Below are 72,089 nucleotides of genomic sequence, written 5' to 3'. Positions count from 1 at the left end.
ATATTTTAACCTTGAAGTGTAAGTTTAGCCCATAAAGGCCATTGTTGTAACTTTGCTCTGATACCATATTTGAGGGTTTGGGGTATCAAATTTTCACCTTTCTTATTCAATTTGAAACTATCTTTCAAGATTTCCACCATATTCTACTAATTGAGAGATTTCCAATGATACAAATTTTATTAAAATCCAAGTCTAGATCATTGAAATGTGATCATTCGAATATTTCCACCCTTGGCACCAAAACTTTATCACCTTACATTTAATTGAGCTAGTATTTAATTATCAACTTAAACATTTAAGTTCATATAATTTTACTAATTAACAATAAAATAAATATTTATATATAATACATTGAATTAACACCATCATTAAGTTGATAAATTAACCATATACACAAATTCCAAAGTCCCAAAGGTTTCATCTGCCATTTGTGAAATTCAAAATTTATGCCCAAAACATTGTATCACTAATGGAGTAAATATCCAACTACTCATTTTACCACCAATGTAGTAAATATCCAACATCTCAATGACCCCTTACGAGCCCATCCACTATCAGTAAAATTTGATGTGTTACCAACCCAAAATATTTGGTAAGTGTCCATGGAGTCAACTCTTGTTGACCTCGACAAGCTCAATGACCATTAGCGAAATATAATGGGTCACCCACCCAAAATATTTCACTCATTTCTGATGGATTGAGATCAACGATGTTAATGAAATTTGGTGGGTTACCAACCCAATATATTTGGTCGATTGTCAATGGAGTCAAATCTTATTGCCCCTAATGAGTTCATCAGCCATCAGCGAAATAAATGAGTCGCCCACACAATATTTCGCCAATCACAAATGGAGTGAGCTCATCGCCTTCAACGAAATTTTGTCAGTTACCAACCCAATATATTTGGCTCATCAACTATGGAATCAACTCTTGTTGACCCCTGATGGGCTTATCTGCCATTGGGAAATATAATGGGTCATCCATCCAAAATATTTTGTTGATTTCTTATGGAGTGAACTCATTGACCATCAACTAGATTTGACATTTTTACTTAGTAAAACCTCATGATCGCCTCGGAAGTAAAAGAAAATATGCAAACTTTGCAACAAATCTCAGAGGTTTTGCATTATATATTAGATGGAATCATAAGTTGATAAAATTTATGAAGAGAATTCATTGCCTCTATCTCTACCTCTAGCATTGGAGGATTACTCTTTGGGTAAAACCTCATGCCTGTAAATTCCTAAATCGTTGTTTGAGTAAAACCACATGCCTATAAATTCCTTTCTTCGTATAAGAGAGTTTTATGTATGTAAGTGACTATATGTGTATAAGAAATGTCTTATCGCTATGCATTATAATGATTGTTACCAAAATTACATATCTCAGTAAAATGGGATTCTTACCAACATCTACTAACCTTAAAATTAATGGAAACATTACTTCAAACACCTTAAAAACTTATATAGTTGAAGCTTCAATTTCAAATCTTAGAAATAAATAAGCTTTGAAAATTATTCATACTCAAGAAAATATACATAATTACCAAGAGTTATTGCCCATCTTAATTTATGCATTTCTTAGCACAAAGATAGGTAAAAGTAATAAAGTCAAAATACAAAGTTAGGCTATCAAAACATATGCACTTCTTGGCATAAATTTAGATAAGGCATGGGATTATGTAATTGATTCCTTTGCTTCAAACTTTAAATTATTCCCATCAAGCTCTTAAGCTCTTGTAAGATTGGATTAATGTGCATTAAATCAAATATACTTTAGATCTCTCAATGAATAAACACATATAAGTGTTGGGCCTATGTTTTGTCTTGCTTTATATCACCTTTTACTCTAAATGACTCATGCTTTTGTTTAGCTTGACTACTCATTGTCATAGTTTTGTGCATTCTCGGAGATTATAAGTATTTGTTATTCCTTTGTTTTAATAAGATTTAAACATTAAAGGCATATTTAATAATAGTTTGTGTGTTTCCAGGTTTACAATGTTGGTTATATGGCTATTTTGATAGAGGCGAAGTTCCTACACACATTCTTGCACTAGTACCCGTAACATTCCTACACCAGCATTGCAAATTAACAACTCTGCTCAAAATCGCATAATTTCTAAATGGCAAAGTTTGACCTCAGTTTTTATGCAAATGGAGGTGAATTATGGAAATCCAAGAAAATGGGTTTTTCAAAAATATAACCAATTACCCATAACCGAAACCGTTTCCTGAGATTCAAAGTATTCCAAAAGTTACGAACAGGTCTTTGAAGCACTTTCATAAAAAACATTGTTTTTCCAGAATTCTAGAAAACACAGTCAACAAGTTTCCAGACTGCTAACTTTTGCCTCGGTTGTTGTGCAGATGAAGGTAAATAAAGAAATTCAGCGACATGGGTTTTTGTCCGAGTATAAAAAATTGACTAATATCAAAACGGACTAATATCAAAACGGTTTTCCAAAATTCATAATGGTTGAGGAGATACGAAGGGCGCTCTGGAGGCAGTTTGTTAAAATTACCAAATTTTCCAGAATTCTAGAAAATTCCCAGAATTGGAAAATTCGTATTAAATATTTATTCTTTTAATAGGGGAATGGTTGTACTGTTATAATATGTAATTAGAATTGGTTGGGATTCAATCCCCATATTCCTTGCAAAGGAACAACTTGTTTTAATCATTATGAAAGATTATTAAAAGAAGACGGTGGAGAAGCGACGCTACAGCAGTGTTGTTATAACTTTGTTTTGCTAGTATCGCCCAAATCTGGGCTGAACTCTGTATTTCATGATGTACTTTACTTTAGTGAATTAATAGAAAGGGAGCTTTGCCTTATGTTTTATAAATCGTATTTCTGTGTTTGAAAATTCATGAATTGATAAAGTAATGAGCAGCCTTTCTATTTGAAAGAGAAATGCGTTGGTTGGCTAGGGCCCAGCCAACCTAGCACGTTTACCCTATTTCCTATTTCTTGTAATTTATGTTTATTTTGTCAAGTGTGATTTAATTTCAAACACATGTATTCATGTTTGAGTGAAAGCGGATCTGCTGTGTGAAGTAGTTAGATTTCTTTTTCCTGCACCTGATTTCAGATTGGTTTTCCGCCTGGTCCAAGCAGGAGAAATAAACTTGCACCAGTGCACATTGGTGTGTTATTCATTTTCTGCAGTAGATTTGGGATTGGTTTTCCTGCATGGTCCAAGCAGGAGAAATAAACCTGCACCAGTGCACGTTGGTGTGCTATTCATTTTCTGTAGTTCTGTTTGATTGGTTTTCCCGCCTGATCCAAGTAGGAGAAATGAACCTGCACCAGTGCACGTTGGTGTGATGCAGCAAGCCTTTCTAGTTTACTTCCCGCAATTTTCTTGGTTTCATTAAATACTTTATGACAGGATAAATTATATGGATTGTTTCTTTATTTCTGCACTCTGTCAAAATCAGAAACATTCACTTTTTATGTGTACAATTTAATCTAACACTTTCAATAATTAAGCACTCGTTTTTAATAGCTAAGTGCAGAAAGCTCTGATCGGTGCAAGAACCAGTTTCTTGTCATAGGATCTGAGTGCTCTGAACCTTGGAAGTTCGAGCCCTTGCATGAAGTAAAAAGCCTTTGGTAAAGACACCATTTATACCTCCTGCATAAACCTCTGTTCCTGCACTAGTGCAAGCAAACTGCGATAGTGCAAGACAGATTAGTGCAAGAAGGAAATCTCTAAAGAAGCAGGTTTAAGGGCCCATTCTACAAGACTGCCAAGTGTCTCTGCTAAAGAAAAACATAACACATACTCAGTAATTAAAAATTGATCAGTTGGAGTGATTGCCTTTTTATTTTGATTCCTTTGCAAATGTATTCTTTCTTGTTCCAGCGCTAGATTACTTTGATAATTCAGTTATCTTTTACTCTTTACATTCTGCAAGTTTTTCTTTAAGAAAGTAGGAATTTCTATCAGGAAAACTCATACCATCTCTGGCATTGCCTGCGCTTCGTCTCTAAGTTTACGAATCCCCCGAATTGACAATTAAGTGTTGAGGAGTTTACTTAAGTGCAATTCCTGCACCCAACAATAAGCCATAATTGTATGAACAAGCATTCACTATCATCACTTTTACTCTCCCTACCATATTAACCAAGTTTTCTACCTATTTTAACAAGCCTCCAATACTCATAATATCCCTTCATATATGGTAAAGATTTGGGTAATGTATCAGTATATATTTACTTTACTTTAGTGATGCATTTAATTTAAATGGACTTTATTGAAACTTAAAGCACATAAAGCTTACTCATATAATCTCAATGATTAATATTATACCAAAGCTAAGTCTTACCGAAGTAATTGTGAAAACAATGGAAGCAATATTATACCAAAGCTAAGTCTTACCGAAGTAATTGTGAAAACAATGGAAGCAACAAAAATAAGACATGTACAACTTCAAAGGACTATATTAGATTTGTAACAAGGGAAGCAACAAAATAAGACATGTACAACTTCGAAGGACCATATTAGATTTGTATGACAATTTAATACATGTAACACATTATAAATTTCATTCAAGAGAATATTCATTTTTCATTTCTAATTTTACCAACAAAAATTTAGAGAGCAAATGAGCAATAACCATAGGAATCAAAAGAAATACATATTTGAAATTTTTCGCTGACAATTGACATGGGAAAGATCATTTTCCTATGTTGGAAATGTCACTAGGTTCGGTATCCATAATTGTCATTATACTTTTATCAAAATGTAATTTGTAAAAGCTAAAAGAATAAAAAGAATTGCTATTATTATTATTTTCACTAGTCAAAGCATGTTCTCATGCTTGTGGGGTTTATTGAAAGATTTGTAATTGTGTCAAATTCCTATTTGTACTCCTTGTTAGAAAAGGGAAAAATATTTTTATCTTGTATCAAAAAGTCAATTTGTCCTCCACGAGACCAATTTGGCCCTCCAAGTGGACAAGTCGGCATGCCCAAAGGACATGGCCCTTCGCATAGACAAACAACTATATATTGGCACCTGTTCTCCTTCATTTTGGCAAGCAATTCGTTGAAGTTCTAAAGCAATATATGCAAGTTTTCTAAGGCAAGATATGTGTGTCTTTGGAAGCAAGATATACAAGTTCTTTTGTTGCATAGAATCTCAAAAGGATGCAAGTTCTTCTGTAACATATGACCTAAAAACATGAAAGTTCCTAAGGCTGAAAAGATGTGAGTTCCTGAGGTTATCTCTGTGATGATATGCGAGCTAAAGAAGGATTGAACTGTGTGTGAAGTGTGAGCCATAGAAGGACTACAATGGCTATGATATGTGAGCTATAAGTGGACTATAAGATTAGTAAAATGTGAGCTACAGGGAGGATGAGTATCTTTTTGGGACAAGGGATTCAATGGACGAGCTTGTGATAGAGTAGATGACAATATTGAAGATAAAACATGATTGAGGATAGAGGGATGATTTAGGGAATTTGTGGAGGTATTGGTCCTAGTCTTGGGTCTTGGATATCTCACTTTGATATGATTCTATAAGAAGAGGATTTTTTTGGGTTTTCGCCCTTGTAGGGTTTTGGCCCTGGCTTGGAAAGCCTACATCTTTGTGTTCTTTTGTCTCTCTGTAATCCTCATGTTTTATGCATTTTGGTAATTGCTTGATGAAGAAGAACATTAAATTAATAAAAGACCAACAAACACTAACAAGTAATTATCATGAAAGAGAAACCCATCCTAATATGCTAGCGACATGATTTCTCAACATGGTATCAAAGCTTAAGGTGAAGAGAAAAGAAGTTTGAAGATCACTTTTTGTTGGCACAATCATCTCACTCCTAAGGCACTCTTACATCAACTACATTGGAGGACATCATTTGCAGCAACTATACTTATTCTTTCAGACAAAAGAAGAAAATCCAAAGTCATCTCTCTAAAAGGAAGCGCCTTTCACTCTCTCTCAAAGACACTTTTACAGTTACAAAAAGATTTCTACTATTCCATGAGATAGCATTATACGAAGTCAAGTATCAAGAAAGTTGTCTGAATTATCTTTTCTGAGTTATGAATTTTTATCTTTGTGGAGAAAGCCCGAATTGTTCTATTCAAGGTCCAAGTTTGTTTGTTGACTCCAAAGCTACATGTCTGAATTTTGAGAATACCATACAGGTCCGAGGAAATGACAAGTTTCAGCCTTATTGTCTTTATGAAATAATATCAAGTATAATATCTCTGTGAAGAAGAAGTCTGAGTTTTGTATATATCTCTGTGTCATAAGCCCTGTTAGACCAAATCCATTCTCTATGGAATCTGAAGCAAGTCCAAATTAGTCATCCTTATGGAAGCAATCAGTAGTGACCTCAAATCCGAATAGAGTAACCAGAAGTCCGTGACATAGACCAAATCCATTCTCTATGGAATCTGAAGCAAGTCCAAATTAGACATCCATCCCAACCATATATGATAGTGACAACTTTTTTCGTGAGCTACAGGAACAAGTATTCATAATATTTTTCTGCATCAGTATAGTCTTCTATGAACATTCTACATCAACTCTCAAGAAATAGCAAAGGAAAGAAACATATATAATAGATTTGAACCTGTGAGAATGACATCTGAAATTGTTATGGCACTCAAGACGTAAAATCTTTGTCGCGTTATGATTATGTGACATTCATAGTATACTTTTCTCCAAGTTATAATCCTAAGGAAAGTCTGAAATTAGTTCCAGTTCTGTAACAAAGGACGATTTTTTTAAAGAAGTCCATTCTTTTCTGGCAAGCATCAAAGTCTAAGAAGCACTGACATAAAACTACAAGTTTTTTGCAACATTTAATTTCGAAGAATTCTTCTATAAGCAAGCATACAAAATATATCTCTGCAACAAGATATCAAAAGCACAAGTATGAGGAACAGTGGCGTTATCTTTCTTTCTGTACATAAACGAAGGATCTATCATTGAAGCCGACCTATCTAAGAAGCCATGACATTGCCAACGATAATAGGAATATGACATCCTAAAGATCGAACTCATCTTTGTGCCTAGCTTGAAGGACAAGTTATGGACAGAATTAAATGAGAAGTTTGAATGTCTTTGTGAAGTAAATGAAATTTTTGAGGTTGAAGGAGTTGAGGAACCTTTGTTGAAGAATGTTGCCACTTGACAAGGTAAGGTTGCATAGGTGTGTAAATATTTTTGTGTACATTTGATGATCCATGTCACCTATATTAAGTTTGCTAGATCATAGTGATGATCATATGAAAAATAGTAAAAGGGTTTGCATAAATATAGACTAGAGACAGTGATATATCGTTGATTTGGTAGCACACCCAGAAGATCACTGCATATTAAGACTAGATTAAGCAATGAAATGGATAAAGGCATGTCAATAGTATGATTAGGGTTTTGCAATCCCTGCATGGTAGTCCTTGATGACTATGAAGAATCTAGGGTTTGTAGAACTTGCCGTTTGTGAGGTCTTAAAGACATTTGGCATTTAGGGTTTGTGAACCCTCGCATAGTTTGGATCAAAAAGAATGCTAGGAGAAAAACCATATCTAATCATATCCACTATTACAGGTATTTCTAACATGTTTGATATGAGAATAAGATTCGTGAACAGGTCCTAGACTAAGAGGGAGCTAATCCTTCTCAAAAGATAAGTACTCTATATCTCCTTGTTTATTATCTTTGTTCTTGTCTTTTTTGTTCTTTCATGGTCTTCTAATAAAGGTTGTAGGTCAAGGCAAGATCTACCTAAAGCTTGACTAGCATATGAAAGATTTGAAAGAACATGGCATAGCATGAGGAATATGAAGGAGCAGTTTGATGCGTGCATCAAAGAAGACAACTAGATAGAAAGAAGTTCACTTACCTCGTATGGATAGAAGGCGTTGTAAAGATCTTGATGAACACAATATTAATTGAAGCTTGACAGAAATCCCAGAAAAGCTTGTGACCAAAAAGAGATGATGTTTGATCTAGAGCAATTTCCTTAAGTAAGAAGTTGAATGGTTTTGATAGTTGATTGATCCGTTCTAGTAACGCTTTAAAATTAACAATATTGATGCTAATAGATTGGAAGTTGAAGAAAAAGACGCAGAAATTTGTTGTAATATGAAAATATACCATGCAAAGGAATGTTGACCTCAGAGGGAGCGAGCAATTAAATTTGACATGAAGAATCCCAAATCTTGACCAGAGGCTATTTTGATTAAATGACGCTTTGCTTGGGATTTGAGTTGGCTCCTTGGAAAGGACATATCGCAAAAGTATGTGTAGAGGTTGATATTGATGTATAGTATGTGTAGAGGTTGATATTGATGTATCGATAGTTGTTTGGTTTGATTCAATTTAGGAGCACATGGATTGAATGGACAGCAGCGATAATGGCCTTGAAGTGCATTGAGGGTAGAATTTTGTTATGTAAGGAAGAAGATATGTGCTAGCAGTTCTAAAGAAGTTTGGATCCTTGAAGATGATGGATGAACCATTTGATGACAAAGTTGCATGAAGATTGTCAAGATCCAGAAAAGACGAAGTTCGATATGATGTGATGTTGTTAGGAGCCGAAAAGCCCAGTAGCTACAACAAAGATCTCCATGAAAGAACTTGTAGCTTTTAAGACAAGCTTGAGCTAGTGGATGTTTCTCCCTGTTTGAGAGGGAGTAAGGATTTCCTCCCTAGTTGAGAGAGAGTAGTAATGGAGTGATGGTGGAAATCGTATTCTCCATGTGCCATGCACTAGACCAAGACTAACAGTTGTAAGTCTAGTGAAGGTGTTGGTAGGGATAATGGAGGATTGGATAAGCATCTAGGACCGATACTCCTTGAGGAATGGTATCCAAGATAGGAGTAGTCTCGGGCACAGACATTCTTTGAGGAAAGGGATCCAAGATAAGAGTAATCCAAAGTTGGACCGATATTCTTTGAGGATGACTGGGCATCCAAGATATGAATAGCCATGACATGAGGACATACCTAGTGAACATCTGGATGGGGTATATGCCTAGAGAGAAGTGGTGGTGGTGTCCAGATTTATGCCTCCCAGCGTTGTATCTGATCTAGTGGAGAGATAGAGCTTGTTAGTCAAGGCCTTGATATATTTGACAATGTTGGTTGTGATGATGATGCTTATCAATCTAAACTCTTCTTATGAGAATTCTTAAATTTGAGTTTCCATAGTATCCCTTAGTGTAATTATGAATACCTCCCTAGTTAAGAGGGAGTGTTGGAAATGTAACTAGTTTCAGTGTTCATAATTGTCATTATACTTGAATAAAAATTGTATTTTGTAAAGCAAAAAGAAGAAAAATAAATATTATTATTATTATTATTTTCACTAGTCAAAGCATGTGCTCATGCTCATAGGGTTTATTGAGTCAAAGAATTGTAATCAAGTCAAATTCCTATTTGGATTGCTTGTTAGAAAAGGGAAAAATATTTTTATCTTGTGTCAAAAATTCAATTTGTCCTTCACAAGACGAAGTTGTCCCTTCAGATGGACAAGTCGACCTGCCCAAAGGACATGAGCCTTCACAAAGACAAACAACTATATATTGGCACCTGTTCTCCTTCATTTTGGCAAGCAATTCATTGAAGTCCTGAGGCAAGATATGCAAGTATTCTGAGGAAAGATATGTGAGTCTTCTTAAGCAAGATATGTGAGTTTTTTTGTGGCATAAAATCTAAAAAGGATGTGAGTTATTTTGTAACATATGCCCTGAAAAGATTTGATTTCCTGAGGTTGAAAAGATACAAGTCCCTGAGGCTATCTTTGTGATGATATGCGAGCTAAAGAATGACTAAACTGTATGTGAGGTGTGAGCCATAGAAGGACTACAATAATTGTGATATGCAAGTTATAAGAGGACTATAAGGTCTGTAAAATGTGAGCTACAAGAAGGACGAGTATCTTTGTGGGACAAGGGATTCAATGAACATGCTTGTGACAGAATAGATGACCATATCGAAGATAAACATGACTGAGGATGGAGGACTGACTTGGGGCATTTGTCGAGGTATTGGTCCTGGTCTTGGGTCTTGGATATCTCACTTTGATTTGATTCTATAAGAAGAGATTTTTTTGGGTTTTCCCCCTTGTGGGATTTTGGCCCTAGCTTGGAAAGCCTACATCTTTGTGTTCTTTTGTCTCTCTATGATCTTCGTGTTTTATGCATTTTAGTAATTTCTTGATGAAGAAGAACATTAATTTAATAAAATGCCAAAAAACACTCACAAGTAATTATCATGAAAGAGAAATCCATCCAATATCCTAGCAACATGATTTCTCAACATCCTCAACAATAATTACCACTGAACCAATGCTCTCAATAGTGGGCCACCCCCTAGCCAAACTATGATAACAAGGGGATACTATCAACTTAGAGAAAATTAGAATAGGTGAATGCAACTCTCCTTTACAAGAACAAAATATTAGAGAACTCCTCTATCTGTTGAGTCTAGGGTATCCACAAATTTTAGATGCCTCTCAACTAGCTAATATAGCAATACAAGAATCCTTTCATTGTTCTATAATCTCTCAGTGATTTCCTTGCCCATTGCTCAGCATACCAGCCCAACATGCATCAATTCGTGACCCCCACCTACTCAGCGAAGCTCCAAAGCTCTCTAGTGAGTAATGGGGATGCAGAATTTGTTTTTAGAGAGCACATAACACACTAACAATGTTCCAATATGTGGTTGGCACTTTTTTGGGCATATTCGGGCATCCAAAACAAAACACTCAGAATAGTACAACAATCTTTCCACTCGAAAATGGAAATTCTATGCTCATGAAAATCACCACTCTAGGCACATGTGTCTCTGATCTCTCTGGGTATGGTCTAAATGAACTCATCTTTGATCTAGCTGCTTTTCCCCATTTTTCCACACCATTCATGGGTCAATCCTCAAAATTCAAGATGAGTATTTTCCCATGTTGCCCAATGAATTTTGAGAGTACTCCACAACCACCCCTCAGCGTGCATAAATGTGGCAAGTGATTGCTTTAGCTAATCATTGCTTCATTTAGTGAACTATGGGTTGGTGGGAAAACAAGGTAATAACATTTCAGATTTAAGTTTTTGCATAAATCAATAGGTGAGGATTTTCTAGTGATAGCAAACATGGTTAATTTCCCATTACCCCCTCACCAATTGCCACTTGTGGTATCATATTTTATACTAGTGTTCACATTCTCAATCCATTGCTAAGCATTTTTAATTATCAATTCGCGACCCCCACCTGATCAACTAAGCTCCAAAGCTCTGGGTAATGGGGATGCAAATTTCCTTTTTGAAGAGCACAAAACACACTAGCAATGTTCCAATCTGTGGTTAGCACTTTTTTGGGTGTATTCAAGCATCTAAAACAAAACACTCAGAATAGTTCAACAATCTTTCCACTCGAAAATGGAAAGTCTCTACTTATGAAAATCACCGCTCTAGGCACTTGTGTCTCTGATATCTCTAGGTATGCTCTGAATGAACTCATCTTTGATCTAATTGCTTTTCCCCATTTTCCACACCATTCGTGGGTCAATCCTCGAAATTCAAGATGAGTACCTTCCCATGTTGCCCAATGAATTTTGAGCATACTCCACAACCACCACTCAGCCTACATAAATGTGGCAAAAGGTTGCTTCAGCTACAAATTGTTTCATTTAATGAACTATGGGCTGGTGAGAAAACAAGGTAATAAAATTTCAAATTTAAGTTTTCACATAAATCTCTAGGTGAGGTTTTTCTAGTGATAGAAATCATGGTTAATTTCCCATAATCCCTCACCAATTCCCACTCGTGGGATCATATTCTATACTAGTGTTCACATTCCCAATCCATTGTTAAGCATTTTTAATTATCAAAGAAATATTTACACATGCATCATTTTAAAATTGTCCAACGTAGCATATCGCCACAATGGCATTTAAACATTGATATCAACAATAATGACACAATTACTTACAGTAATTATGTGGTTCAAAATGGGGTTATAGATTATCCTCATATTCAATCTCTTCTTCCTTTTCAAAACTTGACTCATGAATTAAATCTTGCACATTTTATTTGATACCATTGCTACAACCAAGGTGGTAAAATTCTTCATCTCTAACATGTGCTTTATGGTCATATGAAACAGATTCAATGTCATCTATAGCATATAGCATTTGCATCTCTAAATTTGACATTCTAACGTTGGTCTCGTTATAATCTTGATTCTCTCCCATAACTTGATCCTCACATTGATTCTTCCTTCCTTTTACTCCAATCTTGTAATGTTCCAAAGATAACTCCTTGTAATTTCTTCAATCTTGTAAGCATGGACTGAAAAATATGCTTTACAATGTTTAGAAAAAATAGGCTTTGCTACCACTATGACCCATATACCATCACTAGTATCCTACTTAATAATTAGTTACAGCAAGCCACCTTGTATTTTGCTCACTGTTATTATTGTTTTATAAGTTGGTACATATGCTTTTATATCAAATTGCAAATGAAAAACGAAAAACAAAAAACAAAACAATAGCGCATTGTGTTGGAAAATGTGCAATGTGGCAACTTATTAATTCAATTTTCCTTTACCTTAATACTTGCTTGTTAACTTAGTTATTCTTCATGTGTTCTTTAGTAAGATCTTTTCATCATACAAATATCAAGAACGAAACAGTAACAATAGAGGACACATAAATTAGGCTCTCAGCCATGGCAAAACTCCTCTAATGAGAAAACCTGGTAAACACTCCTCTTATAAAATTTGCTTCAAAATTAGACACAAAGACCCAAACCCTAGAACAAGTCCTTCCTTTTACTCAAATCTTGTAATGTTCCAAAGATAACTACTTGTAATTTCTTCAATCTTGTAAGGATAGACTGAAAAATATGCTTTACAATGTTTAGAAAAAATAGGCTTTCATACCACTATGACCCATATACCATCACTAGTATCCTGCTTAATAATTAGTTACAAAAAATAGGCTTTCATACCACTATGACCCATATACCATCACTAGTATCCTGCTTAATAATTAGTTACAGCGAGCAGCCTTGTATTTTGCTCATTGTTATTATTGTTTTATAAGTTGGTAAATATGCTTCTATATCAAATTGCAATGAAAAAAAAAACAAACAATAGCACATTTGTTGGAAAATGTGCAATGTGGCAGCTTATTAATTCAATTTTCCTTTACCTTAATACTTGCTTGTTAACTTAGTTATTCTTCATGTGTTCTTTAGTAAGATCTTTTCATCATACAAATATCAAGAACGAAACAGTAACAATAGAGGACACATAAATTAGGCTCTCCGCCACAGCAAAACTCCTCTAATGAAAAAACCTGGTAAACTCTTCTCTTCTAAAATTTGCTTCAAAATGAGACACAAAGACCCAAACCCTAGAGCAAGTCCTTCTCCAAGTACCAAGTCAGCCCTCAATTGTTGATTGGGAAATCAGAGTGTGGGAAAAATGATTTTGTAATATTTTAAGAAATATTAAAATAAAATACTTAAATGCATGCATATAAGAAAAAAATATGAGGGGGCATGTTTTAACATTTGAAATTTGAATGTGAGAACATGAAATATAAATAAAATATTTCAATGTCAAATGCATATATATTATACCAGCCTAGATCCATCTTAACTTCAGATCTACCAAGCGTCGAGAGGGATCAAACCTCTTTTCACTCTAAAAGATGTTTGCATCTCAAAAAAAATTATTCCTCTCGGCGCTTAATAGATCCGGAATTAAGATGGATCTAGGTTGGTGTTTATAACATCTACAAATTTCAATTTAATACTACTTTACTGTAAAAATTGCACAATGTTGAATTTTCATCGGATGAATTGTAATTGCTGGGATTTTGACAATTATAATTTTATTTTTATATTTTTAAAGACAGAAAGCCCTATTCTAGGGACCCAACATCATCTCAACCCCTGAAATTCCGCAAAATTTACGGGTGCTTCCACACATCTCCCATGTGCATTTACGGGTACTTCCACACATCTCCCATGTGCATCTCACCTCCTCTCTACCCCGTCCCAGAAGCAATGTTTCACCATCTTATGAAAAGATTGCTCCACAAAACATTTGTCTGATGCTCCCATGGATAATGTTTCTTTAACAAATCATAACCGGATTAGAAAACTGTTCAAATGTGAACTGCACAGGTGCAAAAAATCAAGTAAAATTAAAAAGAAACGAAAAAATGATGGAAAAACAATCTATATAATTAAACCAGATTCTTCCGTGTCAAAGAGACACGATGTAGAATGCCATTCTTTTATTCCCTTCAAATACAAGTTTGTTGCACAAACCCAGAATCTATATCAATAGAGCCTTCACAAAAACAAACAGCATCACTAACCCAGTTCCTGGTGAATATCAGCAAGTGCACAAATGATGCACACATCTTCTACCTAAAACTTGGTATGTGTAAATACAATGAAAATTTGACTACTTAAGGTTCAGCAAGCTTTATATTAAAATTTGATCCCCGACCTTTCAGGATAGCTTTAACAAGGTTAACTACGTTGTTCAATGTACGAGCCAGAAAGTCCAGATGTGCCGACAAGTGTAACCTGCCAATCAAGTGTTTGAAACTTGTGTAAATTGCATACAGCAGAAATAATACAATCAAGTAAATAAATAACAGCATGGAAGATTTTCTGACAAGGTTAATAAATCATTTCAATAGACATTTGCATCTCATTTGGTCTTAACATTGGGAATAAGAATCCTCCACAAAAAGGCTAGTTTCTACACTCCAAATCTAGAGAAATTCCTCTGGAAAACGATAGAGGATATTCACCTTTCCCCATTCTGCGTCAAGCCCACTAACTCGCATCTTTATGTAAATCATGTGACGGCCTAGCTCTGTTTCAACTTTCTTTCTCAAATAGGTTTCATCCGGGCCAAATGCGTCCAAGTAATTGCTGTAACGTTTATATGCAGCCCGTAGGGCATCTTGAACTTCCTCTGGCAAACGTCTCACATTCTACATAAGAAGTCCATCCACAATGAGACATCATAAAAATACATAATATCATAAGAGGATCTCACTTGTATCCATATCAGGATGACGGCCATTACAAGATTTGAAACTTATTTAGCATGAAAGTTAAATTAAAATTATTTAACATTCACTCAAGCTAATTTTATGTACTGAACCTTCAATTATTATGTCTATCCTGAAATCTGTCCATGTCTTTTGCTAAGGCCTGCATATATTCTAATATAATTTTGTTTTACAAATTTACACCATTTGCTTGGTTTATATTTTAAGGATTAAAGCCTTCATATCCAGCTAAAAAAACAAAATGAACATCCATAATCACAAGAGATACACTTAACAGGTATCTCAGGAAAATTTTGAAACAGCAGAAACCAACCTCGCCTGTCTGCCCAGTCATTTCATCTAGCTCCATTCTCAAGGATTCCAAAACTCCACAGAACTGCTCCACTGCCTCAGCTGCGCGCCATGCATTTGCTAAAGCTTCCTGTCCAGCCTTATCATCGGTTTTCTTTGACAATGCATTCATAACATCAGTCTGTAAAGGGTCAGGAAGCTCCTCCCAATCTGCAGCCAAGACATCCTTGAGTGCATTCTTAACATCAAGGTCTGTTACTTCGGGTAATGCACTTATGTCCGAACTAAATGATCGTATAGGAGTTTTGACCGCAAATGGAAGCCTGCATTTTGTGGTTGCATAATTTTATTAGTTCTTTCGCAATTGTTTCTAAAGTTGATCCAATCCTTACAAGATAAGAAAGTATCTACTAAAAAGTGAAGCTTAAAAAGAAGAAATAAGTTAATGCCATCAGGATAATCAAGGATATGTCAAATCCACATACTTCAGCTTTCAAGGAATCCGATATGAACAGAAAGAAGAAATAGCCATGGGATCACCATTGTCATCATTGTCCACTAATATATACATCAAGTACTCTGAAAAGCAGGCGTTAGGATCCCTTCCATTAAAACCAGATCAAAGGGACCAATTCATAGATGTATGAATGTCGAATGGCCTCATGGAATGGAAATCGTAAATGAATTTCTCAATCATCTCAACAACCAAAAGCATCGGATTCAAGATGGAGGTGAAAAATAACAGGAGCATTCCCTTCCTTGACATTCTCATCAACAAGAATGAAGATGGATCCTTATCCCATCAAGTTTACAAGAATAAAACCCATACCACTAGATACTTGCATACAGATTCTCCTCATTATCCAGTGCAAAAACAAGCTGTAATCAAAACTCTTGTAATGAGCTACTGGGATCTTTAAAAATGAGCACGTAGAGCAAGAACTACAACATCTGGCAAAGGTATTCAAAAGAAATGGTTACAGCAAGAGACAATATAAGACTGACCCAAAGGCAAGGACAGTCCCCATAGAAGGCAGGGAGAAGAGAATGCAATATCAAAAATAACAATGCCTTACATCAGGGGAGTGACATAAAATCACAAAAACTCTGAAAAAGAGTAGCACAAAAGTCACCATCTCCTCCCCCCACCGCTCCCCAATACCATACCAGGCAAGCTAGACTCTGTAAAAGGCCTAATCAATCCTAAAATGCAGAAAGGCATCCACGCTATAACATGTTCTTTTGGAAAGATTTACATTGCAGAAACTGGCAGAAAATTAAGGAGCACTGTGCTGATATAATACACAACAGGAAACAGAAATCATTTTTTGCAGAACATTTTTGCGATACCAGCCACCATGCCTGTGTAGAGGACAGAAGGCTAATTGCCAAGGTGGATACACTAAAAGGAAAATTAGCAAAACCTTGGAAATTGAAGAGAATACAAACAAATTAAACCATGAAGATGGTTATAATTGAGCAAAACATAGAAGCCTGTAATTCAGTATTTTTAAAATAAAATCACTCCTTTATGATTTGTGTATCAACCAAGAAAGTGTTTCATTAAGGAAAGGGTCAAGAATATATTTGGTCACTCTGACCGCATGCACTTTGTAACTTTTAATGCATATTGATAGGGTTTTGAACAAGTGGTAGTGCCTCTAAAAGATACAAAAGTATAAGTGTTGAGAAATATAGCTCAAGCAGTGGCATCTTGCACAGGTTAGGTGTGAAACATGCGAGTAGTTTGAGACAACTTCTAGCAACCACTTCTAGTTTGAATAGTGCTAAGTAATACTATCTTGTAATTTCACTTAAATAAGAAAAAATGGAAGTCAAATTTCCCAGGTTCTCCTATCTTAAAAATCTAAATGAAATATTCCAGAATATTAGTAAGTTAGATTTGTTCTAATCTTTAGCCATACACCTCATTGTTGAGATAAGGTGGTTGCCAAGATTAAAGAGATTAGTTGCTAAGATATGGGAAATTAGTTGCTAGGGTTGACGAGATTAGTTATATATTTCAAAGCATAAATAGGACAAGATGGGAGAAACTGAAACACACATGACAACACTTAAGAGAGGTGGAGACCAAGAGAAGAAAGAGAGTGCATCTGAGTGGAGAAAGTGCAGATCCGCTGTCACAAACAACAACAGGAAATCTGTACAGCAGCAGCATTGTACAGTTGTATCGCAGTAGTTGCTGCCTTCTTTCTTCAGCAAAGCCATATTTCTATTTCAGCAGGATATGCTTCTCCATTCTGTAGTGTTTTGTTTACAATATGATTGCTAAGTTACAGCATACTGTGGAGGCACCTCGTAAGCTTTGATCATTAGAATGGTAAGCTGATTTGAAGGGGAAAATCACTGTGCATGTCTGTTATTCATGTATTGCTTCCAGTGTTCATTTTCCCAGCCATATGTGTGATTGTTGCATGTTCAGAAATATTCATTTATGTGATTAATAAGTTCAGATCTGATTTATTTAAAAAAGAGAAACATAGGGCAGTGATCATCTAGGGCCTTTCAAAAAATTGATATGCTATCTGAGCAGGTCTCTGATTGAGTTCCTTGAGGGTTTACAGCAAAATATCAACTTCCAGAATCATGGAGCAGCAATTAGAGGGTTTCATTAGTCACTTGAAGGACTAAGAACTCTTGCAGGGGATATTTTTTTGTTTTGTTTTCAGATATGGGAAGTTTGTGCATTTGATCTCAAAGTTGGTGGTAGCTAATCTAAGATTTGAGAATAAATTGGATGGTGCCTCCAAATTTTTGCCCTGGAAAGTCAAGATAATACTACTATTGGAAGAAAATGATATTTGGGATATCATCAAGGATGTCGTGCCTACACCTTGAGATCTGCAGCAAGTGATGGCCCACAAGAAAAAGGAAGTGAAGGCCAAGTGGATGAACTTGGATGTCATGAAGGATCACCCAATTCTTCACATATCCGAGAGGACAATGACAAAGAAGATGTTTGATTCCTTGGTTCTCCTCTACCAAAGTGCAAACATTAACAAAAAGATGATATTGTGGAACAAACTCAGATATGTAGAGATGACCAAATCAAACACCGTTACCAGATGAAGATCACGCAAAACAGTGATCAACTAGCAAAAGTTGGATATAAAAGGTTGTGGATGCAGAGTTGGTGAACATGGCAATGAATGCATTCCCAACTTCATGGGAAGCATTTATTAAAGGTATTTGTGTTCAGGAGAACCTTCGTAACTTCGAGAGGCTTTGGGATAATTGTATCTGGGAGGAGACTCGGATGGAGTCAAAGGCCAGCAGGAAGAGTGGTGACGACATCCTAGCACTAAATGGTCAAACCAAGAAAGGCAGAGATAAAGGACCCAGTAAGGGTAAGCGAAAGAGTGAGGAGTCAGTCTCACAGATAGGGAAGAAGGATTTGAATAAATTCAAGTGCTTCGGCCCTTATGCATCACAATGTCCAGAGAACAAGGGCAAGGGAAAGCAACATCAGAAGCAAGTAGCAGTCTTTGCAAAAACATAGATGAACGAGTTTGCTTCCAAGTTTGAGAAGGATTCCTCAATAGTATCTTGCCTCTCTACCAATATGGTTGCAAGAAACGCTTGGTAGGTGGAAAGTAGAGCATCTAGGCACATGAAATTAACCTTGACATTATTTTCAAGTCTAATAGAATAGGACTTGAGAGTCCACATTGAACTTGGTGATGATGCCAAGTACCCAGTAGCAAGAGTTGGTACCATGCCCTTCCAGTTCTAGTAAAGTTACTCTTTAGACTTTGATGGTGTCTTGTTCGTTCTAGGTCTCAAGAAAAACTTGCTTTCAGTTTCAGTTATGGAGGGCAATGGTTATGTAGTAGGGTTCAAGAACTAGCATGTCCTCATCAAGCAGAGGAATCTAGCCCAGAAGCAGCACAGGTGATTGGGGTTAGGGAAGGCAACTTGTACAAGTTACAAGGTGAACCTATTTGATCCCTAGTTCATCATACAAACAACTTGTAAGAGTTATGGCACAAGAGGATGGGGCACCTACAATACATAGCATTGCCTATTCTAAGGGAGATAGTCATAGGTCTTCCAGAGTTAAACATTGAGTAGCAAGGAGTATGCAAAGGGTGCACAATTGGCAAGCATTCCAAGGCTAATTTTCCAAGAAATAAATACAAGTCTAAGTGGATTATAGACCTAGCGCATTCAGATGTATGTGGACCAATGTTAGTAGCATCAATCACAGGGAGCATGTATTGTGTTTCCTTTATTGATGACTTCTCTTGCAATACATGGATCTACTTCTTAAAGACAAGGGATGACATCTTTAGCAGGATTCAAGAGTTCAAGGATCTTATTGGTAACCAAACAAGGAAGAGGATTAGGATTTTGAGATCAAATAATGGGGATGGATATACCTCCAACAAGTTGAAGGATTTCTGCAAGGAGGCGGGATTCAAAAAGGAGCTAATTATTTCGTACAACCCAAAACAGATGGGGTTGCAAAGCAAACAAATCGATCCATCATAGGGGCTACGATGTCCATGATTCATGACCAAGATTTGTTGATGTTTCCTTCAGCAAACACATGCAACACGATAGTCTATATCCAAAATAGGTGTCCTCACAAGGTATTGGAGAGCAAGACACCAAAGGAAGTGTGATATGAAGCCAAAGGAAAGTCATTTCCACATCTTTGGTTGTCTAGTCTATATCCATGTACCTATAGAAAAGAGGACCAAGTTGGAGCCCTCCTGCAAGAAGGGTTTATTTATGAGTTATAATGAGACTTCAAAGGCCTACAAGGTCCATATTCCAAAACAAAGGAAGACAATAGTAAGCAGAGATGTACAGTTAGAGGAAGACTTTGCATCTAGGAAGTTGCATGAGCCCTTTCCAATGATAGAGGATGAGGAGCAAGAAGCTTCGAAGGTTGATCCAAGGTCACTACACACCAATAGTTTTGAGTTCAGAATGACAACCTTCGGGTGAAGAGGAGGGGACATTAGCCCCTTCCAACTTTGCCAGGGGACCTCATAGCTTCACACAAACAATGAGGGATGCTCAGGAGTTTGTTGCAGCTCCTAGAGCCACATTTAGGGAAAGCAAGACTTCGAAGAAGTTTCCTCCTAACATGGCATTCATGAGCAACATCATTGACTCTGAGCCTTCCAATTTTCCGGAGGCAGTAGACCAACAACTATGGCAGGATGCCATGGTGCAGTACACCTCCTTCATGATGTTTGGGACATATGCCAAAACCAATGTTGCACGACTTGTACTCATATAAGACTCGGCGAGGCATCAACTCTTCTACTCGTATAAGACTCGGGAATGACTCGTATAAGACTCGTCAAAATACACAAAACAACAAGAACAACAACAACAACAAAGAAAACAAACAAACAAAAAACAAAAACTTAAAATGTGGTAAATTTTAAGCACAAAAAAGAAACTAATGACTATTCCAATCCTTATAAATTATAAAAACCACAATATATGCAATAATTCATAACATCATCTCATATCTATAATGAAGAGTCAAATTCATAGCCAAGGAAGCTGGACTTCAGCAAGATCAAATGTTACAAAAAAAACTAGTTGTTCCAAAAAAAACAAAGCAAAATGGGGTTGCAAATTGAAAGAACTAATCCATCATAGGGACTACATAAGATGGAATGCCAGACATAAGATGAAACTTTGCTAATCATATTGTCGTTCAAAGATCTTCAATACAAGCCAAAACCAAGAGAATATTATTTCCTCAATCCATCAATGGTTAATACCAATGTTGCACGACTCCCTCCAATTTCCCTTTTCCTCCACCTCATTTCCAAAAAAAAAAAAAAAAATTGGACAGTTTGGGGCTTTTGTTGCCCGAAGGGTCTTATAGGGGTCTGATAGGAGTCTTATAAGCTATCCGTGGGTCTTGTAAGGGTAAACGGGTCTTGTACAAAACCCGTTGGGTAAGGGTAAACAACGCGGGTTTAATGAGGGTCGCCTGTCCTTCCTTCTAACTCGTTCTTACCCGCGGGTTTAATAAGGGTGGTGCTTCATTGGCCAATGTTGCACAAATCGTACTTGTATAAGACTCGGTGAAGCATTGACTCGTCTACTCGTATAAGACTCGGGAACAACCCTTATAAGACTCGTCAAAATACCAAAAAAAAAAAAAAAAACTTAAAATGTGGTAAATTTTAAGCACAAAAAAGAAACTAATGACAATTCCAATCCTTATAAGTTATAAAAACCACAATATATGCAATAATTCATAACATCATCTCATATCTATAATGAGGAGTCAAATTCATGGCCAAGGAAGATGGACTTGAGCAAGATCAAATGCATCATTTATCATAAGCATGGGCATTGTGCATCATAGTGTCCAAATGAGAAGAAGAGTAAAGGGCAGTAGTAGCAAAAGCAAATGGCAACCTCTGCAGAAACTCAAAGGAATGAGTTTTCTACCAAATTCCAGAAGGATTTCTCGATGGCATCTTGCCTTTCTACCAACACATTTCCAAGGGATACTTGGTATGTGGACAATGGGGTATATCGGCATATGACATGAGCTCAATAGATTTTTCCAATCTGAAAGGGCACAACTCAAGGCTTCAAGTAGAACTTGGTGATGATGTCAAGTACTCAGTAGCAAGAGTCGGTACCATTCCCTTCTAGTTCCAATCAAGTAACCTTTTAGACTTTAACAATGCTCTGTTTGTTCCAGCTCTCATGAAGAACTTGCTTTCAATTTAAGTTATGGGGAATAGGAGCCATGCAGTAGAGTTCAAGACCTAGTAGGTCCTCATCAGGCTAAAGGAATCTAACCTAGAAGCAGCACAAGTGATAGGTGGTTAGTGAAGGCAATTAATACAAGTCGTAGGATGAACCTATTCGAGCCCTAGTACATAACAAAGATGGCTTGTATGAGTTGTGCCTGTGGCACAAGACGATGAGGTACTTGCATCATAAAGCACTCCCTATCTAAGGGAGATAGTCACAGGTATTCCAGAGTTCAGCATTCAGCAACAAGGAGTATGGAAAGGGTGCACACTTGGCAAGCATGCCAAGGCTATTTTCCCATGCAATGAGCATAGGTCTAAGGAGATTTTAGACTTGGTGCATTTGGATGTCTATAGACTAATTTTATTAGCATGAATATTAGGAAGCATGTAATATGTTTCATTTATCGATGAATTCTCTCAAAAGATTTGGATCTACTTCTCAAAGACCAAGGATGAGGTCATTAGCAAGTTTTAGGAGTTCAAAGCTCTAGTTGACACCAAACAAGGAAGAGGATCGAAGTCTTGAAATTAGACAATGGGATTGATTATACCCCCAAGGAGTACGAGGGCTTATACAAGGAGGCAAAAATCAAGTGGAGACTAATTGTGCCGAAAAACCAAAGAAAAACAGGGTTGCAAATTGAAAGAACTAATCCATCATAGGGACTACTAAGGCTATAACTCATGACCAAGATGTGTGAAGTGAAGAGTTTGGGTGAAGTGAAGGTGATTGATGGGGAAAGACTAGTGCCAAATATCCCAAAGGGCATATGGAGCTATGAAGCAATAAAGAGAACTTGTTATGGATGATAAATATTAGGAGAAATAATTGTTGTTATAACATGTAGAAAATTAGTAATGGTTGCAGATTTAATATGGTGGGAAATAAAAGAGTAAAAGGCCCTTCCAAAGATGTGCTTGAATGAACTTGAAATAACATTAAGACGAGCTCCTACTTTAGGCTGATAATTAAGAACATATCTTGCAATGAAATGACATGTAATAGATAAGGTCTGTCAACCACTAAGTAAAAGCAACAAAAGCCTTAGATACAATGCACCTCATCCAAAGCCTTTTTCCAAGTGACAAAAACCACACTTAGCTTCAAATTCTTATTGCAGTAGCATTAAACATGAATCCTGGGAATATAAATCAATAAGAGACGGAAGATGGAATGCCAGACATAAGATGAAACTTTGCTAATCATATTGTCGTTCAAAGATCTTCAATACAAGCCAAAACCAAGAGAATATTGTTTCCTCAAACCATCAATGGTTAATACCAATGTTGCATGACTCCCTCCAATTTCCCTTTTCCTCCACCTCATTTCCAAAAAAGAAAAAAAGAAAAAAAAACGAATTTTTGGACAGTTTGGGGGTTTTGCTACCCGAATGGTCTTATAGGGGTCCGATAGAAGTCTTATAGGCTACCCGCAAGTCTTATAAGGGTAAACAGGTCTTGTACAAAACCCGTCGAATAAGGGTAAAGAACACGGGTTTAATGAGGGTCACCCGTCCTCCCTTCTGACCCGTTCTTACCCGCGGGTTTAATAAGGGTGGTGCTACACTGACCAAAACCAAAGGGGAACTCAGTAGCAACTTTGAAGTGGCCCTACAAAATCAAGCATGTTGTAGATGGCACCCATGAGAATGTCAATGCGATATTTCTAGCGAGAGGATTCTCCCAGAAAGAGGGAGTGGACTATGAAGAGACATTTGCTTAAGTCGCCAGGTGCACTTCCATTAGGGAAATTATATATGTAGCTTCATTAATGGGATGGAGGATACATCAAATGGATGTCAAGACAATTCTCCTTAATGGAATCATTGAGGAAGAGTACAGAGAGCAACATCAGGGCTTTGAGGTAAATAGAAAGGAGACCCATGTGTGCAGGCTTAAGAAATCCTTGTATGAACTCAAGCAGGCACCAAGAGCATGGTATCCCATAATTAATGGATATTTTCTAAGCATGGGCTTCACCAAAAGTGAAGTGGATCCTAACTTATATTATACATTTGTTGAGAGGATCTATCTATTTTGGAATGATATGTAGATGACTTGTTTTTTACAAGTGTAGAGCATAGTTATCAAAACCGTACCGGTCATTGAAACGGTAAACCCCTCGGACCGGGAACTCGTCAGAACCGTACGGAAACCAATGAAAAAGCTGGACCAAAAAACCAGTCAACCAAAAACACATAAAATATTCAAATTTTAAAGAAAAACATATATATTCATGTGCATCCATATGAATCCAAACCATTTATACACAAATAAGCAAAAGTTCTCATTTATATAGCATGTAAGGGTGCACATAACCAAAATAGCACGAGTGCAATCCATCTCTAAACTAAAAATACATCAACAAACAAGCTCCACATGGCCTCTAGCATCCAAAAAAATTATGCTACAACAAATACCTACATATCATCAAAATCATTGTCTATATTGGGATCTTCGTCATCAATATCACCCTCTAAGCATTAAAATAAGATAGAAAAATCATAGCATGTCAAGTCAAGATTTTGTTTGAGTGATGGGTATTTTTTTTAGTAGGCTCATGATAGAGGAGTTCAACAACCAATGCCACTAACATCAAGGTACATAGAGGGATTGGTGCTCTTGATTAAATACTAGTTCCATACCCTCGTACATGAGAAAATCCAATGTAGCGTTGCAATCCCCCCAATCTTGAAATCCTGGAAAATTGTTAAGTCTGCTGGATTTTGAGTGAGATCTAAAATTCTACTTTCTCCATATGAAATCCAATGAGGTCAAAACCACTCTCAAACATCTTGAGTCATTTCATGGTAATGTTAAAAATTTAAGTAAAAGGATGAAAATGAAAGATAAAGGAGAAAGTCACTTTTAAGTTTTAGTTTAAAAATTTAACATTACCATGAAATGCATAGCAATAATAGGGCCATATGCTTGAATATTAGGCACCTAGTTTGGCCTAGTGCTCAACTAAGACAAACATTAAAAGATAAAAAGAAAAGCAGACCCCACTTGTGTTCTATGTGGCTTTACTGTACTAAACCAAACAAAACCGCTTCTAGTCGCCAATTCGAACCGATTTTTGCCTCAAAACGGTTGGACCAATCTGAACGGTCAGTCTAGTTCGGTCTTTATAACATTGGTGTAGAGAAGCTCATTGTAGGGCGCAAAGCAGATTTGGCAGCAGAGTTTAAGATGAAGGACATCGACATGATGCATTACTTCTTGGGGTTGGAGGTTTGGTAAAAACCAAGGCAGATATTCCTTGAGTACGATAAGTATGTAGTTGAGATCTTGAAGAAATATAAGATGGAGGACTGCAAACCTACGGCCACACCCATGATCACCAATTTAAATAAGGTGATAGTTTTAGACTCAAAATTGGTGGATCCTACGTTGTATAAGGCAGTCGATAGGTTCCTTAATGTATTTGGTCCACACCAGACAAGATATATGTTTTGCAATGATCATCTTGAGTTAATTCATCGTTCAACCAAGGCAGGAGCATTGGGTAGCAACAAAACATGTGCTTAGATATTTGAGGGGCACAAAGGAGTATGGGTCTGAGAAGAGATAGTGAAGTAAAGTTGCAACAGTATACAGACTTAGATTAGGCAAGCAATGCCACTGCCAAGAAGAGCACCTTAGGGTGTTGCTTTAGCTTGGGATCAACAATAATGTCCTAGTTCAGTAGGAAAGCAGACTTGGTGGCACATAGCTCAGTTGAGGCAGAGTATATGGCAACTAGAAGCGTGAATTGTTAGGCCATGTGGCTATGTAAGCTGATTACAGATCTATTTCATCAGAAGTTGGATCCCATGATGATTTACTATGATAATCAGAGTTGTATCTAACTCTGAGAATCCAATGGTTCATGAAAAGTCCCAGCGCATAGAGATCAAGTATCACTTCATTTAAGATAGAATGTAGAAGAGAGCATTGAAACTCTAGTATATTCCCACCAATCAACAGATAGTGGATATTCTGACCAAGCCTTGGCAAAAAGGGAAGTTTGAAGCATTCAAAGACAAAATTGGGTTGGTGCATAATTCCTTCTTCCTTAAGAGGCAGTGACAAGACATATAGCTCAAACATGAGCTTCTTGCACAAGTAGGTGTGAAACATGAAAGGAATTGTTTGAGACAACTTCTAGTGACCACTTAGTAAAGGTGGAAAATAATACAATCTTGTAATTTCACTTAAATAAATAGAGTGAAAGTCAAATTCCTCATATTCTCCTAGTCTTCAAAATATAAATGAAACATTCTAGACTATTAGAGAGTTATATTTGTTCTAATCTTAGCCATATACCTCATTGTTGAGATAAGGTGGTTGCTAGGATTAATTGCCAAAATATGGTAAACTAGTTTTTAGGATTAAGGAGATTAATTATCTCTCTGAAAGCATAAATAGGACAAGATGGGAGAAGTCGAAACACACATGAGAACACTTGAGAGAGGTGGAAACCAACATAAGAAGCAAAGTGCATCTAAGATATTAAAGTACAGATCCATTGTAGCAAACAGCAAGAGGAGAAAGTGCAGATTCACTGTAGCTACTACCTTCTTTCTTCAGCAAAGCCATACTTCTATTTCAACAAGTTTATATTTCTCTGCTCTATAGTGTTTTGTTTATCATACAGCTGCTAAGCTAAGTTGCACTAAAACGGATATGGGAGCGGATATGGATATGGGGTTTGAAACAGGTACGACAAATTTTCAAAATATTTGGATACGATACGGCAAAAAACGGCACATACATAAGAATTTCATATTACCATTCATCTTTTAGAATCTAGATTTTATATCTAAAAATACATAATCAATTATCATTTATCACCTATCATCAATTCAGCGTAAACATTGTCATCATCATTAATGATTATTATAACATTCATGATTCAACATATCATCGAGTTTCTGTTTCAAATTTCAATCATCAACATGACAAGCTACAACATCATCACCAAAATTAATAATGCACACTACATAGTACAAAGTACAAAATGAACTATGACTGGCAATCTACTATCAGTATTCATAATTCATATGGTTGTTCAAAAGTTTAAAAGTTTAAACACCATCATAAATTACATTTGCATATCATCAAATATGTCTTCATTCCTGTCACTAATTAGTTCCACATCCTCTCTAGAAGTGGGAGAATTACTGCCATGTCCACTTGAAGATCCACCTATTGGTGACTCCACATCAAACAAAGTCATATGAGACCTGACATTCAATGTCATATCCAAGTCAGGCAACTCTGGTTCCACATCCCATAATTTGGCGGCCCCAAATTTGTATTTGTCTCTCTTGTGTGACAGAAGGCGAAGGTTTCATGTACACTAGTTCCTCACCCTTCTTAGAGCCCAATATGTTTCGCTTCACTGAATGGATGAAGCCATATGTACTCCAGTTCCTTTCTGCTGAAGAGGAACTAGCAACTTGTGACAGAATCTTGATGGCCAATTTTTGGATATGTGGAAGTTCCCCACCATAGTAATTCCACCGATCAATTGGACTCATTGCCCTCTTGTCCCACATATAATCAATATCAGAACCCCAACCCTCTGATCCCACAAAATGAGCAAACTTTGCACGAATCTGAAGCCCAATTTTAGGATCTACAAAAAGCTTTCAAAAATCCCTTTAAAATTCTTGTGAGACTTCTAAGTCTTTGCTTGGTGCGATTCTCTCTGGATCACTTAGCAACTCTACAACATAATATTTTGGATTCACTACATAGACCAAAAGGTGCAACGTGGTGGTCACTTGTTCCACCTTTTAGTCAGTTTATCTTTTACTTCTCTGTAAAGAATTCATCTAGGTCATTCTCCTTGGCATTTATAACCACCCTTATCTTCTCTATCATGGAATCAATGCCCTCATACACCTCTCCCAAATTAGGCATATATGTGTCAAACATACGAAACAAATCCACAATTGGCATAGTAAATGCCAAAAGGTACTCCACCCTATCCCATCATTCATCATCAACAATCAACTTTTTCACTACTTGTACTCTATCAGACTGGGATTACCTCCATTGATTCCAAAGAGAACTGCAAACCATTGATTGTAATGCATCTTTCACCTGCATAAGCCTTGTTAAGACTATGATGTGAGAAGCAAAACGAGTCTCAGCAACCTTCAGGTGTCAAATTGCCAATGTTTCAATAAATTAAAAATCATAATTTGATTGAATAACTATTATGATTCACGAATCATAACATTTGATAATCCAATTTACATATTTGAATTTAGAGTCATAGAAATTAGAATTTTACAGTGTTGCGAAAATTGCGATATAATCGCAACAATATCATAAAATCGTGATTTTTTGAGTTTGGCGATATTATCACCCGATTTTTATGTTATTTTTTTCACAAAAAATCAAGAAAAAATCGCAATAACTTGAAATAATTGTGATTTTTCGTAATAAACGCGATTCGAACTGAACTTATCGTGGGGCCGACGGACAACGGTTTTTATAAGCCAAAAAACGATTTTTTTTATTCATTTGGATAGACAGCGGCAGCGGCGTGGATTGGGAGTGACCTAGGAGAAAAACCTTGGTGGATTGGGAGCTGAGGAGAAAAATCTTGGTGGATTGAGCGCTGAAAAGGAGAGAATCAAATTTCTCCGGCAAACCGTGGTTTCCAGGTATGGGCATCAAATTTATGTGTTTTGTTTTGGTTTTTTTTTTTGTTTGCTTGGGTTTCTATAACCCATTGTTTATCAAAGATTTTTGAATTGATTTGATAGTGTTTTTTTTTTCATTTTTGTTGCATAGAGTGGAGAGAGTTCATTTTGGATGGAGCTGAGGTTTTTTTGTTTGTTAAATTGTCAAAAATTCAATGTGTTGTGTCATGTTACTCATGTATGTAATTTTTTTTATTTTTTGTAACTTGCAATTCTTATTGTGTCATAGGTTCACCATTCAACTTCAAAGTTCAAACTTCATCTTACATTAAAACTCAAGAGTCAAGAGTTCAACCAAGTTACAAACATACCAAAGAAATTGGACCCTCAATGGGAATTTGGTGACCCTGATGGAGGGTTTGATAAAATAAACTTGAGTTACAAGTTGTGTGGGCATTATATGTCAGGGGGGATTTATAGATTGAAGTATCACCTTGCACAAACCCCTGGATTTGATGTAGGGTTTTGCACAAATACAAATCTGGAAATCATCCGAAGAGCCATGAGATCATTGGAAGAATTAGAGCACGAGAGAGGCCAAAACAGAAATGAAGAAGCAACTAGCAAAGAGGGTGTTAGGCTCAGGTGCACATGGAAGTGGCATTGGTTCTACCATCAATATCTACAACCAACCCGGTAGTTGCCTCATCATTTTTTGTTCCTAGAACCACGCCTAGTTCACAACCATCTATCACTTCAATGCTTAAAAAAACTGAGAAAGAACAAGCTGACAAGTTGTTGGGCAAATTTCTCCTTTGGAATGATATTCCTTTCAGTGTTGCAAGGAATAATCCATTTTTCCAGCCTGTTGTTGATGTTATTGCAACTGTTGGCCCAAGGTACAAAATCCCTTCTTATGATGACTTTAGAGGTCGGATTCTTCAAGATGAAAAGGTTGACTACACCAAAAGATTGGAGGAGTTTAGGGCATCATGGGCACAAACAAGATGCACTGTGATATCAGATGCTTGCACCAGCCAAAAGGGGAGAACGCTTATAAACTTCTTGGTTAGTTGTCTCAAGGGGACAATGTTTATGAAATCTGTTGATGCATCTTCACATATCAAAGATGCAAAAACTTTATGTGATTTGCTGGATGTGTTTATTTTGGAGGTGGTTGTAGAACATGTTGTCCAAGTCATAACGAACAATGCTGCAAATTATGTTGTTGCTGGCAAGATGCTTATGGAAAGGCATCCTACTTTATTTTGGACACCTTGTGTTGCACATTGTATTGATTTGATGTTGGAGGACATGGGAAAAATTTCCTTAGTCAAAGATATTGTTGACTCATCAAAAAGCATTACAAAATTTATATATAATCATACATCTGTGCTTAGCTTGATGAGAAAATTCACCAACAACAAAGAGTTGGTGCGCCCCGCCATTACACGGTTTGCCACCAGTTTCATATCTCTTCAATCTCTCTCGAATTCTATGTGGGATGTGAAGAGAATGTTTCTTTCAGAGAAGAGGCGTGCTTTGACAATGAGTCGCAAACGAGAGGGAGAGGCCATATGCAGATTAGTTTCATACCAGGAAGACTTCTGGACGGGAGTGCAGGAGGTGTGCACTGTTACTGAACCTTTGGTAAAGGTTCTTCGATTAGTTGACGGTGAGAAGCCCGCAATGGACTATTTGTATGAGGCCATGGACGGGGCCAAAGAATCCATTCAGGCCTACTATGATGATAAGGGAGATGAGGGGTTTCAGAAACAACTCCTCCTATGGGAAGTGATTGATGAACAATGGAACAACACACTCCATCGTCTCATTCATGCAGCAGGGATCTACTTGAACCCCGCATTTTCTTACCCATGTGAGTTTGTATATGATGTTGAGATCATGGATAGATTCTTAACCTATGTTCAGAGGATGGTGTGATCTCTAGCAAAACGTACATAAATCTCCAAAGAAATGGAGACATACAGGATGGCAGGTGGCACATTTGGCTTTGAGATGGCTGTGACTGACAGGACAACTAAAATGCCAAGTATTTTTTAGTTTGTTTCAAATTTCATTGTCTCTTCAAGTTCATAACTTCATAATTTGCTTCAACTTTCAAATTTCATTTTTTTTTCTAGTGTTTATTTAAAATTTTATTTGTAATTTTGTTGTAAATGCATGGTGGAGAATGTATGGTGCCAGGGTACCCCATCTACAAAAGCTTGCCATTCAAATCCTCAGCCAAACATGTAGCTTCTTAGGATGCGAGCGCAACTGGAGTGTATTTGAAAAAATACACAACAAGAAGCGCAACAGGTTAAACTTAAAACTTAAAATATTGCAAATTTCCAATTAATTTTTTGAATTCATTAAACAATATTTTTTTATACTTATTATTTCATGATTTTTGTACAAGTTGGAGTCCCAGCGACTTAATGACATGGTCTACGTCTACTACAATCTTTGATTGTGGGTGAGGCAACTTGAGAGGATACCTGATATGGAGGCCATCTCATTGGATGGAATTGACACCACTGCAGCATGGAGGGTTGAGGCCAAGAGGCCTCTCATAGAGTCTGCCAATGATTGGTTAGAGCAGGAGGTAGTGGAAGACGTAGAGGAGGGGGAGGAGGAGGAGGAGAAGGAGCAACAGAGGAGGAGGTGACACCACCTACCCGGGCTACCCTGGCCACCAGTAGAGGACGTGGTCTACCTCTTATAGCTCTTATTTCTTCAGCTTCTAGAGCACAGCAGAGTCCATTGCCAACTCCATCGGCATCTACATCTAGAGGGAGAGGGAAAGCTATTGCATTTTCTCGCAAGAGGGGCAGAGGAAATCAGTAGTAATAAACTTTAGTTATTTGGTTCATTTCATTGTATATGACATTATGATTCATGATATGAGATACATTATTATATTTTTTATTGATATTTTGAGGCTGAGTTGGGACTCAAGAGTCAGGACTTACTATTCAAGACATGATTCACTGTTATGTGTGATGTAACATTAGAAATGATATTACACATTTTATATATTAGTTCTTTTATCATATTTATGTGTCAATGTATTTATTTTATGTTGTAGATGCTTTAGATATTAAAAAAAAGAATATTTTTGTATTTTACGATTTTTTCTCGATTATTTCTCGATTTTTACGACTTTTTCCGATTTTTTCCCTCGTCGATATTATCTCGATAACAATTACTGAAACATTGGAATTTTATGAAATAAACTTTAAATTTGAGATACCTTGAGGAGCTCCAACTTCGCAAATTCCCTCTAGATGCCTTGGGACATGCGGTGGTTTGTGATGAAAGCTTGAATTTCTTTTGTCTTTTCAAAAATAACTCGAATCCACTCAATTTGCTTCCCCATCTTGCTCAACATGAAGTTCAATGAATGTACAGCACATGGGGTTCAAAAGATGTGCTAACATTTGCCTTCAGTTTAGGCCTACTGCCCTACACACCGTTGCATTGTCAACTATTACCTGGACAACATTTTTTGGCCCCAGCAATTCAATTGCTTCAATCAAGATGTCAGCAATGAATTAAGAATCGTTCATCTGCCCCTCTCAATCCACTGCCTTCAAAAACATTGCCCCTTATGGGCACTGAGCAATCACATTGATCAAAGGCCTATTCCTTTGATCTTTCCATCCATTAGAAATGATGGACACCCCTGAAATGCGCTATGAATTACGAATGGGGCTTAATTTAGCCTCCAAATCTAACTTTTCAGCACTCAACATTGTGGTGAAGACCTTCTCATATCCAGGGCTCTTGAACCCTTTTGGGGCTTCATTCATTGCTTTTATCATCTTTGCCCAGTAAAGAGATCGCACAAGGTTAAAGGGAAGTGCATTTGCATAAATGCATTGACCTATAGCTGCAATCATTGTCTCTCAAGCATCATTATTAAAACTCCTTTCAAGCAATCCCAAATTAGACCGCTTTGAACCAACAATTCCATGAGAATGAAGTGGAGGCTTTGATGAAGATGCTCCCAACCTTGTTGGGTGTTTTAATTGAGAGGCAAGATTTGCCTCATTTGCTTTAGCATCTGCCTCGTCTTGTTCTTTCTAATATTTTGCAAGTTCTGCTTTGCTTAAACCGTTTCCATTTGTCCCATTCTCTTTAGGTGGGCCACTGCATATTCGAACCCCATTTCTTTTTAACCCAAGTAAATGTGCTTAACCCATGTGTATGATCCCTTATACTCCTTTTTACGTTCACTACAAACCCATGCCAATGATCCCCCTCCTTGGATCTTCCCAACAATAGTTACATATTTCCAAAGTGGTGACTTTGGATCAACTATAGGGGCAAATTTAATTTCATGTTCCACTTCCTCTACCTCACAAATGGCTGAACTTGAAGTTGCCATGAATGATGATGATGATGATGTAAATGAAACTGCAAAATAAAATTGACAAAATTGTATTTCAAAACAAATTACAAACTTACAAGCCTTGAAAAAGAACAATCATTAGTAAAAGTTAAAAGTTTGGTAAGATGCTCCAATAAAAAGTTCACAAGAGGTCTTAAGATCCATTCTGCCAGGTCCCTTGGAGTTACCAGTCCCACCTTTGCAGCTGGTGGTTGGACTGCCATCCATCCATAAAATCCAGGGAAGATGGTAGAGGTTTCCTGTGATCTTGTGCACTGTGCGGCATGAATATGAATGAATAAAAGATAAAACGAGAATAGTGAAAACCCTAAAGTTTAAACGCCAATGTTTTTAACTAAGGAGATAAAAAACGATGCATTCTCAGTAACCCTTTGGGTGATCCGTTTCCCGGAAATCTGGATACGGATCACGATTTTATCAGATCCATATTCAGATTTCCGGAAACAGATCAAAAACTGCCAAAAAAGCCAAAATGCAAGAGAGATAGGATTTGCCGTTTCAGGCATCTTTGAAACGCCACAAATACGTTTTCCTTCCATATCCCTACCGTTTTGTACCAGAATCCGTTTCTGATTCGGCGAACGGCGTTTCCAGCACTTTTCCTAGGTGTGTCTGGCAACTTAGGAAACAAACTGTAAATGAAAACGGACCATCATCATCTGTTAGAAGAGTTGTTAGGAAACAAACTCTAAAAAAGGGTGATAAATCAACTGCAGGAAAAAACTTCTAAATTTTCAGCAGTACTAACTAAATACAAAAAGATGTCCCCAACTCCTTTTTCAGACCCACTGGCAGGCAAAAGATTGGACAGGATAAAACAAATCCGAGCCAATCGATCATCCATTGAAAGAATGAAAAGAAAAGCAGTTGACCGGGCATTGTAGAGGCTGAAAAGGCTGCAAAAAAGAATTTGTTGCGATTACAGATGCTTCAGCCCAGGCTTCTCTTTGAAACTAGGAAGCTGCTGTCATAAGCAATACGCGCAATGCAATGTGTTCAATCTTCCAGTTATGTTAATGCGCATGTTTTGCAAAGAAACCCAGGGACAAACGATGATGCAGAAACCTTGCAATCAAATTATTAGATGGACAACTCTCTCATAATTCCATCAGCAAAACCTAAACCATTTGACTTTAACGATATGCAATACTTGTCTTTTAGCAACCTGGGAAAGCAAATTATTATGAATCTATACATATCTTCACACCCATTACAAAATAAGAAAGACAATATGTAGCAATTCCAGTTGGTTCTCTATCTTGATTTCCAATTGGAGCTGTGTTAATTGAACTTCTGAGGAAGTCTACTCACCATCAGGCAATAAGAAACACAAGCACCGACTGTCAAAATGGTCTCAAGAGAAAACAAAGCATTTAGTGTGTATGGATTTGAAAAGCTCCCACAGCCTCGATAGGGAGGTAAATTGATGCCCAGAATAAAAGGGTTGATTTCAGATTGGCTTACCACAGAACACCAAGAAAATGGGCAACTAAGAGACTAATTCCTGCAATGAAGGTACCAAAGCCAAGATCCTTAAATCTTCCCATATTCCATTGGTTTTACTATTTGATAACAAACAAAATAGTGCACCACATCAAAAATAATGTCTTCACGTATCCACCAGCACTTAATTGGCTCTTATAATAATATAATATCCTTGTAGACAAACCCATCGTATCTTGGATGGATTGGAAGCAGTGATGTGTTCTGCTCTACTGTAATGTCCTGTTTGGTTGAGCAACAAACAAAAATGACCATCCAACAATTGAATCACTCCAAAAGGGAGCAAGATAACCCACACACGGCATGCACAGTCTGCACAGCCCGTGGGTGAGGAAAAACAACTTAGAGAACAATCCATTCAAGTAGGTAAGGAATCGACCTAGCTGGTCTGAAGTCAACCAACAAGAGACAAATCAACCAAATGGAGTTAATTCGACACAAGAAGATATTGGAGTCAACTCGGACAGCTATTGCAAACAAGGAAGACATTGTGATTTCCCCACTTGTCAAAATGTTTGGACAAACAAAAATAACAACACTCAACAATAGTTCAACAACTCAGTTTCTACAGCCATTGATCTTAAAACCTTAAGGGAACTGAATGGTGGACATATTGAAACTGTTAGCATCTAAACCATATGAGGCAGAGAACGTTCTCAATTATGAACTATCAAATGTAATATGAAACTCGTTATACTAACCATTAACAGCGCTAAGAGCAGTCCAGTCCAAACATAAATAAGAGCATCAATAATCTCACGCAGAATTTACACAAGGAAATCATACAAAATCAATCACCATGTGAGTAAATCTGAAATAAACTGAGTCAGACTGTAAAATTATTCATCAGTGGTTTATGGACATGCTGAGGATCTCCGCAAAACACTGATCAGAAGTAATCATTAGTCTGCCTACAGAATATCACATGCACACATCATTTCTGGGTACATATCTGACAATAATTGGCACCCTTTCTCTTTGAATAACAATCTCTCAATGAATTTGTGATGACAAGTGAATTTGTTGAGAGCATTTTGGCACACACACAGATAATACTCATTGGATTGGTAGTTGAATGATACAAATTCTGCCCTACTGTATTCTCTGTCTTTAAACAGCAGCAATAGACAATTTATATCACTGACTTTCAGATGGCATTTTGGCAATACAATGGTAAATGGAAGAGTCAAATCATTTGATTTCATGGATATTTATCATTTGCATAACTGAGTATATGTTCAACACCTTCATGGTGTTTTACATTTCTACAGTCCATTCAAGTGAGATCACCTATTATAGCTTCACATTGTTATGCATGTCTAATCTTGAAATAACCAGTTAACTTGTCAAAATGAATTAGGAATTTTTCATCTCTACCTATCAATCCTAGCAAGATTCAACCTTAGGAAATCTCCCCTTAGGTAAGGAATTCCCTTCTTAGCCTTAAAGCGAGAGGCAAGGCCACTGAGGTGACAGTGGGTGGCTTGCCTGTAGTTGCACCTTGGCTCTCCCATTGGGTTGGGACTTTTCCCTTAGAAGAGGGTTCAAGAAGTAAGAGAAACCAAAGGTAAGTCACCTTACGACCTTTAGATATGTTGCTTATAAGGGGTTATGGGGGAAGTATGAGTGAGTCCGATGCCACCGGTAACCAACTATTGTGTGTTTTTCTGTTTTGACCAAGCCATGGAATATAGGCTCTTCAATCATTGTAGAGATTAGGTTGTTGTGAGCATGGCTGTGAGAATAGATGAAAAATCAGATCAAAATCAAGTTATTTCAGCCTCAAAAATGGATGATGACTGCCAGTTTGAAGTTAAAAATCAGCTGGTCTACAAAGAAATTAGGTGTGGCAATAGGCAAACATCACGGGATGATGCACACGTTGCAGGAAATGCCAAATATGGTTCATCAGAAAGTCAGAATGGCATTGATTCAGATGGTACAGAAGAGAATTTCAAGCTTGAAGGTATGAAGGAAAATAACCTTGAGTCTGATGTTGAGGCAACAAGTGGAAGGCTGAAAACATGAGGTAAGCAGGGTATACACTGGGATTGTTGTGTTTTGTTGTTGATTTAAACTCTTTTGAATCTCTGTTTGACAGAGAAGTAGGAAGTAAATAAGAGTGGAAGAAATAACTCATTGTTCATGCAACAAAGCTAGATTTATCTAGATCAATGACAAAGATGGTAATTCACTATGGTTAGTGGACCCGCAGATTGAATCTACAGAGTGGCATATGTAAAATTCTGCCACAAGAGATGCAGGTTGCAGGTAGGGATGATCTTGTGGATAGGAATCTTTTTACAAGTTATGGCAATTTCTAAAGGCTTGGCTTTTCAAGATTTGACACATTCTACTACCAAAAATATTTTTTTATTGGAGTTACAATCAGTATCTACATCAATAGTAGGAGGTTTGAAATATTCAACCAGCATTGACTCTAATGAGTCAATGGTCAGACAAGTGGTTGATTACTTGGCATATCCTGCATCAGCCAAATTAGTTACAGGTCATGCAGTCAACGTATAAACTTTGCAAACTTAGATCAAAGAGGGGCAGCCCACCACTGAGAAGTAGTAACCAAAACAATTTTTCCTCTTTGATGTTTTGGTAGCCCAAAAGCGTTTCGAATTCACTTATTAGACCAAGCTTGAGGTGGATTATGACACCACCAAAGTTTATCCAACCTTCCCTAGATGCTATCCCTGGAGAGAGTGGGAGGATACATATATTTTTTGCAAAAACAGTGAAAGTGAGTGGGACCAATCTAGTGATCGATTATACTTGTGAGTATAGGAGACATCATCCCAACATAGTGATGAGCTCACTGCACTCTTCACATAGTTGGTTGTGCACTTCCCACCAAGCCTTGGTGGTAAAAGACAACTTCATGGTCCTTACCTTACTGTTTTCTACATAACTAAATTTCTCTGCATCTAAAGAATGCCTATAGCATGCTAAGCCACTTGTTGAGTACCTCGGTGTTTAGCTTCCCTTTGAACAATGGAATGCTATGGTCAATTTTCACCTTTCAATGATTCATTTCACCAAATGTCCTAAATCTGGGGCATGGAGATGTAGTTGGTACAATTTCAACTGTCAGCCATTGGAACAATCTCGTAAACTAGAGGAAAAAAGGGCTCATCCAATAGACTAAAGAAAGGGATTTATCGCTCACATTTCATACAAAGTGTTTCACATAGAATGCATGACACTTGTAGCTTTGATTTTCCCAAGTCCAAAACAAAATAACTCAAGGGGCACTTGCATTAAGTAGAATACAAACATTTCAAATCACTTCTTGAAATATATCTTCGAATGAACGCACTCCATAAATCCCCAACCATGAGTATATTATTTCCATGTCCCTCAAGTGCAGGCATTGTCATGCCCAGCCATATAAAATTACCTAGTATGCACATAGTGGCAACCACATTGGACAAAAGCTCAGCTCGATGATAACCATGTGGTTGTCCTTTGAAATAGTGAAGAGAAGCGACATTCCTCAAGTATATAATGGGAGGTGAGAGCTCTACATGAAGGTCTAATGAATGGTGGGCAACTTAATGAGAGGTTTTGGGGTATTGCCCTTTTGTAACAATTACCTAATGTATAAAAATCGGGCCATAGACCCATGAGCTTCTGGTATGTTGATGTTCTTTTTGTTGGGCCTCATTGAGCCAATCCATACTCTGTAATAATAAGTTGGCCCCGTAATCTAATTTTAACTTTAGAGCAATTTCATAAATAGTAAGATAAGAATTAAAATTCCACATGATGCTCCGAGTGGTCATTTACAGCCCAGTCAACCAAAGGCTCCTAAGCTAGCTCACTCAATATGGAATAAATAGTAATTAATAAATATAGGGCCAACCTAGCATATGATCACATATTCTAAGGACAAGCTTGAGGGTCATGATAGTGCATAATGCAAGCAACTCTTCTTCTTAGAGATGAGGATAAGTACCATCCTGCAATTTATCATATGCTCTTAGTAAATATTTACAGATTCAAAGTACCTTGAATTAAAAGTTGAGAGGTGGATCCTCTTTCTTTAGTAGTATAACCCAGATATTTATCCAGCAACTCCTCCATGTTGGATGTGTTATATTCTTCGCATGGTTAGTGTCATGTGCTACATTGCTTCAGGCATGCCATGAGGCTCACAGGGGGGCCAACTATGCCCGCCCTGCTTGGGGGTTTGAGGGCTCCATCACTGGGGAAACTAAACAAGAGGAAAAAAAATGGCCTGTTTTTGGTGTCTTCCAGCCAATGGTATTTCAGCCCATTGTAGTGTAATTCCAGTTATGGAATCTAATCTGGGTTAATCGATTAGAGTTTTGGATGTCATGGGATCCTATATACTGTACTGTAAATGGCGAGGTCATTTGTTGGTATTCCTGGTTAAGGGTTTCTAGGGTAAATTTCTGAATACTAGGTGTGAATGCTATTATTTACTTTGCTATTTTATAGAGAATCTGTATGCACATTGCTCACTGTACAGATTTAAAACTTACACTCCTCTTGTGAGGTGCAATCGCATTAATGATGCCAAATCACCCAATTTGCAGCAAAAAATGTAGAATAGAATTCAGGAGAAGAGAAAATGTGCGCAATGATGGGAACAGAAGTCAAGTGGGTGTATGTGTAAATGCTGCGTACTTGTCCTCCATTTATACTAGTGAATCCCTCCCTGTTACAGTCAGCCTGTTTTTTCCCCTTGGAAAAATCTGGGCAGATCAACCCCAAAGGGAATCTTTTAAAGCCCGTCAACCAGACTAGCAGGACCTAACCCCAAGGGCGTTGAGGAGAATCGACCCTGTGACCTCCCGATCAGTGAGGTACTTAACAACGGGGACTCGACCAGTTAGTGTTAGTGTTATGTAGGCTTCCATTACTAACTTGCATTGTGGAATATTAGCCTTCAAGGTCACCCCTCTCCAAGAATCTTCTCTGTGTCATGTTTGCACTAGTCAACCTACTTTTCTTACCTAGATGTCTCTTCTTTATTGTAAACGTAGGCTGTCCTTAGCATTTTGAAGATGTGAAATGACAATTATGGCACCTTTCCTAACTAGAGCTGTAAATTATGGACGCCTCTCCAATCATATTATCTTTGATGGTAGGAAACACTACACTGATGGCAATGTAGCATGTTCTATAAGTATTGCAAGTATTGCACAACTACAAAAGTATAATCTCACCACTCATTATTGACTTTGAATTTTACTATAGATCAAAACATGTAACTATTAACCATGCACTAGCCAAACAACTGATTGGTAGTCAACCAGAAAATAGATTGAACAAAAAGACCATTGAAGGTAAACAATCACATGCTGCTAGAATGACAAACAAAGTCCTAAAAGGAAAGGTCCTCATTATATGTTCTTAGGATTACTAAAGCCTGTACTTCATCAAACTAAAAATAGTTTATACCATCATTCAACCCTATTTGTCCTAAAAGGCAGGATCCCCATCATTGATCATACACACTTAGGATTGCTAAAGACTGCACTTAATCGAACCTTTCTATGGAAAAAAGATAGTTTATATCATCATATAACGCTACTTGATATTTTTTTACATAAGGAACATACAAAGCAAATAAAGAAGTGTTCTTTTAATTAAATGTAAAGAAATTAGCTTATAAACAGCGTCCCATCGATTACAAGAAAAACATTCAATAGTCATGACCATATTTGTCGAAGAAGCAAATGCTATTTTCCAAATAGGAGATATGTACGATGTTCAATCCAAAAAGATCTTTCAGTGCCTACCTGAGATCTTTTCTACCAGCCCAAGAATCTGAAAAACAAAATAAACTTAGCACATGAGATAAAAAATATGAATCAAACATATTGACACAAATGAAAATTTGCATTCTTACCCTGTGCCACATGAGAAGTTATATTCCGAACATGTTCATGCCCCCCAACTAGAAGTGTTGACTGCAAACAAACCAATTTTGATGCAATCAGCTTGCATTCAACAAAGTTGTGAAAAATACCTCTTATTTGAAGCAACCATGATAAGAATTACATCTCAAAGAACTTAGCGACATAGAATTATTGTTTAAAATCCCAGTGGTTAGCTCAATTAATAGCTGCTCTTGTGTGAAAGTTCACAGAGGTTTTGCAACCAAATCTCCTTTAATCCCTGGGTTACCAGCCAGTATTTGGCTGGCAGTTACTACCATCCTCCATCAGAAAACCCATGGAAGAGTGGAGAAATCCATGAGGCACTAGCAAGGTACCAGCATCCTAACTTGGAAAACCAAATACGCAGGCAACTGAGACACCATTTCTCCAGAAAATATAATTATAGTTTAAATACACACAAAAGTTCCAGATAAAGGTTTCTTGATTCTCAATTTCTCATTGACCCCAGGAAAACACACAGAATATTGGTGGTTAGGGCAAAAAATCAAAATCAGTAAGTCTTGCACAGCACCCGCCATCCCCTAACTGCATGATCACTTTTGGTGGAACATACTTCCGTAGCTTTTCATTAACATGTAATTGAAAATTCACCAGTAAAGTAACATTTGGCTTTGATTGGCCCTAAGAAATACAGAATTGGCAGGTCTGACATATTATCGAAACTTCCTTGTATGATTACATTTAATCAATTATACTTATATAACTAGACTACAAATATCGTGATGGTTTTACAGTTGAAAAGTGTAGCTAGGTTCTGTCTTCATAATGACTTGTAATTATGAATTTACGAAGAAGACAAAAATAATAAAATGTATTTTGTAATACTTGCATAATGGGTTTCATGAGCAAGAAGTTTTTATTATAGGTCAAATACTTGTTCTTGATGTCTTTCGGGGTTTGTCATCTTGTCATAAATGTGTAATTTAGAGTCATGTATATAAAGTGTTGTTACACTTGTAAAGAAGTCAAAGTGTCTATATAAAAGTCTCCAATCTAGACAAGCACAGTCATCCTATGTCGGATTCAATATATATATGATGAAGACTTCATGTCGGCTTCAAATGGAGACACACCCTTTGGATAAACATCGGCCTCAATATATATATATATATATATATATATAGTGACATGTTGGCTTGTTTTTGAGACATGTCGGTTCACAAAGGACAGGTCGGCTTAAATGTAGGCACCAACCACTATATAAAGGAAGCTCGGATCATAACACGGAGACAAAGGAAAATTCGGATCTGTCTCTGAGAATTTCGCATCACAGTTACAGTGAGAAGCTTGATGATTTTGTATGGGTAACAGAAGTTTATAAATTCGGATCCTCTGCAATTTCGGTAAGTGATTACAGTGAACAGAACTCGGGCATCCCTGAAGACTTCGGTGATCATTACAGTCATGATAGTTCGGATTCTTCTAAGGTAATTTCGGATGGCTATCTCAGTCAAGAATTCGAATATCTCTGAGATTTTTCAGAGGTCAATTACAGTGCTAAATTCGGATAAGGGTGCAGAAGAAGGTTCGGTGAAGGAGCTCGGTCTAGTGTCAGTGAAGATTCGGATGGAACTCAGAAAATGATGAAGGTAGAGTGAAGACTTGAGTACTGATCACAGTTTGGTGAAGTCAATTCGGTGCTAAAAGAAAACTACAGTTTGGTGATCTGAAGGCTGAGTTTCGGTGTTATCTCAAGGACTCTATGCCATCACAAGAAGCAAGGTCTCGGTTATATGACAGGAAGAAGGTCTCACAAGAGGAGATCACGATATGAAGACAGTGACAAGATTTCAAAGGATGACTGTGTCTTGATCTAGGAGAGGCTCTGCGTCAAATTTAATTGTCAAGGTCAGTGTACTCATCTATTGAAGAATCTATAAGAAGAAAGTTGCGGGTTTTCCCCTCAAGAGGAGGGGTTTTAGCCCTGGCTTGGAGCCTAACTATTGTGGCACTGATTTTATTGTTTTGACTTTTGATAGTTGTTTGATGTACTGAACACTACAATAATGATGAACAAAGATAACAAGTTAAAATGTTACACAAGCAGTTATCATGTAAGAGAATTTAAATTTAATGTTTGCCCTACCCAATTCTCAACATTTACAAGATATACACAGGAAGGCTCCAGAAGAACAACAGCAGAACCAAAATGAATCTGAAATTACTGTTTCCAAGCCCGAATCACAAAACAAGCTCTGCAGAGGACCATCTAGTAAGATAAAGATGATCCTCATTCATCTGGAATGGTTCATGTTGCTGCATAGTTTCTATGTTTTATGATGATCGATTTTGAAATTTGCCTCCCATAACTGCCAGAATAGCAATTCCATGTTCTTGGACTTTGCTTTTTTTGGATGCTCATAACAAGTGGACTTTTGGTCTATTTTAGCCAGCCACTTGTAACTTATTGTCTGAAGCTAGTTAATGTTGGTATGCTTTGTGCAAGTGGTGGCCTGTTTTCCTGGGACACATTTTCGTTAATAAATGCTTGTAAATTTTATCACTTCACCTTCGCGTTGGTTCTCATCAACTCCAAGCAGAAATTGACCATCATATACCAAGATCCGATAGGATTTGCTAGGTATGCCACCTTCAGGAGCCAAAGACAGAGCAGCACCTCATTTTTAGGTACCCCCTATGCTACGAGATCAGAGGACACTCTATAGAGATTCAGGAGGATCCCTCTCTAGGTTTTTCCAGTATCCTTACCAGAGATGCCCAGCCCTCTTCATCAGAGAGATATTCAAACACAGATCTAAGATCCCCGCCTCACTTGGGGACGATTCGGACAATCACATCATATTTCTAGGTTGATCCCGCTGATCGGAACAAGCAGCGATGAGCTGAGCTCCAGAGTATTTCAGATAGTAGAACAGTGAGACCTCAGGTCTCCCTTGAGCCTCCCGCCCCCCCAACCCACGCAAACCCTTTTGGAGGCCAACCAATGTCCTCAAGACTGTTGCGAATGTGCCGAAGAACACATCAGCTCACTCACACCCAGAGCATCAGAAGGATTAGTTCCAAACGGTTCACAAGCATAATGCACCCACCATCCCAACCACCCCCCCCCCCCCGCGACGAACTCCTCCCCAGCCCAGTGGAACAACCAGAGACTTATCAAGAACTTCTTTCCTTCAGCCTCAGATACTAGGACTATCCCTCGCTCCTACTTCCCCCTTAGGATCGTACAACCAGACACCTCTTTCGATCCAGAGGACTTCGATAGCGAAACAGCACCATTGTCACCCTCCTCGCCATCGGCCATCAGACTCTAACATTGTTGACATCATCAACCTCCACCCATAGACCTATTCACTTAGTCTTCTGCATCACTGGGGGCCATTTATTCGATTATATAGATGTTTTTGAGGCTATCCTATTGTTGTATCCTTCTTTACTTCATTTTATCCTAGTTTTAGCTTTGGCAGATTCTAGGAGTTGTGTTTGCACTCCCACATTCTATTCGTATTGTATGTATCCTGCAGTCCCATTGACCTACTGTTGTGGTCATTGGTCAAACATTAATAAAATTATCTTATCTTATTTTATACTCAATAGAAATATTACAAACCCAACGAGGTCAGGCACTATAAGCAACTCATTTGTGTGGGAAAAAAACCATCAAGGGGAAAACCATTAACTCAAGTAGTTTTGTTTGGCTAAGCCATCATGACAAGGGGTACTATTCTATTAAACTCATCCAGGGTTTGCATTCGCCTCCAACAACTAATTCATGCCACAAGAATAAATTGAACTTTGATGAGTAGCCTATCATGCCACCATCTTCATCTTTGAACCACAATCCCATTGACAATTTGGGAACAATATTATCAATAGAAACTACAGAGAGCATTTATTACAAGAAAAGGAAAAAAAAATATGACAACCATGAAGGGTTGTAAATACTAAACTCTCTAGTTTGTGAACGCACAATTTCATCGAATCTAGACTCGACCACTTGTGATTGCTTCAAGTATTCAATCATTTCATTTCCAAGAAAAGAACCTTATGACAAGGTTTTGTTAGCAAACTATGATTTCTATCAATATTAAAATTATTTCCAACTTGTAAATAAATAATATTAAAACAAAGGATGAAGGTAAGGTAATAGCTAATGTTGCCAAGGATAAAGAATAAAAGAAGGCATTTTTCCTAATATTTGAAAGATCAAACAATTGTAAAAAACCAAGAAAAACAAGGTATTCTCTACAGAAAATGTGGTGCAAGTGACACCAAGAAAAAGAAGCCCCAGTCACCAAAGGAAAGAATTAAGCAGAAAAGCCAAAATTGTTACAAAAATGAACAAGAGATTCATCTAAAGACGTAATTAGCCTTGTAAATCCTCCAAGTAGAAATGATATCCTCATTCCATAATTACCAGGTCAAGACATATTCTTGACCTCAATCCTCAATCCTCATATATTCTTGCATTGTCAACCACTTTGCTCAAGATATACAAGGCAACAGCTCAAGCCAATATATGACAATACTAGGCTCAGCAATGCTTGCACATGTACATCAATAGTGCCATACACTAATCATGACATAGCCAACACTCTCTCTATATTCAATGGCAAGTCCTTTCTGCAATACAAACCCTAGCAGTATACCAACTCAGTTATACATGGCATCAATATGTGCTAAACTCAAAATGAGCACCAGCCATGACAATTTAATCCTCAATTCAGTAAGCAACCATCAACACTTTTTCATTCTTAATAGCTTCAGCAATAAACCCCTAAGATCAGAAACAAGCACAATCTTGCCACAACAGCAGTATAGAACCCATACTCAGTCTCACTAACAACATTAATAACACTGTGCATATAAACAACAGTACTCCTAAAATGTATCACTCAGCTCCAGTACAAACAATGTCAGAGATCTACACCATAAAAACTATTAATCTACCTTTCAATAGTGATCAATGTAAGAGTCTAACAGTCTTGTCTTCATAATTACCAGGCCAACACTAAATGGGTCACCATGCGCTAAGACCTTCCTATAAATCACATCTTCATTAAGCATAGAAAGGGCAACAACAACATCAATGAAGCAAACATGTCAAATGAAACATCAGTTGTTTCTAGCCTTCACGAACAGTGCAATAGGAATCCAATCAAACAAATTCAGTCACACATAGACAATCAACCCCAGAGCTACAGACATGCTACAGAACCTCAAGTGATTTGATCAAGATTAGAACAATATAAATGTCATGCACTTGGTTCAAGCTTGGTTATTTTGCAACCAAGTCAAACTAGGCCTTAATAACCTTCAAAAGTCCCCTTCCTCTGTGGCCTAAATGGCCTAGACTTGGTGTTGACTTCAGCCCTGATATGTGTTGAAGAAAGTGTAACTAGGTTCGGTCTTCATAATGACATTGTAATTATGATTTTTGTAAACAAGAAAATGAATTTATTATTATGCTTGCTTCATGGGTTTCATGAATAAGAATTTTTATGTATAGATGGCTCCCATTGAGAGCCTTAGGATTTTATCTTAAAGGTCAAAGAGTCAATGTCATGTATGAAGAACCCTTCATGGGCATGTATCAAATGTATTTGAGTCTTAAACATTGTCAAATAGCCCTCCAATGACAAGCACACAGTCCTCTTCTTATGTCGGCCTCTAAATGCAGAAAGGAACTCGTGTTGACTCATATAACGAAGACACAACAGTTCACTATCTCATGTCGGCTTATTATGGAGACTAACTACTAGAAATACCCAGCTAGGGTCTGTGCAAAAGGAGAGGCTCAGGAACTCGGATCCTGTGAAATTTCGGATGAGTACGGTAGTTCATGGTTTCGGATGGAGAAGGATCTCTGTGTTTTTCAGATGGGTATCACAGAGGTGATGTCTCGGCCTCCTCACAGTCTTAATGAGCACTGTCTCGGCATACTAAGACGCAGTCACAGTCTCGGCATATGTGTGATGAAGATCTCTCAGTAATACACTCTCGGCATACTCTAGACACAGTCACAGTCTCGGATGATGAGGATATCAGTGATCCCACAGTGACACACTCTGTCTCAGCATACATGCATACATTCTAAATACAGTTATAATCTCAGCATAGAAGTAATCATATAGACATAGTCATGATCTTGATGGAAGGTCATGATCTCAGTGTATCTAGATGCAGCACTCCTATATGTACATATCTCAGTATAAGATCTCATTGTTATGATAAAAGATCTCTATGAAGGTGCAGCAGTGTTGCAACAGTAATGATCTCAGTGATGGCCTTGATATTGCAGTAATGAAGATCTCGGTGGTGCAGTAGTGATGGCCTCAGTGTTGCAGCAATGATGATGATCTCAACAGTGACAAAGAAGAGGATTGGTGTCTTGGTCTTGGAGTGGCCTAATAGGTCAAGGGTCATGGTCTTGGTATTCGTCAATTGGAATCTCTATAAGAAAAATTTTGTGCGGTTTTCCTCTCAAAGAGTGAGAGGTTTTGGCCCTGGCAGAAAGCCAACATCTTGTGTTCTTGTCTCTTTTGTTTTGGTAACTATTTGATGATTGAGAAATAACAAGCGAAGATTGTGCTAATAAGAAAAGTTAAAAATACCTCACAAATAGTTATCACGGCGAGAAGAATCTTATTGACCTAAATTGCCCTAGATTCTTCAACAATATGAAAGCTCGATTTACCCACACATATATCCAATTTTCAATAGATCCAAATTAGGTATCCTAATTGTGGCCTTCTCCTATGGCTTGCAGACCTTCTTTTGTGGCCTAAAATAGGCTTTTTCAACTCTATTACACCGTGGCTACAGTGGAATTAATGTGGCCCTCTCTCAGGATCCTAATGGCCCTAAAACAGACCTCAGATCAAGTCTTATGCGGTCAAAATTTTCTCAGGAGAGACCTCAGAGCAGACCAAATATTACACTTAATAGGTGCCCTCAGATCTGCCATAGACAAGCGATTGTATGCCTTTACTTTTGCCTCAGATAGGTTCGAAATAGGCCTCAAAAAAGGCTTTGGAACAGACATTTGATTTGCCTCAGACCAGAACCTTCCACAGGTCGAAATTCCCCTAATAAATGGGCCTCAGGCAGGCTGAAAAATGCCTCAGAAGGGGGGGCAAAGACTACCTCAGATTGGCCTCAGACTAGACGAAATTGTGCCTCAGAAGTCTGAATTTTGACTCAAAGAATAAGCCTCAAGAACTCGACTCTGCCAAAGCAAAAAATACCATGAAAAAGATACACAATAAAGCACCAAAACCCTTAGAAAACTCGATCTCCTTCAGCATGCGTGTTGCCCTGGCCTCAAAAAATTTGAGACAAGATAATGCTTGAAAATGCTTGCTTTTTTGGAGGGCAACTAAATGCCCTATATATTATATACACAAGGAGGGGAGGTCAAGAGGTGGGCCAAATTTCCCTTAAACCCATGGAGTCGACCTGATTTCATGTAAACATATAATTCTATAAATTTAATTTTTGTACGACGGACTATAAACCTTCTTTGGAAATCGAATTCACAAAGAATGTCTCTTTTTGAGGGTTGACTTGGCAAATAATTTGAAACAGCCAAGACCCATAAACATCATTTATTTAATGAAATTTATTTGATTTTAAGGCAAAAATTTTGGACCAACACCATTCAGATTTGGGCGCCATGACCACACTTTCGGGGCTTCAACTTTGAGAAGGCATATCTCCTCAACCATGAGGAGTTATGTGGCGTGCCACTTACTGTTAGAAACAGCATGATGAGTACTCAGCCTATAATGGCCTTCATTGTCCTTCACATTCATTTTCCTCAACAAGAGTGGGGCATTAAGATTAAGGCTCCCTTTCCGTCTCTTTTAGGGCTTCTTGTCCATTGGTACTTCCAATTATTGTAATCCAATTATGTACATTAAAAGTGTTCAAAGATTGACTTGACATCAATGACAACACCATCCAACAATCTCCCCCTGATGGCAACACACATACTCCCCTTGTCTCCATGCTTCTATTCTTCTTCTCTTGATTTCTCTCCCCATTTAACATCAATGGAAAAGAGTAACTCCCCCTGACAAAGTATCTCCCTTTGTCTTCTTGCAATTTGCCTTTCTTCCTTTGATTATTTCTCTCCCCCTGTCATGTTGTACCTTTCATGGCTTGCCACTGGCTGATTCCACCTGTCAATGTGCTTTACTAAAAAATTCACCTCTATGACAATGATAACGAGTCCTGTAATTCTTACGAACTCGATCTTGAAGTGCCATAAATTGTCCATGACTCACAATGCTAACTAATCTGCCTCTTTATTGTTCTGACGACTTCTTCAAATCTGCTACAATACATATTCTTGCTTGAATACATACTTATACAATCATGAACCACTGAATTGTATCTAAATAAATCAACTTATCTGACGCGAGACATTCCACAAATTTGTCATCAAACCACTGTGAATCAGCCTTCCCAAATTAAACTACCTGAAAGATAGATTTTCAATTTCGTAATCGCTGCTACTTAGACTCCCCTTCCTCAACATTCACAGGATTGGGAGTCTCCAAGCTCAATTGTTTAGAATGATATATGAACCTGCTCTGCTACAGGGTCATTCTCAACCTTGACATCTTCCTTTCTACCTGTAGATTTATCATGGTCTTGCGACTTTACAAATTCTGATAGCATGACCTCTGAGATTTCTTCATTCACCTGTTCTTCTTGCTTTTGTTTTCTTCTCCAAACCTTCTTGTCCCTGATAGTTATGGTATTTGAAGCATTCTACATGATACCTGAATGACGACGCGACTGACATATACTTTTTGTTGAAGATGCCATTTGGATATTTGTCTTGTGTTCCTGCAAACTTACTTCCAGGGTTTTAGTAATGACCTTGACAATCATCCTTGTAATAAGCTTTGCAATCTCTAGCCTTATGTCCAAATTTTGTGCATGAATAACAACTACCAGGAAATATATGAGTGTACCTGGATGAGATGGCTTGTCTTGATGATGTTGATCTTCTGAAGACATTCTTTCTTGGAGGAGGTTCAGTCCTTTATTGATCCTTGTCATTGATTACCTTAGCATAACTTCTTGGAGTAACGACACTTTCGATCTTCTTCTGTCTTCGATTTGGCTTTTGAAGGGACTGACTAATGGGAGTCCACATCCTGTGTATAGATGTAATGGAGGGAACAATCGTGGAGGCATGAGTTACCTTGCTCAACTTGCCTTTTCCACCCCTCCAGTGTGCCTTTTACTTTTTTATAATGCTTTTTATTACAATGCATAGCTCAAGGATCAAAGCTTGCTCTTTGTGATATAGCATTTAATTATACCCCTTGAGGCAGTTTATTGCTCATAAGGGTTGGGACATGCAAGGGTTCCTTTTGATGAGATAGAGCATCAAGTGATTAGGAATCGAGTGATGGCTAATGAGGAAGATAGAGCTTATGCTAGGCTTTTGCCCATGCACTAACTTATGTCCCTACCATCTTTTGCATTTTGATTTTGTTTTTCTTTCATTGTGGTCATATTATTCTTTTCCAATCTTTTAGCTACATCGACCTCCAAGGCAATGTTTTCCGGCCCTACTCAAGGATGTGAATAAGAGGGTGCCAAATCCCAATGAACCAATGACAAGTTAGACCCAAAGAATGGAGATGGTATAAAAGGCTCATAAGGTGAAATGGGAAGTGTTAGGTATGGTGTAAGGGAGAATAAGCATGCTACATCAATCCAGGTTTTCCAAATAGTACCCCTCCAATAACCCTAAGGGCTCATGGAGGTCCCACTGAACTAGGGCTAAAGATGAACCCACCTAGTAAGGTGAGAGAACATAATTACAGTCAAGACCATCAATTTTCCATATCACCCCTTTATCCATACTAAATGCCCAAAACATCAAGTATAAACAACCGATTGCAAAATTATCAAAGTACCTATTGAGTAGTAGCCCACCTTCATTTAAGAGGAATGTCAAATGGTGAGAGGTGTATGGCTGATGCACAAGACAAAGGCATATGGCATATCATCATCAAGAAGTGAATGTCAAGGGTTGTTGGTTGGTTGCCTGTCAAATATAGGAGAAAAGTTTCCTCCTATGGGTTACCAATTTTGTCTTAGTTTTCTAATACTCAACTACTAATTTAACAAGTATTCTGAGATGCAAGAACTGAAAACTGAACTGCAAAATCACTTACTAAATATCTTGAGTATTCTAACAAATAATAGCAGTGAAAAACAAAGTTACGAAGACACAAGCACACAATAAACAATACACCAATAATACCCAAGCCCCAACTGGGGAAAACTTGCCTCTTGTGTGTTTTATTAATCTGCTCAGCAAAATCCTAGGATTTGAATACAAAAAATACTAGGAAAATTTCCCTTCTGATTCTTTGTTCCTCAACACACAAATCTACAATCTCTTGAGGGATGGTTGAATGGTCAAACAACAGGATTTTGTCGACCTGGAGCCAAACCGAAGGATATCCTGTCAGTTTGGGGGTTTCATATTACTAAGTAGAATATAGAGAAGGTTATTCATCCAAGCAGGCTTCCAGCAAGGAAGAAGAGAGGCTCGGTAGTGGATTGGAGCCAGGAAGGCAAATTAGGGTTTCTTTAGGATGCGCTCTGTGAATCAAAGGCAAAGGTATGGGGTTCTGACAAGGATCTTGAAGAGAGGCAGGAGCCAGCACATTTCTCGGCGGCCTGTGCAGCAGAGGCAACAGTGGGAAGTGAAGTAAGTCTAAAAAACCCTACTTATTTTTATACATCGGGTCTGGTTTTTGGAGGACTTGAAGATATTATCATCAGTGGCAGCATTAGGGGCAATGAGGGGTTAAAATCGTGTTTGATAGCGGATTTGGGACACCTGGAAGTAGTAAGGGGGTAACTGCTTGATAGTTCTCTTGCATGCAAGAGCCCACTGAACCAGAAGACTAGAGAGTCCAAAACCTATCATGGAAACCCTACTCCGGAGGAGGTAACAGAAGAAGCCCCACTACATGGTTTCAGGGGACATTTCAAAAAGTCAACCGAAGTATCAGTGGATCTCATAGGGAAATATAAGGGAGGAAGACTTGGGTCTAGCCCGGTGGCGCTTGAAGAGGAAGGTACCCAGGTCTTACCACGCCAAGAGGTGGGGGACCTTTCGTTTCTTTCTGGAGAGGCGGGGTAGCCCTCGGTAGTTAGGGCCAACATCAATAGGAGTTGTATAGCAAAGAGGCAATTAGGGCCGCTCTCCGAAAAAGGAATAAATGAGAGGGAGGATTGGTCAAAGGCAGGGGAAGAAGGGAGGAACAGGAATACAGGGGCGAAGGGGAAGAAAGGGAAGCTAGTCAAGAAAAAGGAGATACGCCCGAATTTGGTTCTTGGAGTCGACATTCAGATCGATAAGGTCATGGAAGCCGCAGAAGTGACTCTGGTCGAGAGAGCGAAAGGGAAAAAATTATCTGCAAATTATATATCAAAATGGATATCCAAAGCATGGAAGGAGGTGTCGGACCAACAAGTCGAAGTGACCACTTTAGCTAGGGGTTGGTTTATGATTAAATTCAGTAAGGGAGAAACTCTTGAATGGGTAATGAGGCGAAACTAGCGCTTTGGTAGAGCGCCAATCTTATTCAAAAGGTGGAATCCTCTCTTCGATGCTCAGAGAGAAAAGGTGGCAGAGATTCTGGTATGGGTTCGCCTTCCGGGACTCCCTCTGCAATTTTGGACGGAGGAGGTGTTCAGAGCCATTGGAAATACCTTGGGTCTTTTGCTAGAGGCGAGGCAGACATGTCATTTCTAGAAACAAGGGATAAGAGACTAGCTCGTATACTGGTAAAGCTAGATCCAAGGGAGGGACTGGCAGAGCAAATACACCTTAAATACAAAGATCTATCTTACACCCAGATCATAGATTACGAACAGCTCCCTTTCCGCTATCACAGGTGCCATAAACATGGTCATTTAGCAAGGGATTGTCCCCTAGGGTTCAAAAGGAGAAGAAGACATAGAGGAGAGGTAGGAAATGCAGAAAGGCCATGCAGAGAAGCAAAGGAATTGGCACAAGCAAAAGAAATGGGGATCAGGCAAGAAGGAGAACAAGTGTTGATTGAAATTCAGGAAACCTAAGAAGTACATATGGAGGAAGTGGTCGTGCAGGAGCAGGTACAGCCTCGAGAGATTGTTTGGGAAGAGTTGGAGGAGAGAGGTGCCACAGTCCCTGTGGCGCAGTTGGAGGGTCCTGTCTCTTCTTCCTTTCCTTCTATTAAAAAATCCTTTATATCTCTACTCAATTCAATCCCGAGGCTAGTCCTTCGAGGCCTTTTTCTTTGGAAAATATGCATGTTGATTCTGTATCCGATGCCCTAGATAGTATTATCACTTCTATTCTGGATATTCATTTGAACCATCCCTTGTCTCTCAGCCATGTATCCTCAACCCCTTATGAGAAAATTGCTGAGAAATCCCCTTATAACCTCCGCCCTCGAGAAAAGAACAGAATTTCTCAAGGAGTTGTGGGTGGTTTGGGAGGCCCTCAGATTTGGGTTGGACCACGAAAGACCAGAGGAAGGAAGTCTAACCTTTCAAAGGTTCATCAAAGAGCAAAAATCGACATAGTAGACGGGAAATAATTATCATTACAAGGGACGCTTAGAGCAGCGCAGGCCCCATCTCGAGTGACTAAATGATTGTGTTGTCTTTTAATTGTCGAGGTTTCAAGAGTGCCTCTAAAAAATTAGCACTTAAGACTCTGTTCCATTTTTACTATCTTGATGTTATCATGCTCCAAGAAACTCTTGGAGCGGGAGAGGAGATCAAAATGGCTCTTAACAAAATGCTAACGGGATGCATTTTCATGACTATACATGCCAAAGGAAGATCTGGGGGTTTGGCTCTGGGAGTCAAAGATTACAGTATGAAGTTAATAAATTCCTGGGGATCAGATCTAATATTGGGGGCTGAGGTCTATTCCCAGGAGCTATGTTCAGAATTATTACTTTTAAATATTTATGGGTCATGTCAGGACAGGGTTTCATTTTGGAATAATCTTTTCTCTAAATCCATTATGAATAACCTGAATTTGGTGGTGGGGGGGCATCTAAACTTCTCCCTTGGTTTGTCAAAAACCTGGAGCCCTTTAGCACAAGCTGACCCCCTAGCAGATTCCTTTTTGAACAAGATTCGCTCTGGCAACCTATTAGATATAAATCTGTTAAAATCCACACCCACTTGGAGGAACAAGAGAGTGGGGGAGGCCAAGGTAGCTAAGAGATTGGACCGTTTTCTGCTAAAAGAGGATCTGGCATCTAGGATTCCTTGCTTCAGACACTGGGTGGGTGAAGGAGGAGATTCGGACCACCTTCCTATCCTATTAGAAATGAAAGGGCCTAATGAAAAACCGAGGTCCCCATTTAAATTCAACCCGGCATGGCTCAAGGAAGACTCGTACAATAAGTTGGTTAAAGCTACATGGAGACCTTTGACTAGAGAACAGGGGTTGTTTTTAGCTCAATCCTTCATGGAGAACTTAAAGCAAATGTAGAAGGAAACCATAGACTGGGCAAAAGCTAAGAAGCTTAGATCTATTAGAGAGTCTGGAAATGGACAGATATGAGACGGTGGAGAAGAGGGAAAGGATTAAATAATTGAAAACAGAAAGAAGGAAAATACTAAATGATAGGGAAGAGTAGTGGAGGCTAAAAAGTAGAGCAACATTGTTAATTTTAGGTATGTTCTATGCTTAGAGCAATTTATTTCAATTTTACAGTTAGTTCAGTATCTTTTCCAGATTAGCAATCACATCAACATTAAAGTAAATTGATAGAACATAAACATAGGTAGCAGAAGAAAATCCAGGACAAGAGGACACAAGATGTGGCACCAGCCAGGGACAAACCCCAATGTGGGGGAACCCTTGATCAATTCTTCTTATGTGTTCTTCAATAGTTCAGCAGAGGGGGAGATAGTACATATACATCAGAAGTCAACATTTTGACTTATCAAAATTAAGAGCAAAGATCTTCTCTAAGAAGATGTCACATGAGGTAGTTGTACCTATCACTGTGCTGCACCATCATACCATGTCCATCATCACTGTGTTGCACCATGCTACACCATCACCATGTCCATCATCATTGTGCTACACCATGCTGCACAATGCTGCACTATGCATCATTGTGCTACACCATGTTGCACCATTGTCACTGTGCACTATGCTGCACCATCACCATGTCCATCATCACTGTGTTGCACCATATTGCACTATGCATCACTGTGTTGCACCATTGTCACTGTGCACTATGCTGCACCATCACCATGTCCATCATCACTGTGTTGCATCATGTTGCACTATACATCACTGTGTTGCACCACTGTCACTGTGCACTATGCTGCACCATCACCATGTCCATCATCACTGTGTTGCATTGTTTCAGAGGTTACCACTGATGTAACCTTCATTGAGATCATGATCTTCAACTTCAAGATCATAGCTTGTGCCTGTGCCTTACTGTAGAGTGAGACGATGTATTGTATTAGTGAGACGATGTATTGTATCAAGGCTAAGATTGTTACTATTCCTGGAAGTACATCAACACTGCATCATACTAGATCCGAATGATACCTCTTGAGATTGTCTGTCTCCATTCATAGGTATGCCTAGGATCTCTTGTACATCTCCGAGACCTATTACACCTTTAAAGTTATGGCGAGGTTGTAATACATATACATATACATAGTCTGCTATTCACTGTCTAGTCTTCATCATGATCAATGTATATCATGACTGCTGCTAGATCATTGTTATACTAAGATATATATGTCGAGAATATCAACCTGTTGCTGCGTCCTTACACATGGTCATGACTGCACCTAAACCCAAGACATTGGTGCAGTTAATACCCTTATGCGGCTCTCTGTTTTTAGGACAGCGTATAGACTTCTTTTGGACAGTGTTTAACATAAGGATGACAGTGTATAGTTTAGGCATCCCTTCCATGACAACGTATAGGATTTAGGCTCATTTCATGACAGCGTATAGAATTTAGGTTCCATAACAGCGTATAGGAATTAGGCATTTCATGACAGCATATAGGATTCTCTATTAGGGCAACGTAGATGCTTAGGGCACTCATTCTATGGCAGCATATACTCTTAGTGACTCTTCCTTCCACTAAGACCCAAACGAGTGGAGAGGAAGGGATCACAAGAGAAAATGTTTGTTACTCAAATGACTAACAAGCCACCTCCTTTTATACTAAAACATTGACCTCAAGTGGGGGAAATTTGGTTGCTGGCCGACCTTGACGTATTGTCCCATAACACAAATAAATTCATATCTCCATGAATACTTGTCGAAATCAGATGATCATTAGATCAATCCTACACCTCTCAATGAGAGGAATCCAAGAAAAATATCAGCTGCCATGAATAAGAAGACCCAAATTGAGTTTGGCCCTAGTTGCAAGGGACAAAAACTCAAAAAAAAATCAGAACTATGCTAAAGGGAGGAAAAATACAAATACAATCTGGGGGTTAAAAACGGAGGAAGGAAAAACTGCAAAATCTTTTGCCGATCTAGCCTCATTGGGAAGGAATCATTTCAAAAATCTATTTAAAGCACCAAAAGCAGACTCAATAGCAAAGGTGATCCGGGTTGCCCAAATCTTTCCTTGGCATGCTAAGGAGGAGGAAAATGATCTACTTCTGACCCTTGTGTCAAAAGAGGAGGTAGAAGGGGTCCTAAAATCTATGCAAAGGGACAGCAGCCCAAGACCGGATGGTTGGATAGTGGAATTCTTCCATCTCTTTTTTGAGCTTATAGGGGATGAACTTATTGGGGTGGTGGAGGAATCCCGGGATAAAGGATCAATTTATGAACCCTTCAACTCTACCTCCCTAGCCTTAATCCCGAAATAGGAGGATCCCTCGTCTTTTGAGGAATTTAAGCCCATCTCTCTTTGCAACTATATCTATAAAATTATAGCAAAAGTTATTGCAATCCATCTGAAGTCTATTCTCTCAAGCAACATATCCAAGAAGCAATTTGGATTCCTAGATGGCAGACAGATCCATGAAGCAATTGGGATTGCAAAGGAGACACTGCATAGTAATAAGCGAAGCTCGAAAAAAGTTGTAATTGTAAATATTGATCCTTCCAAAGCGTATGACAGAATTAGTTGGCTATATATTCGTACGCTAATGACTCATCTGGGGTTTAGCATTGAGTTTATAAACTGGGTAATGGGATGTTATTCAAACGTCAGTTTTGTTGTCCTGATCAATGGGGCAGCATCCTCTCTCTTCCACAGTCAAAGAGGCCTTAGATACAATGCCCACTGTCTCCCCTTCTTTTCTTACTAGCGGCAGAAGGACTCAATCAATTGATACTGGAGGCGAAGAGAAGAGGAGATCTAAAAGGCATTGAAGTTGCTATAAACCTGCATATCACTCATTTGTTGTTTGTTGATGATATTCTTTTATTCAGTGACGGAAGTAGAAGTGACATTCAGCACATAAAAACATCTCTTAATCTATTCCTAGTAGTTACAGGCATGTGTATCAATGCTCAAAAATCATCTTTAATTCTAGAAGGTTTCTCATGGACTGAAATCTAAGGATTACATCGGCCCTCCATTTTGAAGCAAAGTCGATGAAGGAAAGTTTCAAGTACCTAGGATTTTATCTTAAACCGAACTCATACAAGAAACAAGATTGGTATTGGCTTGTGGCTTAAATTGAAAATTGGATCAAACACTGAAGTTATAAATGGTTGTCGAGAGCGGGGAGGTTGGTTTTCATTAAATTGGTCCTTGTGGCCATTCCTGTGTACTGGACTACATTGACATGGATCCCAAAAGGAATACTCTCACGAATAAGAAAAATATGCAGTAGGTTCCTGTGGGCCGTATCAAAGGAGGATTCAGTGCTGCCATGGGTGGCCTGGGAAAAAGTAGCTAGACCAAAGGAATGGGGTGGATGGGGCATAAAAGACCTTCCATCCTTTGCATCTTCACTAGCAGCAAAATCAGGGTGGAGGCTAATATCAATGGAGAATCTGTGGACGACAGTCATCAAAAGGAAATATAGAGGCTAATATCAATGGAGTATCTGTGGACGACAGTCATCAAAAGGAAATATGTAGATCTGACACCCATGGATGACTGGTTGAGGAATCCTGAAAAGAAGTCTCCACATGCTTCAGTAGTATGGAAGGCAACTTTGGAATCCTTTAGGATCATAGAAGAAGGATTGGCTTGGCACATTGGAAATGGAGAGAAGCTTATATTAGGTGTAGACCTGTGGGTAGGATGCAATGAGGGGTATGCCCTATCAAGAGAGGTCATGACATGCTAACATACGCAGGGCTTAGTCTTCTTAAATCAGATTGCAAGGGCAGGTCAGTCAACAATATGACAACAAGGATGGATATCAGCGGAGGAATTGCAAATGGAACCCCAATGGAAAGAGGAATGGAAAAATTATATTAGAGAGCTCCAGAGAACAAATGTTCATCTAAGGGATTGTCCGGATGTGCTGAGATGGGTCCATGCTCCCACAAGAAAATATTCTCCAAAGTTTGGCTATTGTTACCTAATGGTACGAAGGGCATGGGAGCACCAGAGTGGTGCTTTAAACCTCTCTGGAAATTAAAAAGTCCTGCAAAATCAAGACCCTTTTTCTAGTGTATCTTAAGGAACAAAATCCCTACATGGGATAACCTACAAAAAAGAAATAAGATGGGTCCAAGTTGGTGCACCCTCTGCAAAAGGAAGGAGGAATCAGTAAAACACCTTTTTTAAAGTACCCCTTCAGTATTAGAACTTGGGAAGAAACATTGAGATTACTAAGGAAGACTCAGACTTGGAATGGGGAAAACATTTGTGATGCCTGGCAAAGATGGTGGGGTGGGATGAGGTTCCGAAGGAAAATATCAAAAATCTCCATTTAATAGTCTCATGGGGAATTTGGCTAGCTTGGAACAGAAGCATCTTTAAGGATTTGGTCCCTACTCACATCCCTATTTTTGTAGAAAGTGCCTCCATCTATGCTCTTATCCCCTTACCAAATCCTGTAAAGATTTCTAAGCAAACAAGAGACGAACAGATCAAGGGTGATATACCATGGGCCTATTTTGATGGTGCGTTCGATCCACAGAACATATGTGTTGCGGGCCTTGTCATCCACATCAACAACCAAAAAAATTTAAACGCTTCGATGGGCCTTGGCTCAAGAACAAATAATTATGCGAAACTTCAATCCTTGAAACTTTTACTTTGCTGGCTTACTCAAATTAGGATGGGATCAGTCCAGATTTTTGGAGACTCACAAAATGTTGTTAAATGGTTTAATGGAGAACAAAGATGTCAAAATTATATTTCGATTTCGTTACTAGAAGAAGTCTTACATCTAAAACAAAATTTTGACTTTATTACTGTCTATCATATTTACAGGGAGCAGAACTCAGTCGCATACCTCCTTTCTAAGGAGGGTCTGCAACAGGTCATGGGTAATTGGCGCATAACAGAAGTTGATAAGGACAAGATCTGTGTGTCGGATCAACAGAGCTACACTTCCTGATCGCAAGGGGAAGACCTTTTTCAAAATGTTTTTTTCTCTACACAAGCTATGGTCTCTTTTTTTATATTGTTTGTTTTCACAACGGACAATAACATGATATTTTCTTGAAACATTAATTTTTGTAATTTTGTACAATTTCTATGTTCCTATCTGGGTCATTTTCCTCACTAATGGGGAGGCCCGAGGACTGGACTTGGCTCGTTTCTGGTTTTTTGTGCTCAAGTAGTACACAGTTCTACGAACAACCCAAAGATGACTTACTCTATGTTTATCTTATGGACATACAGTATTCTAAATGCTTAAATGCATCCTACAAATGTAACTTTTTATTGCCTAAATAGAAAGTTCGATTTCTTCCTTGGAAAAAATCTGCACTCTTGATCAACTCGACCTCTCTCATGCACAATTGTACCAATTGTACAAGCTGAAATACCTCCTTGCACAATCTATCTCGGCCTCCTCAAGTGATGCACTTTGGCTCTCTCTGACCTCATGCACTAATCTGGAACTATTTTCCTAAGCTCAAAACACGCAAATTCTCGCTAGTGCATAATCATGTGATTTACCAAATCTACGCTCTTCTTTAAAGAATCGAACTAGCTCCTCAACTCAACCAAATTGGCTCCTTGAACAAGTCAAACCAACTCCTTGAACTCAAGTCGAACTATCTTACTGAACTAAAGTTGAACTAAGATTAAATCTCCTTGCATGACCGAGTTCGATTTACTATTTTTGATTATAAGAAAATTAGAGAATTTTCCTAAGTCAAAACTAAGATAAAGTCTAATTGCACCTTTAGCTTCACTTGTGAGTCCCTCTGCCAAAGATAGTGCACTGCTAAATTTAGCAAAACTCTTCTGTCTCTAACTTCAATTAACATTTTGGAGGTTAACGAGGCCTAGATGAATATGGATATTCACAAATCTTAAGGAATGTCAACCCATATGGGTACATTAAGAAACGTCAGGACTCAAAATCCAGGGAAACAAATGAAATTGTTGACAGTTAAAAAAATGATGATGTGCAAGAAGATGACTAAAGTTCACTTCCAAGCTTGCCCATGATATGGTATTTGTCAATTCCTCAAAAACCAAGCATCATGTGAGTCAAAAGGCACCTCCTATGAATGTTTTCCCTACACTATCCATAATTTTTTTCGTTTATCCAAAGAATCTATTCATGTACTTTCGACACTCTAGAATTGATTGAAATTCTGAAAATCTTCTATCAAATTTTGTAAAAAAATCACACTGATTAGTATGAGCAAAAGGTACTAGTGAAATATTTTGTCAAACAGCACCTCCTATGAATGTTCATCATTTACCCTGCTCTATCTAGAATTTTTTTTGTTTATTACAAAGAATTTATCCCTGTACTTTAAACACTCTAAAATTGATAGAAATTTTGGAAATATTCTATCAACTGTTGAAATTTCTAAGTCTAAACGTTAGAAATTTTATCTATATTCTTCTGGTTTATTTCTCCTACTTGTTAATTACAAACAAGTTATTTAAACATATAAACATCGAAATAAACACAATACAGTCTCAACCATCTACAGATCAACAGCTGAAAGAAATAGCAAGCACACAAGTGACACCATTATTTTTGGACAACTCGTCCCCAGTAAAACCCAACTTGGGAAAACCGATGCAGCAATTCTAAGGGTTATTTATTATGCAGTATATCCTTGAGTACAACTGGGTGCCAAACTAGCTCACCTGACAAAGAAAAATAACCGACACTAATACCTCTCTATTCGGAAGCAGATATTCAGAAAATCTGCCCCACAAAACCCTCTCTAGCACAACTGAAGCATTGCGTCAGCCCTCCTGGCCTCTTTGTCAGCCTCAAAACCCTCTGCATCAACCCTCTGAGGCACTGCACAACCTCTACGGCCTTCTGTGTCAACCCTGCTACCCTCTCGTGGATGACGCAGGCCCTTCTAGCCTTTGGGTAGTCTCAACTAGCCTTTGCATGGCCTGCTCTGGCTTCTACGTTTGCTTCTCTGCCTCTGCACTGGTCTCTCGAAACTATCTCTACCTCTTTGTTCAATACTCATTGAACCTCGCTGCAAACTGATCACTAATTCGACTTTTCTTAGCAAACCCCGTTATAGAAAATTGAATGACTGATCACTCTGGCGTGTTCTCCAACTGACCCTCAAGCCTCCTCTTATACTTTTACTGTTAGTCCTTCAATGGCCGAGATTACATCTCTAATCAACGACAAAGATTAGATTTGGCTTGCTCCATGTCTTTTGGAACCTTCTAACTCAGTTTTATATTAATACCCATTAATATTTTATTTTTCTAAGTTTAGACTTAGGAACTCCATTAAAAATATTAATTATTTTAATATCTCCCAAACTGGGTAGAATCTGCCCAAACCATTCTGGGTCTTGGAGATCTCATGTGCTTTAGCCTATCCACCAATTTTCATGGCTACAGCACATTCGTTGCTACCCCAAATCAACACTCCCTCCTAGCGAGGATTGTGCTCTAGTAAAACTCCACACTGAGCATCACCCTGATTATACGGCATCAGTACTTGTGCTGATGCTAGGCCTCCCCGCCACTGCCACTGTTGCATTCGTACGGCAGCTCCCTCTGCATTCGTGTTGCTGCTGGTCCTTTCTCCCAACATTGCACCTGCACTGCAACCCCCTCTCATCATGTTGCATTGTGCTACTGCTAACCACTATTGCACTGCAACTCAGTTACTGAGAAGTAAGTAACTGATCCACCCAACTGCTAACATCCCTGTCAGGGTAGAAACACTCCCGATGTTGAAGCTCTCTCTGCCACTATCAAGTGCTCCCTCTTTTGCCTCTGTGCTACTGCAACAACTCCCTACCTCTCACACCGTTGCAAACCTCTCTGTGCCATCCTGCACTGTTGCAACCTCCTCTGTGCCTCTCGCACTACTGCAGCCTGCTAGCTCTGTGCTACCCGGGACTCCTGCACTGTAGCACTCTCTATCGCTTTATCCGCATCCATTTCTACTGACATCCGCCAGTCCTAGTACTCTCTCTGGGGCTCCCGTAGCAAGGTATAATCCAAGAGTTTGGGTACCTTAAGGATCTTGCCCCTCATTGCCTGTAGTCTTCCTGACTACAGCTCGATGTCTCCCCACCTCTTCTCTAGAGGTACATGAGCACTCATGGCACAATCGTCATCCTCCTCTACCTCCTTTTCCGCCTTCGCTGGCACTGCCTTAGAGTCAGACGCCTCTCCCTTGTTCTTCTTCCTCGAACACTGGTTCGCATAATGCCCCAGTTCCCCACAGTTGAAGCACTTAACCTTGGAGAGGTCATTTTTCTTCCTCTTCTCCTGCTTTCCCGCAGATGCCAGAGCTGCATCCTCTTCCTCTTCCTTCTTGATCTGGACTCCTTTGCTGCTACTTCCCGTCTTGCTCAGTCGTCTGATCTCTTCTTGGCGAAGAGTCGCCCACAATTCTTCCCAATCTAGAAGATTCACCCTGCCCAGTATGCTCTGGACAAATGTCTCCCACTCCTCGGAGACTGTGTTTAGTGTGGTCCTCACCATCAACTCCTGATCCGGCGTGGCCCCTATGGAAGTCAGTTGGTCCCATATCTCCTTCAAGTAACATCTTCCTCTACACGAAAATATGCTGGTACAACGTCTTCAAGATGTCCCACATTTCCTTTGTCGTCTCCTTCTCGGCAATATGCTAGACCACATGATCCTTGACCCCATCAAGGATGATGCATTTCCCCTTGGTCATTGCCTCTTCGTACTTCTCATTATTAGTCAGGTCAACTGGGATAGCCACTATTCTCAAGGTGAAGGCCTTGATGCGATGTCTATCTAGAATGGACAGGATCCTGGCCTTCCACCAAACCGCAAAGTTGGACGCCCCGTCCAGCCTATCCTAATCTCTCAGTCCATTCATCGCCATCTCTCTGCTCTTCCTTTTGACTCCTCAGAGTCTCTACTTCCCTATAGAAGTTCTCTCTTCGACTCCCTCTGAGTCGCTACTTCCCGTCTAAAAGTTATATGTTCAATTTCCCTCCTAGAAATCTGCCTGCCAACCATCGAGTTGCACCTCTTCGGTCTCCTATGCACCTGCAACACTTATCCGAATTCCTTGACTAGATATCTGCCTCTATAGCGACTCCCTCTACCTTGGTTTTGCCCTGTTAGGTATTGTTCTGTCTCAGCAGCAATAGCACCCCACCAGCTTCACTCCTCGCAATCTACCCATAGCTTCCTATGCCCCAGCAACTGAAGGACTGAGCCTTTAAGCTCTGTGCAATCCCAGCACTGGCCCAAATGCTCCCCTAGCCAATCGTGTCAACCCTCCTAGTCTCTGCGTGAGCCTTTTCTGCCCTCCTCAGCCTCTGCGTTGGCCTCTCTCTGGCCCCGACTAATGACGCAATCCCTCTGCGTCAACCCTTCTTCTGTCACTTTCTGCAAGGAACAGCTTTTGTCACTCGAGACAGCTGTTTCTGTTGCAATTGCTCTACTTCAGCTGATGCCTTTAGCTCTCCTGTGATCTGCAACCACGCTCTGATACCAAGTTGAAATTTCTAAGTCTAACCGTTAGAAATTTTATCTGTATTCTTCTGGTTTATTTCTCCTAATTGTTAATTACAAACAAGTTATTTAAACATATAAACATCGAAATAAACGCAATACAATGTCAACCATCTACAGATCAACAGCTGAAAGAAATAGCAAACACACAAGTGACAGTTATTTTTTGGACAACTCATCCCCGAAAAAACCCAACTTGGGAAAATCGGTGCAGCAATTCTAAGGGTTATTTATTATGCAGTATATCCTTGACTACAACTGGGTACCAAACTAGCTCACCTGACAGAGAAAAATAACCGGCAATAATACTTCTCTATTCGAAAGCAGATATTCAGAAAATCTGCCCCACAAAACCCTCTCCAGCACAACTGAAGCACTGCGTCAACCCTCCTAGCCTCTGCGTCAGCCCTCTAAGGCACTACGCAAGCCCTTCTAGCCTCTACGTGGCTTGCTCTGGCTTCTACGTCTGCCTCTGTGCTGGTCTCTCGGCACTATCTCTGCTTCTTTGTCCAGTACTCACTGCCCCTCGCTGCAAACTGATCATTGATTCGACTTTTCTTAGCAAACGCCGCTCTAGAAAATCGAATGACTGATCACTCTGGTGTGTTCTCCAACTGACCCTCAAGCCTCCTCTTATACTTTTCATGTTGGTCTTTCAACGGCCGAGATTACATCTATAATCAACAGCTAAGATTAGATTTGGCTTGATCCATATCTTTTGGAACCTTCTAGCCCAGTTTTATATTAAACCCATTAATATTTTATTTTTCCTAAGTTTAGACTTAGGAACTCCATTAAAAATATTAATTACTTTAATATCTCCCAAACCGGTAGAATCTGCCCAAACCGTTTCTGGGTCTTGGAGATTTCATGGCTAGAGCACATCCAATGCTACCCCAAATCAACATCAACTTTTGTAATTAAAAAAAAAAACCACGACTATAGGTATGGGAGAGGCACACCACAGGCACTCCTCAAGGTAATGCAAGACCAATTTTGAGCAGTGAAAAGGATTGGCTTTCAAAAAGTAGACATGAGAAAATAAAGATGAAAAAGAAACATTATTCAACATACTTTCTTTCAAAAAAAGTTTCTACAAGCAACCCTCGAGATCCCCTCCCAACATGGAGTACAAAGTTGCAAATCTATAGAAGTATACAAGACAAGCCAAGAAACTACGAAGTTTTAAAGCTATACGTAAAATGTTTTTTTTAAACATTCAAGGAACTAATCATTAGAGTTTACTCATCATGACATTTACAATGAAAGCGGTATAGATTTATTAGGGACCGAAACCTCGACAATCATATATCACTTCCAGAAAGTATCATGATACAATCTCATGGGTCAAGATGTTACAAAAATGAAATAACACATTTAAGATCACTCAAAAAAGGAAAAATGAAATCAGTGTTGCATTTTTTTTGCAGGAACAAGTTGTGATAAGATACATGCTCTCTTTCTTGATGAATTGGGAGGAATGGCTATACGAATACTCAAAAAATGTACAGTGTTCGGTATCTTTCCAATGCCTTCTCTGGCAGTTCTCTCTTTCTTGATGAACTGGGAGGAATGGCTATACGAATACTCAAAAAATGTACAGTGTTCGGTATCTTGCCAATGCCTTCTCTTGCAATGCCAAGAATGAGTGGTTTTCTAGTAGAATCTATGTTTGAAATAATTACAGGTCTCAAAAATATTCTTTGACCTTCCAAATCGCCATAACTATGGAAATAATAATAGAAACAATATTAAATCCCATCAAATTGTTATCCTTCTTATGTTGAATGTTCTACGCATACAAGGTTTTGAATGCCATGAAGCCTTATTGTACATATTATAAACCACGAAAACACTCTCTTTGTTCTTATTTTATTTGTTAGGGAGGGCGGGGCAAAGAGGGGAAGAGGATGAGGCCAAGATTCAAGCCCTAAGCAATCTTGGCAAGAATATACAACCCTCGTAGTTGTAACCTAATCCAAAGGAAGTCCATTCTTTGCGGTGCATTGCTTCAGGGCATGATTTTTGAAGCACTTCCAACTCACAAAGGAAATTATTTAGATAAAAACATTGATCAAGAAATTCTGTTACGTATTTTTGTGAGGAACATATCCTGTTGAGGGAAGATCCAAATCGCCCTTTGGTTTGATCCCCAGATATGAGAATTGATTTCTTCAATTACTAGTAATTTTCTCCTTGCTCGCTTAACCACGTTCACCAAGATCATGTCAAGTGGTTCTAGTCAAGTGGTTGATTGTTCTAGTCTAGCGGTTGAATCAAAAATTAAAATACTCTAGGTTCAAAGCCCTCAGTGACCTGCAGTGTGCAAACGACCATCGGATTTAACTACCGCAGGGTTGAGGTCCCAGCAACCTTGACAGTCATGTCCAAATCCGGGTAAATATGGCATAACAAATTTCCCGAAGGTAAGGCAACCAATTCCTCCACAAAGGCCACTGGCAAAAACATTAAAAATAAATAACATTCCGCTAGAATCAAACGAAGCTTTCTCGAAAACATCATACAGCAATAAGAAAGTTGTGCATATTGTATATCCTAAAAATGGAGGCCTTCTGAGAAAAGATCAAAGCCAGAATATGCACAACACACAAACGGATCGCAAGTGTGTTAATAAAATTACAAAAGGTATCCTCCATTTGAAAATGGTAAACAGGGCCACCAATATGACAGAAAAAGGTAGCAAAGATCAAATCGATGATATGGAGAATGGAAAGGAAAGCACACCAATATATTTGCTCGCGAAAGATGCGCTAGTACAGGCTTCAACCTTGAGGATGTACCAAGCCTGGCTGCAAATAGACTAGCCATTGCTCCCTGCCTTCCAACAACCAGCTACACAGCAGATTAACAACATATGATTAGAATGGCCACTGGAAATTTTTATTGTAGTTGACTCCTACATGTAAAATAGGTCATAAATTTTTAAAAATTTAAAAGAATACCCATCGGAAAAAAAATCAGTCACTCAACGTACGGGTAAGAGATCTACGGAGTTAAAATCTTATTTTGGCACTCAGCTTTGTTCTTATTTAAATACCCTGATATAGTTTTGCATTTATCCAATCAAACTCTCTGTTTTGCATTTACCCAAATCCACTTCCCTATTTTGTTTGTTTCATTGTTTGCTAAAACAATTTTGACTTGGCCTCAGTGATTTGTTTCCACAAAATCTGAGATTTCCTTGCCATGGGAATGAGGCTGCTTATAAAACCCTAAAACCGAATTCCACTGCCACTCACCAAACCACACCTAAAAATCTGACGAAGCGGTTTTCGAGCCCTTTACTCCACTAAGCTCACAGATTCGACAGATAGAAATAAAGTTTTCCACAGTTTTCTTACTACGCATTCCGGCAATGTTGCGACTTTTTAGCCGGTCAAGAACGGTATCTTAATAGAAAAAAGAAACAAAAGGAATGAGAATGGGGAAAAACCTTGTGGACTGTAGAACGATGCTCCTGCCACGGACTCGATCTCGCTCGGATAGACCTCGGGGCGAATGGCCGGAGCTGAATAAACCTTTCAGGAACCACTAATGCAGGCAAGGGAGGCCGCTGATGCAGGTAAGGGTATCGCAGTGCTGGCTGGGGCGTGTGAGAGCTGCTGTAAACGCAGGCCCCAATGTTCCTGAAATTACTGGACAGGTAAAAGAAGAACACAATCGCAATAGAAAAAAATTGAAAATACGGCAATTCAGTTCCGTTCGTGAATTAATTCGCTAATTCGAAGTTCGGTACTGCACGCTCAGTTTACAAGGGAGCACCACAGTTTTCCACACGGCCGATTCAGTTTACAGGAGATAACAGAGCAAGTATGCGAGACCCGTGAGATGGCAGGTTAACGGCAATGTCCGACTTTTAATTTTAAGCAGGAAAAAGGAGGGTTGCATTAAACTTGGTAAAAAATAATAAGTTTTATAATTTTTTAACTATCCTTTAGGAACTTATTAAATATATATATTCAAAAGTGGTGAAATTCTAAAAAGCATGGAGATCAAATAAAATTAAAGTCAATATATTTGCTAGTAAATTGAGCATTTGTATTGAGGTTCAAACAGAGTGTTATCCATACAAGGATTTCTTTGATGAGACTCTCCCACTAGTGCTTACTTTGCCTCCCATGGCTTCTAACAAATACTTTGCACTTGTGTCTCGTTTTTATGATGGGATTATCTAGACCTTACTCAGATCAATAGATACAATTACAAATCACAGGGCTATATCTATCTCTACAGTGATTATGCAAAATGAATTTTGGCTATTAGATCATGGTCTTCCACTTGTTGGCTTAAATGCATAAGTCTCGGTCTCAAGGACTGCTTCGCTTCCTCACGAGAAGGCAATTCTCCAAATTTCTTAGTCTTGTATTCTTATTGTGGATACTCCATAGTAGTTGTCCTTTATTTGAAACGGGGTTATTCAATTTGATCTTTGCCATGCATTTGGTTGTTATTAATTATCATTTTTGTTGAATCTATAATTATGGTCGGTCTTCATAATGTACATTTGGTCACTTGATGTAATTATATTTATCATTATAAAGCATATTTATAAATGCTTGAGTCAAAGGAAAAATTATTTTGATTCAAAGTCTCATTGTGACTTTTTTTTAAGTTGAACACTCGAATTTTTTAAATGTAAAATTTGGCTCCAAAAGTGACAAGTTGGCTTCCCTCCAAGTCAAGTCGGCCCTAGCCAAGAGACATGTCCATTCACCCAATCTAGACTACTATATAAAGGCAGCTCGACCTCCTTCACTTGGGCATTTGTATTTTCTCACACAAGACAGTTTCTACGCAAGCAAGTGAAGGACAAGGAGAACGAAAAGAAGGATGAAATTCATCTATCTTGCTCTCGCTCTCTCGCTCTCTCTCTCTCTCTCTCTCTCTCTCTCATCTATGGATAATTTCTCTCTCTTTTTCTAGTTCGCAGATTTTCTGGGCAGTTTTTGTTACATAAGATGAGTTTCTGAAGAAGCCACGAAAGCCTTAGAAAGTCAAGTTTCTAAAGCTGACACAAAAGGCTGAATTTTTGGGCAAATCAGTAAAGTGAATTGCTTGATCAAATTGGGAGGTTTGAGTTGGAGGGAAGACCAAGTTTTACCATAGGTCTAGGTATGTCTCTCAGTGAACAAGAAGAAATCCTCAATTGAAAAAGGTTGTTGGTTTTTTCCCCTTGGTGGGTTTTCCCATGGTAAATCGTGTCTTCTTTTGTGTGTTGTGATCTCTAATATTCTATTGTTCTTTGTGGTTGAATTTATGAAGTATAATTTTGCTTAATGATATATCAAATAAGTTAAAAGAATATCTACATCAAAAGTAATTATCAGAATTTCAGAAATATTGTGCTAACCCTAATTGCACTAGAAAATCAACATGGTACTAAAGCTTTGGTGAAGGAAGAAGGGACCATTGAGATCACTTTGACAAAATCCTAAAGAGCATTTTATTTAACTCCTTCTTGCAGATTGGTTTCTATGGCTTCTTCCATGAAATCTGAAAACAAGCTAGAGGGAGCATCTAATTTCAACACCTAGAAAGTTAGAATAAATATTCTTCTTACCAAGAACAAGGTGTTGGACATTGTGAAGGAATAGTTGTTGAACGAGAAGATGATGCAGGAAAAGAAAAGTTCAAGGAGGATGACATCAATGTTATGAGCATCATAGTGGATTGCATTAGGAATACTTTTGGTTCCCTACATTGCAAAACTTGATACCTCAAAGAAGATGTTCCTTTGCATAAGATAATGACATGTGGTTCGTCAATAGTGGAGTATCAAGGCGCGTGACCGAAGAGCATGGGAATCTTTCAAGCATGAAAGAAAGGAAGTTGCCTCAAAGGGTTGAACTGGGAGACAATAACAGCTATGCAATCAAAGGGGTTGGAAAGGCATCCATAGAGCTAGAATCTGGTAACAATGTACATCTCAACAATGTTCTTTATGTACCATGTTTGAAAAAGAATCTTGTCTTTGTTTCTTGTTTAGAAGATAAAAGAGATATAATTACTTTTGTGGATGACATAGTACTCATTTGGTCAAGGGCTCTAGTATATATGATGCTAGGGTTGTTGTGATTCATGATGGAAGAATGTATAGACTTGTAAGTCAACCAGAACAAACAGTAATACATGATGAAATAAATTCAAGCGAGTTATGGCACCAAAGGTATAAACATCTTCATTTTAGAGCATTGATTGGGTTAAGTCAAACAGTGTTAGGGGTTCCTAAACTACAGATAAAGAACGATTATATATGCAAAGGATGTGCTCTTGGGAATAACATCAAGAAACCATTTCCAAACAATGACAATAGATCTAAGGAAGCTTTGGACTTGATTCATTCCAATGTATGTGGTCTGATGCCTATGAAATCGCTTGGTGGTTTGTTGTATTATGTGACATTTATTGATGACTTCTCATGTAAGACATGAATATTTCTCTTTAAGACTAAGGATGAGGTATTCAACAAGTTCTAGGAATACAAAGTTGAAGTGGAAACTTTAAAGGTAGGAAGATCAAGATACTAAGATCTAATAATGGAGGAGAATACACCTTGAAGGAGTTTGTTGCTTTCTACAAGCAGGATGGGCTTAAGAGGGAGTTTATTGTCCCCTATAATCCGCAACAAAATGGTGTATTAGAATGAAAGAACAGATCCTTTGATGAATCGGTCAAAGCCATGATGCATGATTTGGACTTTGTCATTGTTCTTATGGGGGGGGACATCACAAACAATTGTGTCCATTCAAAATAGAAGTCCTCATAAAATCTTGGAAGGTATGACTCCTGAAGAAGCTTTCTTTAAAAGGGAGCTAGAGGTTGGTCACATGAGGATCTTTGATTGTCCAGTATATATTCATGTTCCTAGGGATAAGAGAAACAAGCTTGAGCCTTCAGGAAAGAAAGGCATGTTTGTTGGATACAGTGAATAATCGAAGGCTTACAGAGTATACATCCCAAAGCAATGACGAATTGAGGTCAGCCAAGATGTGACCTTCAATGAGAAACTGGCATATTGGAAGTATAAGGAAGTCTTCATAGATTCCTTGGATGAGGTGAAACAGGAGGCCTTAAGGGAGGAGCATTCAAGTTCTACGGAATGTACTGAAAGGCCAAAAGGGCCTCAAGATCCAACAAAACCAATCACAGTTCCAGAGATCAAGAAGTGACCAGCATGGCTTCGATCCACATTGGAAGAGGTAGAAGGGCATGTAGCTCTTGATGGCGCATCTAGAGAGGTGAAGAAACCTAAGAGGTTCTCCAGGTATGCAACTCTCATGACAAAAACCATTGATGAAGAACCTTCCACATATGAAGAAGCAACTAGCCAGCAGGTTTGGAAGGAGGCAATGAATGAAGAGTATCAAGCGATCATGAAGAATGATGTATTGGAGATTGTGCCAAGGCCTAAAGGGAAGTTAATGGTGACTTCCAAGTGGATGTACAAGATTAAGCATGTTGCAAATGGTAATAATAACAAATACAAGGCACAGTTCATGGCTAGAGGATTCTCCCATAAATAGGGAGAAGACTGTGATGAGACCTTTGCTCTAGTTGTCAATTACACCTCTATTAGATCCATCATTTCTCTTGCTACTTCATTGGGATGGAAATTGCACTATATGGATGTGAAGACTACTTTCCTCAATGGTGTGATTGAGGAAGAGGTGTATATAGAGCAACCTCAAGGCATTGAGGTATTTGGAAAGGACTCTCATGTTTGCAGGTTGAAGAAGGTCAGGTATGGACTCAAGCAAGCTCCAAGAGACTGGTATTCTCGTATTGGCAGTTATCTGACGAGACTGGGATTTACCAAGAGTGAAGTCGATCTAAACCTTTACTTTAAGGTTGTTAAGAATACACCTCGATCTTACTATTACATGTTGATGACTTTCTTCTTACATGTGTCAAGCCTCTTATCATTCTATTTATGAAGCAATTAGCTTCTGAGTTCGATATGAAGGGTCTTGGATTGATGCATTATTACTTGGGATTAGAAGTATAGTAGAAACTTGTCAAAGTCTTCCTTGGTCAAGGAAAGTATGTGTTAGAGATCCTTCAGAGATTCGGTATGATGGATTGCAAATCCATGCCAACTTCCATGGTGACCAACTTGAAGAAGTTAAGAGGCTTTGACTCTAGATTGGTAGATCCATTTATGTACCAACAGTTGATTGGTTCGTTGATGTACTTGGATAACACCAGGTCAGACATATGCTTTGTTGTGAACACATTGAGATAGTTCCATGTTGAATTGAGACATGAAACACAATTTGAGATATTTGTGTGGTATAATGAATTATGGCTTGAGATTTGTTGCAAACGAGGATGTACAGTTT

The 72,089-nt window shown here is 38.4% G+C and overlaps 1 protein-coding gene across 1 annotated transcript; it reads right to left on the bottom strand.

The window, feature by feature from the left end:
- Positions 1–14,206: 14,206 nt before the first annotated feature.
- On the bottom strand, positions 14,207–67,618 carry LOC149160297 (succinate dehydrogenase subunit 5, mitochondrial-like). The gene is made up of 7 exons (XM_089436685.1): positions 67,184–67,618; positions 66,475–66,582; positions 40,585–40,645; positions 40,475–40,502; positions 15,389–15,689; positions 14,809–14,994; positions 14,207–14,578 (listed from the first exon to the last, which is right to left on the bottom strand). Exons 2-7 carry the CDS (start codon positions 66,556–66,558, stop codon positions 14,522–14,524), a joined length of 717 nt encoding a protein of 238 aa, XP_089292811.1. The 5' UTR covers positions 66,559–66,582; positions 67,184–67,618; the 3' UTR covers positions 14,207–14,521.
- Positions 67,619–72,089: the final 4,471 nt, after the last annotated feature.

This window comes from Pinus tabuliformis, chromosome 5_2 (assembly GCF_031772625.1).
Source record: "Pinus tabuliformis cultivar Carrire ecotype Pingquan chromosome 5_2, CPIR1, whole genome shotgun sequence".
NCBI lineage: Eukaryota > Viridiplantae > Streptophyta > Pinopsida > Pinales > Pinaceae > Pinus > Pinus tabuliformis.
The sequence above is the reverse complement of the archived record's forward strand: the minus strand, read 5'-3'. Positions and strand labels throughout refer to the sequence as shown.

Excerpts from the sequence above, each read along its gene's own strand:
- LOC149160297 (XM_089436685.1), bottom strand. The coding sequence starts at position 66,558 with ATGGCTAGTCTATTTGCAGCCAGGCTTGGTACATCCTCAAGGTTGAAG. Across the intron at positions 40,503-40,584 it reads AACTTCTCATGTGGCACAGG|ATTCTTGGGCTGGTAGAAAA; the intron begins GTAAGAATGCAA and ends TTTGTTTTTCAG. Across the intron at positions 15,690-40,474 it reads GCTGGTAGAAAAGATCTCAG|GCTTCCATTTGCGGTCAAAA; the intron begins GTAGGCACTGAA and ends CACAAAATGCAG.